This window comes from Lampetra planeri, chromosome 13 (assembly GCF_965212315.1).
Source record: "Lampetra planeri chromosome 13, kcLamPlan1.2.h2, whole genome shotgun sequence".
Classification (NCBI taxonomy): domain Eukaryota; kingdom Metazoa; phylum Chordata; class Hyperoartia; order Petromyzontiformes; family Petromyzontidae; genus Lampetra; species Lampetra planeri.
Genome location: NC_136119.1, coordinates 6387328 through 6459416, shown reverse-complemented (window position 1 = coordinate 6459416; position 72089 = coordinate 6387328). Strand labels below are relative to the sequence as shown.

Sequence of the window (72089 nt, the reverse complement as noted above, 5' to 3'; positions counted from 1 at the left end):
ACTCAATTTTAACCCACTTCCCAATGTGGTATCGACTGCAAACTTGGTATACTTATGTCATACTGATGAAAATACCATATTCTGTCATAAAATATATATATTTTTTTAAACCATCTTTTTTATATGTTATGTTTTGGCTTGGGTCTAATTGACCACAGTCAACTGACGTTGGCTGTAATTGGCCACGGCACCTTACGTTACGGCAAGCTTCGGGGCCACTTCCTGGAGTCCTGCCATTACTATTACATATCATAAAAGCGTGTTTAAAAAACGTTTTTTAAATATTACTTATTATTGCGACAGATGTTGTTTGCTCCATTCGCCTAACTGTAGCAATATCACTCGCGTATAATTCGCAAAAATCGTTAGCACAGAAAGTTCTCGTTCTAACGTGGTAGATGCATTCCTGAAAAGTGCAGCGTTAAGCGAAAAATGCGTTAATCAACGAAACTATTTCCCCATAAAATAATGTGACGATCAAGTTTGGCGAGATACGATGTACGCACACGCGGTGAGATGGTGGGACAAATAGCTGAGGGTACGCAGCCGGGTCTCTGTATCATTCCACGTACTGTATCATACTGCTCGGTGCTTGTTCCGTGATATAATGGGCGTCGTGCCAAAAGTATTCCCTCGTGGAAGAACCGCATTATGGCGAAAAAGCTTTGCGTGAACACGCGTTAAGCGAGGACTTAATTTTTAGTCCGCACAATTTGATCCGTGCATTGTGAGTTTCGTCGTAATGAACATGCATCGCTTAATCGATGCATCGCTACTTAATTTTATACGTCGGCTTTCATCACCAACATTATAATTTAGTTATGTTAACAAATGTATGAAGCACAACAGACCCAATAGATGTTTCAGAGTGCTGTACAGTAGTGTAACACAATCGTTTTCAAGAAGTGACAAAAACACATACGTGAGAAATAACACAAGGTATGTTTACGGTATCTTCTACAAAATGCTCAACACACTCGTGAATGATACCGCCCCGATTAATAATTTATTTTATTTTATACCTACGTGACTTTACCGAAAGAACCAAAGAGTATGGATTCCTGCAGTCACGAAAGCTTCAAATCAAGATTGAAATAACACATCTACCCAATTTCTCCACAACGTAAAATAATATCCTACGAAATAAGAACATTTTAAATGTATTCACATAAGGCAGCATCTCAGAACGTCAGACGGAGCTCTGCGAGCAGAGGAGCCACATCTGAGGAACGTCACGTGACTAGGCGATGTTAACTCCCTCGCCTGGTACGCAGGAGTTCGTGGGTTCGATCCCGGCCCTGATGCCTGCTGTATATTTGGAGTTTGCGTGTCTCTCTCACTCTCATCATCATCACGGTGGCTAGGAGATGTAGACTACCTCGCCTGGTATACAGGAGTTCCTGGGTTCGATCCCGGCCCTAACGCCTGCTGTATATTTGGAGTTTGTGTCTCTCTTTTTCATCATCATCATCACGGTGGCTAGGAGATGTTAACTACCTCGCCTGGTGTGCAAGAGTTCCTGGGTTCGATCCCGGCCCTGACGCCTGCTGTATATTTGGAGTTTGTGTGTCTCTCTCTCTCATCATCATCACGGTGGCTGGGAGATGTTAACTACCTCGCCTGGTGTGCAGGAGGTCGTGGGTTCGATCCCGACCCCCCTGATGCCTGCTGCTGTATATTGAGTTTTCATGTTATCCCGGTGATCGCGTGGATTTATCTCCGGGTCTTCAGGTCTTTCCCTCCACATTTAGAATCAACATGCGTTTACAGTATTTGGCTGATATACATTTCCACGTGATAAGCCACTGCGTTGAGCTATCATTCATAATGGCCAGGTCGCTTCTGACCCAAAAGAGCGATGTAGCTCAGTGGGCCTTACCTGGTTAAATAAAAAACAAAGCGTTTTATTTTTTTTAGTTTTAAATCTGAGGGCCAAGGAGCTCGCAAGCGTTAACTTCATAGCGTGTTTGATGACAGCGTGGCCGACAGGGAGAAACAGTTGTGCGAGGAACTCACACTTCTGACAGGATTGTGAGAACTGCAAATGTCTCAGTCAAAGAGTGAGGAGGCAGTTTGTAGACAGCAGAGCGCTTTGTGAATTAGACACAGCAATTTAAAATTGTGTACGGAGCTCAATAGTAAGCCACTGGAGACCCAGTAAAGTTTGTGAAATTGTGGTCCCGACGCGAGCGGTCTGGTTGAGCCGAGACATTGGGCATGCCCTGGAGCAGTCTGACTCGATATCGCAGGCACTCTGTAGGCATACTGTTAATATTATGCCCTATGTTAATGTTAATATTATTTTTAACCCTCCACCTCCCGACAGAGTGAATGAAATCAAGTTGCCACGTGGGCAAATGTGCTAATTGATTTGGTTTTGTTGAAAATCAAGCATGATTTTAACAATTGTACATGAACTTGCATCAATATTTGCCTGTTGGGTAAAATGTAATGGCATTCACAAGGTAAATTAGGTATTTTTCGATTTAAAGCTTTCGTGACTGCAGGGATTCATCTTCTTGGTTCTTTCGGTAAAGTCATTCAGACGCTGTCTTTCCGACAGACCTGTTCTTCACCTGAGGACGGCTGCTTGCGTCTGGCCGAAACGTCGTGAGAATTGTATTTTATTATGTTTTATTTTTATTATTTCCCTTCTACGTGACTTTACCGAAAGAACCAAGAAGATAAATTAGGTATATTGACCAAAAGTGTGTGCCACTTTTCTGTAGAAACGAAAGTGTGTCATTGATTTGTTTACGAGCATGGTTTTAGAAATAGGTGCATTAAAAATAACACATCTACCCCAATAGGACATCGCGGTGAGCTCACTCTGATCTGATCCCAGCAATCTGGGTTTGATTCCCGATTATGACTCTGGCATCGATGGCGTGTGATATCAGAACCACTCCTAACCCACCCCCCCCCAACTTCCACTGACCAGCAAAGTGAAGTATGGTCAAACGGTCCCCAATGGGATTGACACGGAGTGGGAAGGTTAGTTATTTTCCATTTTGTAATAACACGCAACATCATTGGCATAGTTTCTCAGTGCTTAATAGCACATATTATTAAAACACGAGTAATATATAGCTAACAAAATTATTAACTAGAGCAATAAGCAAAGTTGGCAAATACGTGGCATTTAATGATTTCATGGACAACAAAAAATACAAATTTCTTGGAATTCGTCTGACGCGTTGAGTTACTGTTAGCGAATCCACATTTAAGCACAACAACACCATATTTATTTGATTTGTTTCGTTTACAACCCATCGTGAATGTGAATAACTGGTGGTCTTTAAAACAAACACAAACTCTGCTGAAAAGTTTGCTACTGTATTTCAAAGTGGTTTACTTATATTGAGCACGGGAGATTGCAAAAGGCAATAAGCTGCGCAATAGATATAGCAGTTTTTACACTGCCATCGGCTCACCCACCCTACAAGAAATATTATATTTGGTTGTGGAAGGCAAAGCAAAGCAACACATTTGTTTAACACGACGCATTATTCAAGATGAGAGTTACGACCAACACGCAAGCTCGATAATCGTACTATAACTTTCCTGCAATAGGTGTTTTGAGAAATGATTTCTCCTTTTCGTGCGACCCAATCATCTAGAATGCACGTGATCTCATCAGATCTCGGACGCTTAACAGGATTGAGCCTGGATAGTGCTTTTGATGGGTAACCGTCACTCACAGCAGGCTCTAACAATATATGGTGGGCAGTGCTGCAAAATCTACTGTTGTACTGTACTTCTATGCACCCACATCAATGCTCCCCATCCTACACCAACCCGCACGGTGAAGTATGCTTATAAATACACCAAGAAATGCATGACATGGGGAGGCCGTCATCCAGCAGTGGATAAAGGCCTGTAAAAATACAATTATCATTTATTTCAAACAAGGGTTTTAAAGTCTATTGTACCAAAGAGACCTGTAAGGAATGGAAATAATTTACAGAGTTAAGAGCAATATAGATCAATTAATGATCCTCTTTCTTCGATGTAAGGATTATAAGAGGTTGCGGCATTTATATCTGAGGTTGTTATAACACAGAGGTTCAAGTAGATATTCATCAATCTATCAGTGCAAATCAAGTGTTAGGAGAAATTTTTCTGCTACAACTCATCATCAGGAATGAAGGCGCACTAGTGATATGCTTTAATATCATTTGCCTGTTAATGTTTAGCTACATAGCCAGCTTCAGTTAAAAAGGGTAATGCAGGTAATACATTCATATTATTGTTCCTGTTAGTTTAAATTTCATAATAAATCTGTTACATTTATCCAGGAAAAACAACAACTTTAAGATGGTTCGGCATTGGGGTATTTGTGCAATTCCACTAAGGAGTGTTTGACAAGTGTGAGGTAACTGTAGTATCCAGAGGAAACCCATAAAAATTAAGCGGGGGCTAATGCTCAAAGCTCCACATAGATGGATTCAAGATTTCCTTGCTCTACTGCCATCGTATGGTCACCACGCAGTCCGAGAGCACAAGTCCTGATGTTCTCAGTCAGTCTCTCATCCAAGCATTGAACAAGCTCAACGCTGCTTGCCTTCTGAGATCCGTTGGGAATGAGTACATTCAAATTATAAACAGTATCTTCTTGGTTCTTTCGGTAAAGTCACGTAGAAGGGAAGTAATAAAATAATAAAAATAAAACATAATAAAAAAAATCATTTTTATTATTTTATTACTTCCCTTCTACGTGACTTTACCGAAAGAACCAAGAAGATGAATCCCTGCAGTCACGAAAGCTTTAAATCGAAATATAAACAGTATCTTAAGAATATTTTAACAAAATATAGCATTTTGTTTTGATTGTACCATACTATTTCAGTGTTTAGGTGCATCAATCATCGGCCGGTCAACGGTGGTTTTGGCGAAGGGAGTTGCCCCTGCACAAAAGATCAGCTCAGCGCTTCAAGGCCCTCAAGCCTCTTCACTACGGCTTTTTGAGGCCTTCATTGACCATGACTGATCACGATTATCACGACGTTGAGTTTAGTTTGCGTTTAACCTTCATAGCAAAACAAATCATTTCCTCCAAATTTTTTGGCAACGTCATTCTGAAAGAGTAAACTTAATATGTTCGACACCAAAGAAATGCTCATGCGGTTTCCGCTCATACAACATTAATCCTGCGATGTTTTACGTGCTGTAACATTAAATATTAAAGGCAACTTTAATCAATGATTCAGCTTCGATTCGCACAGAGGCAGGGTCACATTCCCGCCTCGTGTTATATAACAACATTCACCTGGAGGCAGAGACGCGCCACACAAAAACCAATAGGTTTATAATATCGCATGAAATAACGTTCAGCTTCATAATATTTATTTGGCGAGCTGTAACAGGAGTGCGGTGCCTCATGGCCGCAGGTGTTGGCTTTCAAGCCGTTTTGCCGCTGCCACACAACCGAGGGCATTCATAAAAGAATAAAATAAACGAGTCAATAATGAAAATTCTCATTTCGGTACGCAAAGACAGCGGGTCCCAGTGACACAATAACCGTGCCGAAAATGCAGTGCCACTGCAGATTAAAGCAGAGGGCCTCGTATCAGGTTTGTTTGATGAAACGGACACTCATCCGTTGTGGACACGATGCGAAATCAAGCTTGGTTGTTATTTTTTTACCTCACTTGGCCTGGAAATTGAGCGTTTGCCTTCAACGCAAGCATGGCGGCGTGCACTGAGATCACCTCACTGCATACAGCGGTGGTTTAGCCATAGGGAAAAGGAGGGCGAAGGGCACTGTACCTTGACAGGCCTCACTAGGAGAAGCCACGGTCATGATCGGAAGCTCTGCATCCCAAACGTCCAGGAGCATAAACCATCACTTCTAGATTTGAAGCTTTCGTGACTGCAAGGATTCATATTCTTAGGGTTTTTCCCCCTCTCACTTGATACAGCTATCGTGCTGTGATGGTTCCACCTGAATACGGAAGCTTGTGTTGCCTCCGAAACGTCGTGATTTTTATAATTATTTTTATTTTTTATTTATTTTACTTTTATTAATTCAAATTTTTTACGTACGTGACTTTACCGAAAAAAAAACCTAAGAATATAAACCATCACACCAACTCCCGGTCATCCCTGCAGCGGTTTTTGGCTGGCCATCAAACAAAGACAGTCACTGCATCGCTCGCTTTCAGATGTGCTTCTGTGGCCACCTGGAACGCTCTTCCTTTCAGTATTAGGAAGCCACTGGAGCTGTGAATATTTAAATCTCGATTGAAAACTCATTTCTTTCGATCTGCGTTGTGTGTTTGGTTTGTTGTCCTTCCCCAGCACCTCCGATTAGCACGGTCGGCTATGTACAGTGCGAAAGAAGCGATTGCACCTGCCAATAGCGAGAAATCCGTAAAATTTGTTCTCACTTTATTTGATTTTCCACAGCGTTGAACTTAAACCAGAAGGAATTATTGGCAGCGGTCGAGACTGACGACGGAGTGGCAGCCAACGAAGAAAACACGCTCAAGAAGACATCCACATTTGTATTCTGGTTGCGATTGTGGTAAAATTGCAAGAAACACAAATTTGTAATTGCCATTTGGAGCTCTGCAATTGGCAGAGGATGCCACCCTGTGTCAGAGAATGGCTCAAGAAATGTATGTCACAGAACTACTTCTGAAGCAACGTCAATTAACCTCTTTAACCACACCAAAGGCACAGCTTTTAAAGCTGTGGACAAATTGTTCCTTGCACGCCAATTAAATATCCAAGGCAAGATAAGCCGAAGTAAACAACTGAAATCTACTTTGTTATTGGTTTGTGCAGTCACACTGTGACCACACTGTGACCACCAAATCATCACACTTGAGAAGCCCAGTTGGCTCTGAACCAGACTTGAACACGGCCTCTCAGGCATGCCGACTCAGTGCTCTCATCTCTCTCAAGTGTCTGGCCAACTCATCAATGTATAGTTTCAGAGCTTAACTTCTGACATACTCTTGACTTAAAGCTTTCGTGACTGCAGGAATTCATATTATCTTGGTCTTTCGGTAAAGTCACGGAGATAGGTTCAAAGAAGATAACAAAAAACAAAAACTACGACGTTTCGATCGCAACACAAGCGGTCGTCTTCAGGAAAAGGGGGGTTAGCTTCCAAAGGCAAACTGTTTATAAGGGTTTTAAATAGACGTAGCCCAAATGTCAGCAGCCAATGTTAGTGCAAGTGGTGGGCAGCCAACCCGACGATGGTTGGTTTTCCACCAATCAAAGGGCTGCCAGGTGAAAATTATCATGTTTATGAGAGATTAGCATGGTAATGGAAAATCGCAGAGCCGCAACCGAGGGGTAGTTGGCGTGCGAAGTGACTGTGTTGGTGTGAATCCTGTGAAATGGGCGTAAAGCACATGAAGGTGGTAGGATGGGAACATCATAGCTAGTTATGACTTAAACTGGTTGATAACGTCCTTCCAATGATTGCTCAGTTTGTACCCAGATGCTGATAGACTATTTCCTAGGGGCTGCAAACATCCTGGACTCGGTTGCCCCCTGACAAGCGGGGGAAATATTATACGTAGATCATCCCCGGACAGCTACGTCTAAAATGAAGCCCTCTGTAGTTTTCAATTCTGAGAGTGCGTTGTTTTTTCCTTGCAGGGCGCCGTTGACAGGATGGCTCCGTTCCAGAAGGGGAACGTACCCAGCATGGGCAGCACGATCGTCCGGCCATCTCGCAAGAGGACGGCCAAGTATCAGACCATGGAACCCTCTGAAATGATGTCAGTGAGGCAGAGCATCCGCAGCTTCAACATCACCACGCGGATGCCCTCGTTGCCGGCCGAGCGGCTGCTGGAGCTGCCACTGCGCCTGTCCCTGGAGAAGCCACTGGCCACATCTCAGAATGGACACAAGAGTGACCTCTTGACCTGGCTCCAGGAAAAGCATCTCATCACTCAGAATGACACGTTTCTCACCGATGGCAAGGCCGAGATTGTGCACAGCGACCAGCAGGCAGACGGAAAGGTATGGGAATGGAGCTCAAGAAAATAATGACAGCAGGAAGAGGTCGTTTGGTGGTCGGTGGGGTAGACTCCTGCGTGGATTTTCACGGTTGTGCCATACGGCTCTCCGATGTGTTTTCGGGTTGTACTGGGTGTTGTTTAGTGCGATGTCCGACGTTTTGCCCCACGTGCAGGGCGATTCTTCATCGTCATCGTGATCAGCACATGCTGAGAACTTCCCAGCACGAGGAGAACATCTCAGCATCGTGCAGTAAAATGTCGAACATCATATCGGATAATACGTGGTAAAATCCGAAAACGCATCGGAGAGTTGAGGTGCAGTACACTGCATTGCTGGTGAGCTGGGATTAGCACCTGACCAGTGGCAATTGTAATCTGGGTTCTCTACTATCATGATGATAATGATCATCGCCATCATCACAATCATCACCATCATCCTCGTCGTTCATATGTACCGCACTTCACAAGTGACAGGATATCCCAAAGCGTAAGGCAACTGATGCAGATCAACTCAAGCTTAATACGAGAATCAGGTGCTGTAATGTGAACATTGGCATAGGAGAGACAAAAGCGGTCAGGCATGTTGCTGGCACTACGACTTACTCATTCGCACTGTCAGTATATGCATATATGCTCACAAACAGCAGTTACCCCTCCATCCAGCCTAAACCTCTAAAAGTGGGAATGTTGTGTTCGTGTGCATGTGCAGTACGTACTCCCGCAGGCTCGTACCACCCCGGGCTCAGCCTTGGATACAAGTTGGGTGGCCACATCGTGGCGTAAACCAATTGGCAATCACATGGTGTTCATCGTAATACTTGCTGGCGTAGTTTGCGAATACCTCTGTTCTTTGGGGGGCCGAGGGATAGATTGCTGCATATGTTAGGAAAATGTTCCAAATGTGAGGTTTGGGGATTGCTACCAGCCCAGCTGAGATCATGCCTGTTCAACTCTGGCATCGACAAAAAGTGTTGGCTTCTTTTGCTTTATTCTTGGTTTTTTTGTGCAAGGATTTCATGGCACATGTTAATACTACAGATCAAAGGCTCTTCTTAACATGATGGAGATTGCACGTTACTATAAAAACAAATTTTTTTTACCAGTTTAGGTCCACTGAGCTATATAGCTCTGTTTGTTTAGAAGTGACCTGGCCACAAATGATAAATCAACGAAGTGGCTTATCACGTGGAAATTTATAGCAGCCAAATACTAAATGTGGAGTGAACCGGAAAAAAATCCACACGACCACGGGGAGACCATGCAAACTCAAAATATTCAGGTGTCAGGTTTGGGATCGAACCCACGACCTCCTGTATATCAGGCGAGCTAGTTAACATCTCACCACCACGGCACCCATTACAAATGACTATCTCTCTCACTTTGCAGACTTTTGACGCTATCACGCGACTGTTGATTTATCGAAACATTAGTAATTTGGTTTTTAAAACCAGAGCTAATTTTTTTTTTATAAATACATAACAAAAAAAACTAATTGTTTGATTTTTATGGTCTGTGATCCGACATGGAGAGCAGGGTAAACTCTTCATGGCGTCATTGGGTGGTTGTCATTGCTCCCTAGGAGCACGTATTGACGACGGACGGTTGAATGATAATATTTCTCAAATCATTAGGCGACTATTGATTTTCTGAAAGATGTTTGTTGTCATCATCGTCATTGTACTGTTTACGTATTGAAAAATGTTCTACATTTACCCCTGTGTACTCGGTAGCATTTTCTGAACAAGGGGTCATGGGTGGTCAGGACAGCACAAAACGCACTTGCCGAGATAGTTACTCATCAATAATGGTTACATCATACCAATCTGTCATGTGCATATGATTTGAGTGGTATAATGGTGAGCATTATACAATAATTAACACATGTTATACATAGGCTTTCACGGCCAATATTGTGGCTCATAATTGGTTTATATCGGGTGAGGTTGTGTAAACATTTGTGTCTTAAATGTTGTGAGATTACTCTCCAACAACACCGGTTGTGCGTGCTGCTGAAGCAGCGATAAAGTTCGCTTCACGTGACAGTTTTATTAATTGGCTGTGTCGGGTGGAGGAGGCTTTACGACACATTTTTACACCATTGAAACCTAAAATAAACCAAGTATGAATCAATTATGAACACAATGAAAACGACTGAACATGTAAATGATAAACCTAAGTAATTGCAGCTCAGGAAGCTACATGATGTGTGATAACTGAAGTAAAATTATACCAAATTGCTGTCACTCGCACCTGCTTTCCGGCAGCTATTTTACATTCCAGGTTAAAACTGATTTTATTTTTTTAGTCGGAGGCCAGCAGACCACGACTGAATGTTTTCTTTCAGACTTTTAATCACAAAGATAGAGAATGTGTTTCGCTGTCTTCTGTGACGTCTTGATGATGTAACGAAGTCAATATGTGAAAGTGATTTCTCACTCAAATGAGCATTTGACAGTTCTCATCTTTTTGCTCGCAGTCCCGAGTCAGTCACGTACATTCCACATTCCTTTGGCGAGGGCAAGTCACACGAACTCATGACTGTATATCCAACCCCAGAGCATTTTAAACCCGAACCAACCCCACACCGAGATTCGAATTCACAATCCTTACTATTGCAGGCCGCGTGCTTTAACCACTGCACAGTCTGGATGCGTGGAGATGACACACAGGCAGGAGAGAATTGAGGAGCGTTCTGAAGAAAAGACAACTTGTAACCCACAAAATCTCATCGCCCTCATTAGAATCAGAATATTATTTTTCACTGGAGGAATCCGATGAGCTAGAAAGCTCTTCGTCACAGATGCTCCAATAGGGGGCACGAGATCAGAACGACGCAACAACAACAATATAAACACACGGCAGGAACGCAACGTTTTTGCAAAGTAAACAAATCGTTGTCCGTGCACTATTCACTAACCCCCTCCACCCCCCCCTCTCCTCCACCCCCACATCTATGGGTCTGCAGCAGCAATCGTACTGCGTGATCACGACGCGCTTCAACAAGCCCTTCATGTACCGCATGAGCTGCTGCCGCGCCCTGCTCGTGCTCGCTCCGCAGAACCCCGTGCGCTGGCTCGCAGTGCGGCTCATGACCAACCAATATCCTCCTCATCCTCCTTCATCTCCACGCAGTGGCGATGTCGCCAAGGGCGGCGGTGGCTGCTGTCCACGGGCAGAGTTGTGGAGTGCCCACCACCACCACAACAACAACGACGACGAGAAAGCGACGCGTGGATCTGGGTGGTCGGTAGCGTAATTCGGGCCACGGTCGGTACTCGTGGTTTAGGGTTAGGGCTTGGTTTAGGGTTTGGGTTAGGGGTTGGGTTAGGGTTTGGGTTAGGGCTTGGTTTAGGGGTTGGGTTAGGGGTTGGGTTAGGGCTTGGTTTAGGGGTTGGGTTAGGGGTTGGGTTAGGGCTTGGGTTAGGGCTTGGTTTAGGGTTTGGGTTAGGGCTTGGTTTAGGGGTTGGGTGAGGGGTTGGGTTAGGGGTTGGGTTAGGGCTTGGGTTAGGGGTTGGGTTAGGGGTTGGGTTAGGGCTTGGGTTAGGGGTTGGGTGAGGGGTTGGGTTAGGGCTTGGGTTAGGGGTTGGGTTAGGGGTTGGGTTAGGGCTTGGGTTAGGGGTTGGGTTAGGGGTTGGGTTAGGGCTTGGGTTAGGGGTTGGGTGAGGGGTTGGGTTAGGGGTTGGGTTAGGGCTTGGGTTAGGGCTTGGGTTAGGGCTTGGGTTAGGGCTTGGTTTAGGGGTTGGGTGAGGGGTTGGGTTAGGGGTTGGGTTAGGGCTTGGTTTAGGGTTTGGGTGAGGGGTTGGGTGAGGGGTTGGGTTAGGGTTAGGGGTTGGGTTAGGGTTAAGGGTTGGGTTAGGGGTTGGTATATGGTTAGAGGTTGGGTTAGGGTTAGGGGTTGGTTTAGGAGTAGGGTTTGGTTTAGGGTTAGGGGTTGGTATATGGTTAGGGGTTGGGTTAGGGTTAGGGGTTGCTCGAGGGTTTGGGGTCGGGCTAGTACGAGCAGCTGGTTGGATATTTTGCTACGGGCATTGAGAAGGGTGAGCTCCTGGTGACTGCCTGCATGGCTGGGTTGATTGCGGCTGGCTTCAGTGACGGGGGGGGCACGTGCCGAGTGACCTGCTTGGCCATCGGAGGCTTCGAGTTCGGGAGAGACTCGTGCCGGGCAATTGCTTGGCTATTTGTTAACGCGAATGGGAGGGCTATTGCGAGTGGCCTGTTAGCTGGTAGTTTGGGGGGTATTTGGATGGCCATTTCTTATTTTTAAATCCTTTATATTAAGTTCGCTTGCTTGCTTGCTTGCGTGCTTGCGTGCTTGCTTGCTCGCTTACGACCGTGCAAATCTTTCGGTCGTTTTTTAACCCACTTCCCGTGATCCAATCGAGCTGACATTTTCCACACAGACTCGTTGTGCGTGATAATTAATTTTCGTGAAAACATTTTTCTAAAATTTTACACTGTTTAGGGGAAAATAAATAAATATTTAATTACCAATTGCTTAATGCTGGCAGACAATCATCTGACCCATAGGTGGCAGCCATCTCAAGCTAGATGACGAGAGGACTCTAGCCGCCACGCATATAAAGGATTTATAGTGAAAAACTTTGTTTTTACGGGTTAATTTTTTACTCTTCCCTGCAAGGATGGTCAGGTTCGGCGAAACCCCAACCGGGGATCTTGACCTAAAGCTTTCGTGACTGCAGGAATTCATATTCTTTGGGTCTTTCGGTAAAGTCACGTAGTTTTTTGGGTTATTTTCTTTGAACTTATCTACGTGACTTTGAAGCTGCGAGGCTATCTCTGTCTCTCTGTCTCTGTGTCTGTCTCTCTGTCTGTCTCTGTCTGTCTCTCTGTCTCTTTCTCTCTGTCTCTCTCTGTCACTGTCTGTCTCTCTGTCTCTGTGTCTCTGTCTGTCTCTGTGTGTCTCTGTCTGTCTCTGTTTCTTGTCTGTCTCCCGCCACCGGGCTGGGTGCAGAGACACACGCAACACAACTCAACACTCGTGTGCTAGGGGCCATCCACTTAGTACGTACGCATGGAGGGGGGAGGGGGGGTTAACCCAAACGCGTACGCTTGCGAATGGGGGGGGGGGGTCTACTGGCAATGTGCGTACACATAGGAAACGGGGGGGAGGTGAAGCCTCGATAATAATTTGTCTACATTGGCCTTCAAATGAGTTAGATAGTCCGGCGGTGGACTATCTGTTTGCCTAAACACGTTAATATTATTAATCCTTGATCGTTTCTGCGTGGATTAAATATGGGCCGTTCTATAGGATTCGGAGGGGGGGGGGGGTTGCGTCAGGCGTACGTAAGCAGGTGGGGTGGGGGGCGGTGTAAAAAGTCCGCGTGTGTACAGGGAGGGGGAGGAGGAGGGGTCAAGTTTTGACAGAGTTGTGTGGACCTACTCAATGGGTGTCCCCCTGTGCGCACTCCGTTATGACCCCCTCCCCCCCCCCCCCGAAAGTTAAATGCGTGCACGCGCAACCCATTGGCCAATCCGCTGCTGGATGACAACCTCCACCCCCCTCCCCCCATGAAAAGCCCCGCCGTGCCCTGACAGGTTGATTTGACGGCATTTCACCACTCTGGTCGATGCGAGTTGGCGAGGGCGGGCAGCTGAGAAGTCAAGAGCATAGCAGTGCTGTACAACGGTGGATTCCGCTGCGCTGCGATTAGGGCTGAACGATTTGGGCAAAATATCTCATTGCGATTAAATTGTTTTAAGTCAAGCTTCAGTTCAATATTCACGGTGTAACAGATTTAAAACACGTGATGGAGCATCACCACATGATACCATCAAAATATGAACTGCTCTATATATTCTAATGCAAGGATGACAACTTAAAAGATATGAATCGCTTCCAACATGTCTTAAAATGTTTTAATTGAAATAGAACAAACATAGAACAATTAGGTTAAATAAATAAAGTGAAAATAATAACAAATTTAACAATTCCAACAAGAAAGTCACAGAACTTTTCAAATCGCAGCCTTTGCGATTTGCTCATCGCATTATTTCAAATTGCGATTTTTATTTTAAATCGATTAATCGTTCAGCCCTAGCTTGCGATCTGCTGATCACAACCCCGCGGCCTCTAACGGCTGTCGTGCATGGAGATTGCCCATTGAAGAAGCCCTTTCGAGGCAGGCTCAGACCCCCCTCTCTCTCTCTCTGCCACTTCACTAAGATCTGATTTGGTGGCGCGACAACATTCGGATGGTTTTGGTTTCGAATTGCCTCGTTACGCAACACGACACCGCTTGGGTTCAGCTTGAGCTGCCCTGCAGGGGAGCTGGGGAACGCGCGAGGCAGGCAAGTGCTGTGGGTTTTGTCCTTGACGGCGCAAACGATGTTCGACTCATTCATCATCCTGACGATCTTCGTCAACATGATCATCCTGGCGACGAACAAATCCTATCCACTGGCCGAGTAAGTAAAGCATCCGCGATCACACGATTGAACGACCCATTGCTTCAATACACAGCCCAGTGCAAGGGCTGCGGACAGGGCCATGATCACGTGTCCCCCGATTCCAGAATAACATTTAACTGTGGTGGCAGGAGACGACGAGGAGATTGTTATTGTTGTCTTGTTTACCCAGGCAAGTCTTACCGTCTTCAAGGTGCTTTGTTCAGGAGGGTCATGCCAACAGCTGCGATGCTGCTGCTGCTTTGTGTAATATCCCAATTGAGCGTTTTGCAGGTAATTTTATTCAGCATTGGGATGTTTGGCCAAGACCGGTTACATTATATGTGCTCTTCATAGCTATGGGCGGAAACCGGGAGAACCCGGAGGAAACGCTTTCAGAACAGGGAGGAGAGCACACAGACTCCACATAGAAAGAGGCCTGGGTAAGAGACTCAATGCCAAGGCCTTCTGGTGTGAGGCACACAGTGTTACCACTGAAACTACCCTGCTGCCCTGTCATTGTTGTCATCGCTATTGACCTGATCACTGTTCATGCTGAAGTATAACGTTAAACGTAATGCACTGTAAATGTATAAGAGTATTGTGCAACATTGCCACAGTGTCGTAGCCCATATTGCAAATCATATAAATAAATAACAACTGTCTCTTTTTGTCTAAATATATTCTTCGCGTCTATGTTGTAAAGGGGGAAATACTGTGAATCTAAGTAGATTCTCGCTCGCTTAAGCGAAAGACAAATCAATCAATTCGTCAATGTTGATGTCAAGATAAAGATGTATTAAAGTATTCCTTGCACACCTTGAAATATAATACGGTGGTTATGCAACTCTATTACCAGGTGGTGTCATTATTTATATTTCCATCCTTTGATGTTTCATTGTTATAATAGGCATTATCACATCTCAAGAATTACTTATTGTCACATAATGCACTGCATAAAATAACAATATGTAATTTTGCCAATCCGTTACTGAACCTCTCCCCAAGCCTTCCCGTCAAGTAGGTTGTTCCAAAGTCAAAGTGAATTCTTGCTCAAATGAGCTTAGAGGCGGTGCTCATATTCTATTTACAGCCTTGATCCAGTGGTGTAAATACCACAATCCTATGACACGGGCAAGTCTTTCCATGGGAAACCACTGTTTACTTCCGCACAAAGTGGTACTCAATTTAATCGTCCCCGGTGGGATGATGGGCTGGAGTCACTCCCAAAAAAATAATTTGGACTCTGCAACCTTCCCTTTGAGAGCCGCTTGCTTTGCTGCTGAAGCCACCCAGTTATGCAGGATGTTGACAGATCACGATGGGTTTGTATATCACTGACCACAGATGTCAGCCGTGGCCCAGAATCACACGCAGGTTACACGTGTTCATAACCACTCCCCCGCCGCCACCCCTCCCCAGGGGCTGTATATTATTTAATGTTTTTTTTTATTTCACAGTTACATTTTCACGGCAATCTACACGGGCGAGTTTCTCATCAAGACGCTGGCTCGGGGCTTTGTCTTCCACCCGTACTCTTACCTGCGCAACGCGTGGAACTGGCTCGACTTCATCGTCATCATCCTCGCGTCAGTTGCGACAATTTTCTCACGAAGCAAGATGGTCATCATTGCCAACGTCATGGTCACAATTAGAAAAAAATGACTCACAATTTACCTAATTGGAAAACCCCTAAAACTACATCGTCCCCTACAAGCAGACTGGTGCCCCATTTTCAGGGCGGTGTTGCATACACCTTGTGCCACGTAGGTACAGCTGCCACAGGGGGTCTCCCTGGCTAGCATGTGCTCATCTCGTCACCCAATCTCTCGGGGGGTCATACTCTCAGGCACGTTCTCTCATTTGGCTGACACTCCATCAGCAGTCTGATCATCATCCCTTTTAACAATCTGGCATTACCAAGCACACTTACTTTTCGGTAAAGTCACATAGAAGGGAAACAATAAAATAATAAAAAACGCCACTTTTTTCAAAATGTATTGCTGTGTTTTTCACGCCTGATGATGATTGCTTGTGTTGCAGTCGAAATATTATTGTTTTATATTGTTTCCCTTCTACGTGACTTTACCGAAAGAACCAAGAATATGAATCCCTGCAGTCACGAAAGCTTTAAATCAAAATTTACACTTACTTTTGTTCACAGTCAATGGTACATCTCAACTTTTTTGTTTGTACCCTGATTCATGCATTCCTTAACAACAAGAACATTAACATCAATCCCCATGATTTTCCATACTTGTTGTGCATTGTATAGTTAAATGTGCTCGCGAATTATTCAGCATGCTGACATTATTTCATAATTTTGTTTCATATAAACGCGTGTTATTCACACATGTTATGGAAATGTTGTAAGGATGAGCTACTAAAAACATTATACACTGACCTAATGTTAGTTTATCGACATTATAAGGACATTTTCTTCCCGTCCGTGAGTCAGCCTGCTTCAGCAAATTACTTGCTTAAGTAATCTTGTTGTCGAGTTACAGGCTCATCCGGACGGAAAGGAACCTGGACCCGTATGGTAATGATGTTGATGAGCGATGTATGTTATGTTAAACTTCTTTCGCACCGCACGTAGCCAACCTAGGTGGAAAAAAACCCGACTGAAAAATGTAACCACACTTATCTCATGGGGTTTTATGCAATTCTAAACACTGTTAACATTCCTCTGAATTTATTAGTCGGCAGCTGGAAATAGTTTTGTAAAATGAACGAGAGTCTGGGAAACATGTGTAAGACACAATTTGAGTCTTTGGAGAGGGTAAACCGTGACATTTCACAGGGATTTTCTAGTTTATAAATGTCGTGCAAAGCGTGAGTGTGTGCAATGCACTGCTTCAATGCCCACTGTCAAGTTGTTTAACGTTGTCGCTGTCGTTGCTCAATCCTCACCTTCTCTTATAGGTACATGACGATAGCCTTCCCTTTCCTTCCGGGCCTCTCAGCTCTGCGAGCCTTCAGAGCTCTCAAGATGATCGCCATCCTCCCTGGTAACGTGCAACAGCTGCCAGCTTCTGCATTAAGAGTTGGCCACAAATGTGTTTTCTGGTTGTTACCGAGTGGCTGTTCGGCACGATGTGAACGAGACTGGCTCTGGCTCACCTGGTCGAGCTTACGAAGACAAGCAGCGACCACAAAAAAAAGCTTATTATGACATTGTGGTCGCTGTTTGACTCTTAACAATATTTAATTCACAGCTGCTCGTTCTTTGCTTTCGTTTGAGTGGTGCGGGTGCGATTAGCACGATTGGCTGAGTACAGCGTGAAAGATGTTTAACATACATACTTGACTGTGATAATTGTTTTTTACCCTTCTATCTGGCAACAAAACTGACACCTTTTTACAAGGAGTCATGTTTGCATAGACCACAATACCTGCAGTCATAATGCAAACAAAAACATTACTCTGATAATGTGCACTGTCCTTGAAGTTGATTGCATTATGACTGCAGGTATTGTGGTCTTATGCAAACATGACTCCTTATAAAAAGGTTGTCAGTTTTGTTGCCAGATAGAAGGGTAAAAAAACAATTATCATATTTTTTACTGGCAAATGAGGTTCCAATGGTGCAAATACTTGAGTGTGTTTTTGTTGCTTTTTTCCTTCTGGTGAATGCATGTGTGCATGTTGAACTTCTTTCGCACCTTACGTAGCACTGAAGACGATCGTGGGGGCCATCTTCAAGTCGGCGGGGCTGCTCCTCAACGTGATGCTGCTCATGATCTTCGCGCTCATCATCATCTCGCTCTTCGGCCTGCAGATCTTCCGCGGTGTGCTGCGTCAGAAGTGCGTAATCCTGCCCGACCCGGCCACGAGCTCCCTCTCCGCTGCTGAGTGGAGCAACTACGTGCAAAACAAGTGTAAGCGGGCACTTGACTTTACGTGATTTCGTCGCCGCCATCATCCTCAGCCACGGTCAATCCAATACTGGATGTAGGCCTCCCCAAGCCAACCACAGACCTCTCATGATCCGCAGATGTAATAACAACAAAACAACTTAAACAATTTTTTACTTTACCAGGTAAGGCCCACTGAGCTTTATAGCTCTTCTTTAGAAGCGACGTGGCCACAAATGACATCTCAGAGAAGGGGGTTATCATGTGGAAATTTATAGCAGCCAAATACTCTAAGCGGATGTGTTCAAATGTGGAGGGAGAAAGCGGAGGACCTGGAAAATAATCCACGTGACCACGGGGAGAGAGACACACAAACTCCAAATATACAGGTATCAGGGATCAGGATCGAACCCACGACCTCCTGTATACCAGGTGAGGTAGTTAACATGCTGTCTCCTTGGTGGATGTTCCATTCCTGGACTGCCACACTTTGTTATTCTTGACCACTGCCTGTCATCCCTTGTGATGCGCCCTGCCCGAGCACACTGACTGGTTTTTTTTATTTTGGATGACGTCATTGATCTGTGTATGTTCTCTAAACCATGTGCTCCTCTCTCTCTCTCAATATCACTCCAAGCATGCACCTCTCAATTCTTCTTTGCACACTTTTAAAATGTACGTTCGATATTTCTCATTATTGGTCATGCTTCTAAACCATATAAAGTAGTTTATACGTTGTTGGCAGTGGACAGTAAAGCAAACGCCACTGTTGTACTGTATTATGTTACAATATCTATGCTCAATGCCTTCACCAACCCGCACTGACTGGCATGGTGCAGTATGGTAAAATAACCTTCATGACTCGCATGGCATGTGGAAGCCCTCATCCAGCAGTGGATCGAAAAATGAACTGTTCACGTACACGTATTTTATCGTCTTTATATTCCTCATATTATGAAACTCTGATCCACATCGATATGGGTATTGCCGTTGGTGGATCCTGTCATTTGTGGCCAACTAGCCACATAAATAAAATGACTCCACATATGTGTGCTATTGGTGGTCATGATTTCATGACCACCACTAGCAGCAACATCATCATCATCCTCGTCATCATCATCATCATCATCCATAAACGGTGGTTAGTTTTTACTGTAACGACGTGAATTTGCTTCTCCACATCTGCAGCTCTTTCTTCTGTTTACAGCAAACTGGCTGATCACGGACGACATTGAAGTCATGGTTTGTGGAAACGGCACTGGCACCAGGTGACTTGTTCTGAGTTTTATAAATTCACTCGCCATCAAAATTTTGCACACTCTCGTCGGCAACTACTGCCATGTTCTCTGGATTATGAAGTGCTCCAGAAAGTAAGATGCACCCCCAATCTCTACCCGGAGTCAATAAACGTACGTAAATCCGATGACAGACACACACACACCTCTTGGATATTAAGAGGCATCCCCAACTTTTTGCTTTAAAATATCAGGGAAAAGAGTGTCTTATAAGCCGGAGAATATGGTAAATGGTATGATGGAAAACCATTAGTTGTATCGAGCAAACATAAAAATTACTGGGTAGAGACATGGAAATGTGCCTCTCCTTGTGGTTTTGTTTCAGTCACTGCCCCGCAAACTACACGTGTTTGCCAGACATCGGTGAAAACCCAAACTATGGGGCGACCAGCTTCGACAACTTTGGCTGGGCGATGATGACCTCCTTCCAGATCATCACCATCGACTACTGGGAGAACTGCTACAATATGGCAAGTGTCATCTCAACGTCGCTGCAATAATAAACGCTTCGTCTATTTTTGTTGTGCATGTAGCTCGACAACACCGCGTGAGTCAGGTTTCCCGTGCTGCTGAGCAACACGCAAACTTTGACACGAGTCTTGAGATGTGTTTAGTTGCGCATGCAGCAAGCCCTTTCATCAGCGTCATGTGGTTGTCATGGCAACACCCAACATGGATACTTTTGTCTAAGTCATGTGGCGGCGTGGAAATGTTTAACCATAAAACTGGATTCATCTAGCTTTGTCTAGGTAAATAACATTCATATTTTTCTCACATTTTCGTGTTCTATTCAGTTATCGAATATCCCTTAATAATATCATTGTATTCCTAAGCTAAGCAGGTTAAACCAAACACTTTCACAGGTCAACGGCATAAAATGAGTACCCAGTAGGATGTGGTCAACATCAGCAGAGGAATGCGGACACGCACAGTGCTGGTCCCACCCAGCGGCGTGGTGTGATCAGCATGGACCTTTGTGCACAGAATAAAATGGGCACCTCCATGTCCAGTTTCCCTCCTCTTCGTATTCCATCACCCGAGCCTCTCCGACCCATGGACCCTGGTGCAGTTGCACTACCTGCACACTTGCATCCCACTGGGATTTTTGCACACAGCGTTGGTGTACGGTGTTTTTTTCTGCAATATGTTGCTGTCTTTTCTTGCATTTTCTGTTTGCACTCAGTCACATATTCACTTTAAGATGTTTTTTTTGTTCATGTTTTTGTTTTTTGTTTGTTGAGGTTGCACCCGATTCAAGAGCCGAATGGCTCACAGTGCTATACCTAACAGAGGTGGGACAAAGTCATTGTTATGCAAGTCCAAGTCGAGTCGCAAGTCATCAAATTCATGACTCGAGTCTGACTCGAGTCCAAGTCACATGACTCGAGTCCACATCTCATAGGTGGGACAAAGTCATTGTTATGCAAGTCCAAGTCGAGTCGCAAGTCATCAAATTCATGACTCGAGTCTGACTCGAGTCCAAGTCACATGACTCGAGTCCACACCTCTGATACCTAATAAATGAACTTGAACTTAACAGCTACACCACAGATCCCACCACTGCCATGTGGACCTTACCAACGTTAGCAGCTGCTCACCAGTTATTGGTGAGCAGGGGTGCCATGGTGGCAAGATGTTAACTATCTCGCCTGGTATGCTGTAGGTCGTGGGTTTGGTTGATCCCGACCCTGACGCCTGCTGTATGTTTGAAGTTTGCATGTTCTCCTTCGTGTCGCATGGATTTTTCCCCGGGACCTCAGGTTTTTCCCTCCACAATTATAAACATGCATTTAGAGTATTTGGCTGCTTTACATTTGCACGTGATAAGCCACTTCGTTGAGCTATCATTTGTGGCCAGATCGCTTCTGACAAAGAGCTACATAGCTCAGTGGGCCTTTCCCGGTCAAATAAAAAACAGTTCATAGTTCTAAAAACAAATAATAGTTTATGAAACAGCACTTCCCACGAATGTCCGTACGAACGAGCTTGCGACCTCCGCCCACTCTCCGCGTGGCTTCCACGGTCGCAGGTGCTGCGAGCCTCTGGGCAGTACTTTATCGGCTTCTTCATGGTGGTGATCATGCTGGGCGGCTACTACGTCGTCAACCTCGTGCTGGCCGTGGTGGCCTCCTCGTATGAGCGCGAGCTGCGGCACCACCAGCAGCTGCTGGACGAGGAGAGGAAGGAGCGGGCCGAGGCGGAGCGCAAGCAGAGACAGGTGCTGCCGCACCCGTCGCATCGCCGCGACTCTGCGTTTGCGCTCGTCAACGCGGCTAATGTGATGGTAGTTCTAAGGGTAAACTAGAGGGTTAGCGTGTGCAGCCATGCAATTGCTTGCTTGCTCAGGGTTTCATTGCCTGAGGTCAAAGGTTATGCGTAGCTCAACATCTATACCATTGGTCCCTGGTTTCTTCTGCGGTCAGAAGAAAGCTGAACTCAACGCTCTATGACGAAACTCAACAAGTGCCATGACAGACAAATTGACTGACACACCGATAGGCGAATGAAACATCTTGTGATACAGATCGATAAGGGCATTGATTAATCCAGAATAGTCTCACTGAGTCCCGAGAGACGGTGTGTCAGGAGAGTCCTGCATCGGCCTGTTTGGCCAGTCGGTCAACTGCCACGGACGGGTTCACGAAGCTCTTTGCTACAACTCCCACCTCCTGTGGCCACCTTGCGGCTCAGTGGGGTTGTGAGTTTGATACGCTCACACAATACACCGACAGGTATGTACCACTGCACCCAGAGGTTGATGGCACTATGCCGTTTTTTTCCTGGATTTTTCTGTTTGCACGTAGTCACCTTAAGATGTTTTCTTGTTCATGTTTTTGTTTGTTGCGGTTGCACCAATTCAAGAGCCGAATGGTTGACAGGGCTATACCAAATAAATGAAACTGAAACTGAAATCATAGTCTTACTGCAGTAGAACCCGTCTTAACGACGGCTCCTGTGAACAACGAATCACTTAACGATGGGCCTCCGTAGAGCCCAATGTGTTCGCTTACCGGTCATCCCCTTGTTAACGACGGGCTGTTGTAGGAAAAGTAAATTTAAATTAATGCATTGATTAACCATGTTTCTTTTAATATTATGTGCGTATTTATAATGTTGTTAGTATCTTTACGTGTTAATATCCGTTGTTTAAATATGATCAAGTATGTTTCTTGAGTGAAAAGGGTAACTCGATGCTATCGGAACAAATCAAGCTTCTAACATGTATTTTCTATCCTCCCTTAATGACTAAATGACTCGACGACCGGTTTCGTGGAACCAATTACCGTCGTTTATAGGGGTTCTACCGTACTTTCAGCTGTTTTACGATGAATCCTCAGGCTAAGCTGTTTATATTCGGGTTAGGTTTTTTGGAGGCTTGCTTGTAAGTTAGTGGTAATTATATTCTGTGTCCACTTTTATAGAAGGCAAGTAATGATTTCCTCTCTTCGCAAGTTGATTAATTGGTACAATGATTAAATTGATAACGTTAATAACAAATCACCTGGTCCCACTGCCATGTCCACAGATCATTACATAAACCTCGTTTTTAATCAGCCAGTTTGCTGCAAGTAAAATAAAGAGTTTGGAACACGGAGATCCTGTTCATTTTGTTCCTGTCAACTCAACGAGTCTAAACTATTGTGGTGAGTGCAGAATCTCCAAATCATTGAACTATAGGTGTGTGCCACCACATGAGAACTTGTCGTGAACGGGTCACACACCCTCTCCGTCACATTTGCTGAGAGCAACATTTATGCGGCTCTCTTCCACTGAACAACCGAGCCATGCCAGGGCTACGCCAAGCCAGCATGCCGGGTACAGCACACAACGTGCCAGGATGTGTTGTCTCCGCAGACCCTGAGCCGTGCTGCCAACGTCACATGCATGTTATGGACTGAGGCAACATAAATATGAACCCTGCCCCTGGTCCTGCTTGGCCCTGAACAACATTTAGACGTACGGTGAGGCTACGGTTTTTTAGTTTAGTTCTGGCTCAGCTCAGAAAATATTCAGTGGAAAACTGCCCATAGCGTGAGGGCCCCTCGCTGGATTGGCTCGGATGTGCCGGTGGAAAAGAAAGAGTAACGGTGATCGAATTCGCTTCTTTTCCAGGTGGTGGAGGCCATCATGAGCGTGAATAAGGAGGCGCACATGCACATGTCCACCCGGCAGCCAGGGGACCTCTCCGTGGACTCCAGCATCTCCCAGGGCCTCGACCACTTGGGCGCAGGCTCCACCTTACAGCTCAGTGGGTGCTGACTTGGCAGTGGAACACCATGACCAGAGCACGGAGTTCTAGATTGGAAGCTTTCGTGACTGCAAGGATTCATATTCTTAGGTTTTTTCGGTAAAGTCACGTAGGTAAAAAATTTAAATTAATAAAAGTAAAATAAAAATAAAATAAAAATGACGACGTTTCGGAAGCAACACAAGCTTCCGTCTTCAGGTGGAACCGTCACAGCACGCTTGCTGTCCTAGCCCATCCCCCCCCTCAACCAGTATATATACGGGGTAGTATCTCTTGGAATCTCTCATTTACTTGATACAGCAATCGTGCTGTGACGGTTCCACCTGAAGACGGGAGCTTGTGTTGCCTCCGAAATGGAACCGTTCCACCTGAAGATGGAAGCTTGTGTTGCCTCTGAAACGTCGTGATTTAAATTTTATTTGTATTTTACTTTTATTAATTTTAATTTTTTACCTACGTGACTTTACCGAAAAAACCTAAGAATACAGAGCACGGAGCTCCGCGCTTCGTACTTTCACTGTGGTTCAACTTATTCCAATTGTCCTGTTGGTGTCATGTTATGAGATGAAGTATCCATTTAGAATTATCCCGGAGCATTGCATCACCCTATAGAATGGCATGTGGAAGGCGATTTCACGAAACTAATTCTGAGATTTAAAAAAACACTTTAATTATATCCACACACGAGGGGGACACACCTGGTCACACTCACAGCTACAGAGAAATGTTCATCGCATGGCAGTTAATATGATCACTTTAAATATCTGAGCTGGAATTTATCCAAATTAAGTGAAAAATATCATTTTAAAAATGCGTTTTCCTTTTGTGTGCAGTCATTAATGACCAGGCTGAGACCATCAACTCACTACGCTTGAGAACCCGCTTAACTCCCAGTGGCTGAAATCTGGTTTCAATACCAGGGTCTCAGCAGTGCAAGCACAGTGAGGCTCTGTCCACTGAGCCACCCGGACATCTCCTTGGCCTTACTACGCCCACCGATCGCCAGCCATGTTCCTCCCTGCTCCCTCCTGTCGGTGTGCGCAGCCAGGCGCCCTCGGGAGAGACTCGTCGCCTGCCTGAACTCGCTATGCTGCTGCTCAGCATTCGTGGCCTTCCGGCAACGGCTGCGCACCCTGGTCACCTCCAGCTTCTTCGAGACGTTCATCACCATTCTCATCATCACCAACACCATCATGATGGCCATCGACTACCACAATGCCCCCTACAGCAGTGCCCTCGACGTCGGGAATACGGTACCCCGGAATAGGTGGCGCCAGGGGGGTTGGGGGGCCATGAAGCCCATCACCCCCCCCCCCCCCACGCCGGAGACTCGGGAGATGAATGATATGCTTCAGCCCCTGGCCGCTAAGAAAACGTCTTGGTTAGGGAGGCAGAGGGAGTTTGAATGAATTTTAAATGTGTAGTCAAGGGGATGGGTTCAAAAATACCCTTATGTATACTTATTGTATTTTGTTGATTGTCCTCACAAGCAACAGTTTTCATGGTTGTTCGGATTTATCTCAAGCATTGTGATCATTCCAAGTGAAAGCCTTGAGGCCATGATAAAACGGGGCAATGTTCGAACATTGGCCCCCATTTACTGCTCATAGGTCCCTGCCCACCCCTGTGCTACCTGTGCCTGTATGATGAGTCGAACACGAGGCCAGAACATTTTAAATTCCATGACAAATCCCAATTTTCACTCAGGCTTTGGAACATCGGAATGTCTTTCCTTAAAACATGTAATAGCTTTATCCATAATGTACGATTCCTGACAATTCAGTCCATTGTGATTTTTTTCTGCAGGTGCTGACGACCATATTCATAGCGGAGGCAGTGCTCAAGTTGACGGCTCTCTTTCCCGTCGTCTACTTCCACTTGGGCTGGAACATCTTTGACTTCTGCGTGGTGATTACGAGCGTGGTGGAGTGGATTCTCGACTCCATGAGCAACACCAACATCAACATCTCCATCATCCGTACATTCCGCATTGTACGTATGGGCTATGTACCGCCACCTTCGCAATGAGTCCACCACCTCTGGGTTAGGGTTGCCACCTGTGAGATCACAGTAGAAGCGAGACGTTATCACAGGAGGAAGAATATCCCACAAGACCGGAAGAAGGGAGACCTATACATATATGCCCTCTCTTAAGTGGTGTATCATTATTATAATTATTACTACGACGCAGCTGAGAAAAACTGGCACTTTTAACGTCCTGGGAAAACATTACAGCTTTCCCAGGACAGCTCCCTTACAAGGAAGATAATTCCAGGAAAACTAGGACATATGGCAACCCTATACTTTGTACTGCATAGGGTGCTGCAATACTCCCCTTATATGCTTTTACTGGGGGGGGTGGGGTACAATTTGAAGATCCTAATTTTCAGCATTCCACAAACATTAATACAGATAGATATCGTGTAGTTACCCGTCCCGATTAATGCTGATAATAGGATGAATTTTGCACCACGTTCCAGTGCCTCCTCTTGTATGTAAAAAATATGCAGTTTAGAGGATGACTATTTTGCTATTTCTGGGCGATCACATTCAGGTGACTCACAGATAAAAGGGTGAATCCTCGTATCTGCGGAATGCGGATACAGTACTAGGAAGAATTCAGTTATGGATGACATCTGTTTATAATATTAAGAGAGAGAGAGAGCTCCCTTTACGTTTGGGCATCTCAGAGTGATTTTCAACAATTAAAATGTCATTAATTGAGAACGTAATTACATACAAAAATTTAAATAGCTGTAGTCGTGAATACTCATAATCGTCGGGCATAACTTTGTTTGCACTCTTGTGATCTGCCTTGAAAATGAAGGCAAATGTTTGACGGCATGTATTAAGTAATGCTGATAGGAGCAAGCTGCTTGGGCTTTTTTGCGTTTCCAGGCTTGGTGATTTTTACAGGGATTATCCCTTTGAGTGACAAATTATGAAAAAATTTAAGAATTATTCAGTCTGTGTCCACGATAGGTACTTTGAAGGATAAATGTATAACATTGTTGAAAAAAATGTCCGTGATTAAAATGCTCTTTTAGGTTTCCAATGCTAAAGTATATTTATATGGTTGAATTCATTTGCTCTGAATGGAGGATATTATAGTGGATTTTTTTTTTAAGCAATGGGAACTGTTTTGCCGAGTCTAGATTTACACTCCTCTCTCTCTGCTTCTTTCTTTGCTCTGCTCGACTCAGGAGTTCTCTGCCATCGCCTCTTCTCCAAAGCTCTCATAATCACCCTGCTCAATTTAAGAAGCCTGTTAACCCTGATTTATGACGCGTTCATCAGCGCTGTTTGTTGCTGGCTACTTGTCGTTTTATGGACCTTTGGGGCATGTGCTCAGCGACCGTAATGAAACAAAGTAACCCTAACCATGAACTTAATTTGAAACCCAGCTGAGAGTGTTCAAGCTGGCGAAGAAGTGGAAGACGCTCAACCTCCTCATCCGTGTGATGAAGAGCGCCATCGGCGAGATGCGAAACCTCACCGTCATCTTTTCCCTGGTCATCTACATCTTCGCCGTCATCGGCATGCAGCTTATCGGCCGAGACTACTACACCAACCGGGTGAGGAGGATTGCCGCGAATTCACACTTCGCTGTATGGATAGGACATCGTGTTTCCTATCCGTATGATGATGAATCTCATTCCTGTATATCAGTTTTGCACAACTTTTAAACTGCAATTCGCATTTTTACTGGATTGTTTTTGTGCTTTTGCTGTACTTCCAGTAAGAATAGAAATTACGGAAAAGTTATTTAACCGCAGTTCACTCGACATAAGCCCGCCAAAAATCTCCTAAACATTGCAGCTTAAACAATTATGGCAACTACCAAAATTATAATATAATGTGATTGCCATTCGGTCAATTAATCCAAAACAAATGTCATATATAATAGTTACTTATTTACAAATATAAAAATATGGTTTGTGGCTTCATGTATATTTTGTCAGGAAATACGCTTTTTATTTAAAGAATATTAAAACAAGCAACAATTGGCATAATGTAACGATATTTTCGGAAAACGGGCGATCCAGTTATTGGGGATCTTATCGTAGCGAACACGTCGCAGTATCGTGCTGACGCGGCGACCCTACGGGCGAGGCTCCGCGCTCAGGAGGAGAGCGCTGACCCAGGCCGGTGGCCGTGCATCGATTCCGCTGACGCCGCTGCCCTCTTGTCCCACGCAGAACAAATTCGCCAGCGGGCAGGTCCCCAGATGGAACTTCCTGGATTTCTACTCCTCCTTCCTCATGGTGTTCCGCGTGCTGTGCGGCGAGTGGATCGAGCCGCTCTACGAATGCCTCGTGTGCTCCAACATCTACTACTGCGTCCCTCTCTTCATCCTCACCTACGTCGTCGGCGGCTTCTTGGTGAGTGAAATGGTTGGGGGGTTTCCCCCCCCCCACCCCCCACGGTTCGAGAGGTAGCAATGTACAGCGCTAGGTAGATAATTTGAGTCAATACGTTTTATTGAATTGGCCAACTTTATAAAAGAGGTGATATCCGCAGTGTGGTGGCCGCACAGAGTTCGGACGTGATGAAACAGTCTGACATACCAAGTGCTCAACCGTGATTTTGAAAACAAAAAGTATTTTTATTTGTATTTACAAATGTAAATCTACGCCGATTGTTTTAAAGCTCGAACAAAAATATTGGCCGTAATATTGTCAAGCTGCTGCAGTTTTCAACCCCTTCCCGTTGTGAGACTTCTGCCAGTTACCGGGTGGGTCCCCTTCACCTCTGAATCTCGGAACGTGCAAGCGGCTCACCACGAATTCTATTTCGAGGCATAGCACCGTTGTTTTTAAAGACATTGTACTCACCGCAGTGAGCATTAGCGATGGGACTGCACTCTACGATAGCTGGCACAAACTGTGCCACGCTCCCTGCCGCGTGGCCTTGTGGGAGCCTCGGTACTGATAATGTTCATCTTCTTGGTTCTTTCGGTAAAGTCACGTAGAATTGAAATAATAAAATAATAAAAATAAAACATAATAAAATAATTCTCACGACGTTTCGGCCACAACGCAAGTAGCCGTCCTCAGGTGGAGAACAGGTCTGTCGACAGACCTGTTCTTATTTTATTATTTCAATTCTACGTGACTTTACCGAAATAACCAAGAAGATGAATCCCTGCAGTCACGAAAGCTTTAAATCGAAATTTAACTGATAATGTTATTTTGTTAAAACATTTATTCCAGTTTCATTGTGATGACATATGAATACGTCATTGGAACGGGAAAGGGTTAAAGTCCTCTGTGCGGACTCGCGAGATGTGAAAATGCGCCAACGGGGACGCGTCGGGCTCCGTCTCCCGGCAGGTGCTGAACCTCTTCCTCGCTCTGCTGCTCGCCTCGTTCGGCGGGGACACCCTCAAGGCGAGGTCGAGCGGAGAGCAGACGGCGAAGTCGGCGAGCATGAAGCACTTCCTGACGGGGTTCAAGCCGCGGCGCACGTTCCACATCTCGACGAAGCCCTCGCGCTTCAGGCGCAGGAAGAAGGAGGCCGCCTCGCGTCGTGGCGAGCACGCTCGGCTCGACATGGACGTTGGCACCTACCATAACCTGCATCGCAGCAGCGTGGCCAGCGTGCAGGGTGCGCGGCGCGCTGTACACACTGTGTTTAGTTTGTTGTCTTTCCCCCCGTACCACCAATTAGCACGGTTGGCTACGTACGGTGAAAAAGATGTTCAATATACATACATACATAGACTCGCACAGAGACCCATAGTTTATTGTCTTTCTTCTGCACCTCCGATTAGCACGGTTGGCTACTTTCGGTGGGAATGAAGTTCAACTTACAAACGTACACACACGCACCAGTGTACTTTGAACGGTTTTTAAAGTGTAACTTGTCTGAGCTAACTTTGATTTCGGAGAAAATTATCGTCTCTAATATCGATTTGTGTTCGTGCAGTAGTTTCGATTTCTCCAGGAACGCAGTTCTTCTTGCTCAGATTTATTGTTGCCTTATTGCCGTTCTTTTGCCCCAGGCCACTCTTGAGACTCATCCTGGCCTCGTGAGTTCTCACCACACACTTGACTTGGTGGCTCCAGGTTGAGGAGGCAATGGAGTAACATGGCTGTATTGTAGTATCTAGGACCTCGTCGTTGTTTGTCTTGCCCACATGGAATTGCTGATTCTCCACACCACGGGGCGGCGACAGGGCCGAGTGGGACCACGCTTGCCGCTTGTTGCAAAAGTTTGTGTGTCGAGCTTAGTGACCGCCCTGGTTAATAATGCCGGTGTATTGACCATAAAACTCCTGGTGCAGTGTCTGCTTCAAAGTGGACATTACAGATCCGGTGACTTTTATGCGAACAAAAAAAAGGCTCATGTGTGCCGCTGTCAGGGTCAAAATTCGTAAAATTACTTGCGATTTAATCTGATTGGGTGAAAATCACAGAGCAACATCGCCCATTACCGGCGGACATCCGTGGTAGCTCTTGCACTCTGAGAATAAGGCGATTGACTAAATTATGATGACATGTCCCTCTGCATGACACCAACGTGGCGTGCAGCTACCCAGGATTACATTTACATCGCTCCGGCAAAGCCCTTGGCTCACCTGGCGAGGACGCCCACGTCCGACGATGTGAGCCCCGAAGTGAGGAACTCCTGGCAGCGTCTGAACGACCTCCTGCACAGTTCCACCACGGCAGGGGGAACCGCGAGCCTCAAAGACAACTCTGTCATCCTTGACGTAAGTCGCAAAACTCACCGCACAAGCGAAAGTGATGGGTCTGCTGCCTTGGCTAAATAACCGTCCATTGGAATGCTATAGATTAGGGGTGCAGTTCCTGATTTTTAGGTTAATCTGGATAAAGAAAAATATCCAGAAATGGAGCCGAGGTACAAAAATTAAGGTTATCCAAATTAGTTTTCATCTGATTCATCCGAAAGTATGATGACACAGGAAGTGACGTCACTTGCATACGTGTTACTGTCACCAAAGGTGGTGGCACGTGGCCGTCGTGTGGTTTCACTTGTCACGAAGACACGCTGCATTTTATATTATTGTAAAGAATGCGAAAATCCGAAATTGTCCTTCAAAAACCCACAAATCTAAGATCATAGAATAATTTTGAAATAAGTATTGTTAGAGACGGTTTCCTACTCGAAGTGATTGCAATGCGTCGACCTTTGGTTCCATTGTATGAAGGGACCAGATCAAAATGTCCGTACTTTGCGACACTGATGTTGTGGGTAGAAGTGGCCAAAATACGCTTTTGAAATACAGCCCATCTTTGCCTTTGGAATGTGGCCTATGGAATGTTAACACCCTTGTTTTTAGTGACTATTGAAGGACTAGAGGTACAGTATAGAGATGCATTGATCCATTGATTAACATTGATTCTGAAGCTCACAATATGTGCTTGCAATAGTGTGTGTAAGAATCGATGTTTTAATTAAACAATGTACGTGTTGCATGCAAGGCATTCACATGACCCCGACAAGCACATAGAGGCCGCTACATCATTACACTCCTAGTTTATTATCATACAGTACTATGCAACAGATGTTTGGCCAGCGAAGCAACACTCGGGTTGTGTTTGCTGGTCCAACTCGAGGAGCTTACCAGCAAGGAAATAATCCTGCTTGGCCCATGTGTGACAAAATGAGAAATAAATAATCACAAGTAATACAACCAAGCTGAGCATGTTATTGACTTTCACAAACAGAGACTCATCCAATTTTTGTTACAAATTAAATTAAATATCTCCGTGCGGTCCCACGTTTAATAAATAAAGTTAATTCTGCCATTCTCGACGCTTTGCTTTCGCATTGCCATGACGACCAGCCACCCATGCTCTCGACCTTGCCGTCTCTCTTTACCCAAAGCCGGCCAAGCTGGAGGGAGGCTCGGTCCGCAGCAGTGCCCAAAGCCAAGAGTCCAAGTCGTGGAGCGAGGACGACTCCGAGGACGAGTCCGACGCGGAACACCAGCAGGCCGAGGGCCCGGAGCAGCGCGTCCAGGTGCCGCCCTGTTTCTCCGCCAGCTGCATTTGCTTCTGCCACCGCCAGCGACGTCGCGACTCCGACGTGGAGCGAGCAGTGGGCAGCGGCGATGGAGAAGGACGAGGTTCGCACGGGGAAGAGCCCTCGGGTGGGGAGGCGAGCACGGGGTGGCAGGGCGGCGACGGAGGCCGGGAGGGAAGTGGCCCAGGGTGCTGCGGTGGGTGTGTGGGAGCGTTCAACTCGGTGAGGCGCATGGTGTTTCGCCTCTGCCAAACGACGGGCTTCAATGGGATAGTGCTCTTCATGGTCATCTTGAGCAGCTTCACGTTGGTGAGTAACACTCGCTCCATGACCGTTTTCACGACACCCACTGTGGTCTAAGCTTCCACCCCAGAATAGTTCAAAGTAGTTTTCGTCGGCAGTTACGAACAATTTTAGTGTCAACCACCCCACCCGCATGGTCGTCTTGTGCCGGTGCATTGCGCTGGCGTAGCCCAATCACCTTGTGCGCTCGCCGACCTTGGCTGCACAACCGTGGTTGTCCTCGCAGGATGTTTCACTGGATAGGCTTGACAAGGAGGCTCCCGGTGCCAACCCCAACCACCAAACCTACACATTGAGTGGCCCCACCACCCATCAACCAGGTTTCAAACTGCACCCTCGCCATGCATGGGCTCCTCTGAAACATTTTGGAACTGGACAAGGGCATTGTGTGGCCAACAGGGCCAGACGGGCAATCCGGGGGAAGCCCAAAGCATAAATGTGTCGGACAAGTGCAGACTGTGAGGCATACGGTGGAGCAGGAGGATTTCCCTCTGAGTTGACTGGAGGACTAAGAGCACTTAACACTGCAGACAATGACAATGTAGTCTGGCTTTACCAAACACGCATACGCTAGAATAATACGTATAGGAATGTATTGTATACTTACATACATTACCATCAGTCACGATCTAAGTGCTATTGGATGAAGGCCTCCTGAAGCCTTTCATCACCTCTGATGGTCCTGCGATGTACCAAGTCAGCGCAGCTTCTGCACTCGAGCCGATTCCATTCGAGTGTCGCATCACGGAGGCCGGGAGAGATGGCAACGACTTGGGGGAAGCCTTCGTACATTCAGTGGATAGATCATGGATGTTTGATGATAGTAATGATGTATCTATATTTAACTTCTTTCACATGGTATGTAGTCAACCGTGCTAATGGGAGGTGTGGGGAAGGACACAAAAACAAACACAATAAAGAAGTTCGAAAGAAATTAGTTATAAATTTAAATTTAAGAGTGCATAGCTCTGGCAGCTTCCTCATATCGAAAGGAAGAGCGTTCCCGATGGCCGCAGAAGCGCATCTGAACACACATGATGCGGTGACCGTCTTTCTTTGATGGGTGGCCAAAAGCCGTTGCGAGGATGGCCGGAGTTCACGTGATAGTTTATGCTTCCTGATAAGATCAGGAAGGTTTTGTGGTTGACTTGTGGCAAGCATTGTGTGTGTAATGAGTGCGACCTTATGTATTCATTCAGCAACTGGAAGCCATTGCAGCTCAGCGAGCACGGGACAATTATTTAATTGCGTAAGGCGCTGGCGTGGTTTGTAATGTCTCGTCCCATCCTTCACCGCGTGCGTTTGCTCTCTCATGCAGACGCTGGACGACAAGTACAACAGCAGCAACGCGCAGCTGATGCAGGTGCTCCGCTACATGGATCTCTTCTACATGGCGTTTTTCTCCATGGAAATGTTCCTCAAGATGATAGGCCTCGGCCTCCACAAGTACTTCACCAGCTTTTGGACTCTACTTGACTGCTTCTTAGTCTTGGCAAGTGTCCCCCCCCCCCCCGCTAGTTCCTCTCAATCGCTTAGAGCCTGACGTAGGGTTTCATAAACTGAAGCGTGGCAATTGCCTTCAACATTTAGGACTCGCTTCTGAAATATATACACGGCCGCCAGTTTTAGCCACCTTGTGATATTGACCATAGGATTATACACTGTCGATGACTCATTTCTTTAGAACTGTTTGTTGTGTCAAGTTTGTTGTCCTTCTTCCTTAACTCTAATTAGCATGGTTGGCTACGTACGGTGTGAAAGAAGTTCAACATACATATGTAGTGACATAGAATTGGTCATGTAGCAGCATAGCGCTGGCTGCTGGCGGGGAAGGGGATCTGTAGCTTACAGCAGCGCTGACTGACAGCAGGCCACGTGATACACCAAAGAGGGATCCAGGGGAAAGGTCACAGAAGGGGCACATGAGGAACCCGCTGGTAGGTTCCAGAAAGGGGGCGTGGCCGGGGGCGGAGCCAGGCCACGCTGAGAGTAAAAGAGGGGCCCCTGAGGGGACCTCGGGGCTGCCGTGTGGAGTGGGATCACCGTCGTGCTGCTGCTGGAGTCTTCGCCGTTCTTCTCTCGCCGTCTCTGTCCTCACCATCTCGGCGTCGCCAGTCAGGCAGTCTACCAGCTGTCCTGACTGGGAACCGTAGTCTGGTATCAACAAAATATTGGAACTATTAACTCGTTAGGCCGTGTTAATAAACAGAGTGCCTCCAACTCGTTAGTGTCTCCGAGTCAGTCACTACACATACATAAACTATAAACCGGCCTAGAAAACTTCGCAGGACAGTCCCTAAACCCTCCAATATGTTATCTCTCCTGCAGGGAAGCCAATGTGAAGGAGTTTAGTTGCAACACCAGTTGACGAGTATCATAATGTGACTGCGAGCTTCAAAGAAAAAATTGTGCTCGCCATTTAAAAATACATGTTACGTGATGCCTGCCTCTGGCTAAAATACCTCACATGCACTTTATTTATTGGACAGATGGATATGTAATACATGTAAGCACATACAATACCTTTGGGTTACGTGATGGACAGGTGCCACAAAATCCATCATTGTATGCTCTTGCGTCTATGCTCCCCGCTTTCAACCCACACTGGCCAGCGTGACGATGTATGATCAAATAACCCACATGACTTGCACGCTGTGCTTCGTAGCTTATCGAATTCCTCCAGTCTAAATAAAGATGATTCTGCTGTGAGGGGGGCCTTCATCCAGCAGTGAATTGACAAAGGGCTCTACACGGACTACACTTCAAGTGTACGAGTGGTGGCTTTCTGAGAGGGATTGTCCAACGTGGCCGTTGAGTTTGAACCATTGGGTGCCTGCTCCCACCAGGTGTCATGGTTGAATCAGCTGGCGAGTGCGGTGCCTGCCCTCAAGTCGCTGAGGTCCCTGCGCACACTCAGGGCCCTGAGGCCCCTTCGAGCCATCTCCCGGTGGAAGGGCATGAGGGTAAGGCCCTCCTCCCCCCCCAGCTGTCCGTGCTGTAGAAATCCAGGTTGATAGCTTGCATTTTTTTCGTTCTCTGCCCATAATGGACAACCTCTTCTCTATATATACTCTTAGTTCTTTCGGGAAAGTCACGTAGGTAAAAAAATAAATTAAAATTAATAAATTAATTTTTATTTAAAATTAATAAATTTATTTTTATTTCATTTTTTACCTACGTGACTTTACCGAAAGAACTAAGAGTATGAATCCTTGCAGTCACGAAAGCTTCAAATCTTAAACCTCTTCTCGCTCTGTAAAATAAATGTTCCCATTGTTTCTGTGCTGCCTTATTGACTTGCGGTCGCGATTGGATGCCTCTTAAATCCTCATTGTTATGTATTGGATTGTGATTGCATGTAGAATTATGGTATTAGTGATATGCGAGACTGTAGAGGACTTTGGAAATTATCTTTTTTATTTCTGACTTCCACATGATGTAATTGGCAAGAGCATTCAATAAATCATGCAGTATTTGTTTGGCAAGCATGACTCTGCTGATGAGACCCATGAAGGTCCACAGTCTACCAGATGAGCGCATTTTTACATGGAGAAATAATGAATCCAGCTTTATTGATGTATTTTGTTACCCATAATGCTCCACATCAGCCTGCAACAAGTATGTTTCTGAGGCTGCCAATATATCTCATGGCTCAGAACTCTGAGCCAGCACTGCTGAGAGCTCTGGGTTAATTTTTGGGTTTCAGCCACTGCTAAGTAAAATCGGATTTGCAAGTGCATTTAATATATTGTTTCCCCGGACAGCACACACAAACAACCGACCACGTTAAATTTGGTGTTTCACTTTTTCACTTGGTTAATTCCAGTTCTGTGAATAATAATAACAAACAAATCGAATTATGTCAACAAAAGTCTGGTAGTTGTAAATATGAACAGGCATGACAATCTTCTTGGTTCTTTCGGTAAAGTCACGTAGAAGGGAAATAATAAAATAATAAAAATAAAACATGATAAAATACAATTGGATTTTATTATGCTTTACTTATTTATTTATTATTTACCTTCTACGTGACTTTACCGAAAGAACCAAGAAGATGAATCCCTGCAGTCACGAAAGCTTTAAATCGAGGCATGACAATGCTGTTGTGCCACACCCTTGTTGTCATGGATGAATATTTCAAATTGGCTGTCATGGGACGGACATCTTGATAGCAGCGTGTAGATCAGAGATCATTTAAATGGATCTCAGAAGCACTGCAGTGATATCTGCTTCGGCAGGCAATTCCCTAACACAGGGTGATGCACTGCTGTACCAGAGTTCTGAATGGACCCTTGGTCTCATTGCAGGACACTGATAGCACATTTCAAAACAATTGGCAATGATCATTTTAACATTCTTGTTTTAACTAACCATTAACTAATTTTATTATAGCAGGTAAGGCCCACTGCGCTAAAGAGTTCTTTTCAGAAGCAAACTGGCCACAAATGATAGCTCAACGAAGTGGCTTATCACGTGGAAATTTAAATCAGCCAAATGTATGGTTGAACTTCTTTCGCACCGTACCTAGCCAACCATGCTAGACGCATGTTTCTAAATGAGAACATGCAAACACCAAATATACAGCAGGCGTCAGGGTTGAACCCATGGTCTCCGGCATTCCAGGCGAGGGAGTTTACAGCTCGCCACGGTGGCGCCACCGCGGCATTTTCGTACTACTTGAGAGAAAGATGGCACATCACTGCAGGAATTTATTTTGACTTGAGGTGGCACTGTAACCGGTAAAAGGAAGCGATAAGCGACTTTCACAAGCCATTGGTCACACTCCCCTTTGCAGTCTTTGGCTATTGATGTAATTTTTGTTTAAATTGCCATTTGCTGATAATTGCCCTTGATATTCAAGAGCCCTCAAAGCAAATATGTACGTACACTCCGGCCTTTTTATCTTTTGTCTCTTTCAAATTTACCCATAAAAGCACTTTAAAGAGATCACACATTGGAATGTTTTTATAACCGGTCAAAAGTACCATTTACCAATCTAGCCTCTTTCTTCCCACACGCATGAAGTATGAAAACAAGACGTAGCTGCAGCAAGCAGCAAGCGGCAGCAGCAGCGCCCGCCGCCATACAATGAGCAGAACTATTATCGCAGACGGCGTCGTTGTTCGCTATCGTCTCCCTTCACGTTTTTTCTTTTCACAAGTCTCGTTCCCCGCGTGCAGTTGGTGGTGAACGCCCTGGTGACCTCCATCCCGTCCATCTCCAACGTCATGCTGATGTGCCTGCTCTTCTGGATGGTGTTCGGCATCGCCGGGGTGCAGCTCTTCGGAGGGAAGTTCTTCCGCTGCATCGACGCCGAGGGCAATCGCCTGCCGGCCACGGAGGTCGCGAACCGCACGGTGTGCGAGAGCCTCGCGAACGAGGGCTACCTTTGGGTCAACACCATCATCAACTACGACAACATCCTCTCCGCATACCTGGCTCTCCTGCAAGTGGTAAAGGTGGCAGCGGCAGCAGGGAGTTGCCCCCCCCCCCGCCCCCGCCAGCGCTGGCTTCGTTGTCGTTTTGACAGCGGAAGAGGGATTCATGTCCAAAGAGTCTGTCCTCGAGCAAAGTTTTTCGCAGTGTGGCTGGACACATTCGGTTTGTTTTGCGGTGTGAAAAAACACTAACTTGATCTGTCCGGCTGGGAGCCGGTAAGTTGGTTGCAGTATTTTCTTGAATAAAATGTTGGTCGCAGAGTCAAGAATTGGTTCACTCTGACCAGGAGGAACCGGGCACCCATAGTGTTGAAGTTGAGTCGTGGTGGCGTTGATGATGAGTTATGAACCAGGAAACTATAGCAGTGATGATGCATTATTCAGTTTAACACGTAGGCTTTCATGACCTATATCATCCATAATATTGTGTTTTTTGGGTTAGATCGCGTAAATATAAATGTGTCATTAAACCCGCCACCACCCGACACAGCCAATTAGTAAGGTTTGTCATGTAAACAGAACATGCTAATTCGTTACTAGTGTTGGAGAGCAAATTGACAACATTTACAATCTAAGTACGACGTTTCGCCGGTAATTATAACTAGCATCTCCAGGCGGATAATATTATGGATGATGAATAATGTGCAACCTGTGACCTTTGACCGAGATTAAAAACAATCACCATTCTTTATTTACTTAAACTCGGAGGTGTTTACGACCAATAGCGTGATTCATGATTGTGTTTTGAGTTAGATTGCATGACAAAATAAAATTGTAAAAAAAATTGTTTAAATACTAGTAAAAAAGTATCACGTTGACAAAAGACAAATAGTTCACTGCTTTAGCCCACCGGTGTGTTGAAGCGTGAAACCACAACATTTACAATTTGAGTACGACGTTTCCCTGGTAATTGCATCCAGCATCATCGGGCAATTCGCCAGAATTCTGGGCTAAAGCAGTGAACTATTTGTTTTTTGTCAACGTGACACTTTTTTACTGAATGGCCGTGTCGGGTGGTGGAGGGTTACGACACATTTATAAATAACGCGATCTAAACCCAAAAACGTTGATTATGAATAATATTGGTCGCGAAAGCCTGCTACGTGTTAAACCAAATACTAGTATTTGGATTGATATTTATGTAATCCAACTAGATAACCAATTCTTTTCATCAACATTTTTATTTTGCTAATGTTCCATCTTTTTAACCTCATCAGGCTTCAGGTCACTCATGTAGTGCAGTTTGATTAATTTTATCATTTATATCAAATAAAATATAAAGGCTGCTACAGGCATTCCTCATTATACAGAACGGATACGTTCCTGAAAAGTTGTCCGTTTAGCGAAATTCCGTAGATCTCACCCTATTTTTCCATTGACGCCCGTTACATAGTTAATCAAAATAAGTCAGGGGAAACCAGTACAGTGTGAAAAACACACAAACCACATAGAGCCGCATCAAGCGCAAATTAATAGTTTAGGGATTCAAAATTTCTGAAATGCAAATGTAATGTACTTTTTAGAGAATTTGTCCCCTTAATGTATAAGTTACGTTGCATTGACATTCCATGAAGTTGCCGTATAAAGAGACATAGATGACTGTACTGCTCCTGACTTATTCTGCCATCGTTCAGTTGCTTCAGGTGAGGAGAGAGGGATGATGGCCATGTACGCAGCAGAACTTTTCTCTGAGTGTCATGTTAATGCTTTGACAGGCCACGCTCGAAGGATGGATTGAACAGATGGCGGACGCCTCGGATTCGACGGGGGTAAGCCCATTGCCAAGCGCATGCCTCATTCTAATTTCGTTTTTAGTGCTGCAATTTGTGCATTCATTTCCAACGGACAAATAAATATACCGGGTAATGAAACACCACATCCTAGTTACACAACACGACCGCGACTTGACCGGAGTTCCATTCCAGTGTCACCGTGCAGTAAGAGGGGGCCACCTTCTAGGTCGACTAGGCCCAAAACTATTGTCCCCGACAAGGAACCTCCTGTCAGGTCGACTCAACCTGCAGTGGGTACTCTCCCTGAGGACTACCCTCGGGTCAACTCAACCCCGAGCCGACGGTGCGGCTGCAAGTGCTCGGGGAAAGATAAAAGCACTCGAGCGCAGGGAACGGTTTCTTTGCCTGAATGTGCTGTGCCAAAGCTCAAGTGCCCCGCACGCGCACTCACTCGCGCACATGTAGACACCACCCGGCCTCCCCACGCTCACGACCGAAGCATCTTCTTCCTTGCCACTGCGCGTGTTTTTTGGTTGTTGTTTGTTCTTGTTTAATATCTGCGAAACTCGCTTGGGTGGGCGAAGGGAGGGTATAGGGGGAAATAGGCGAGGGTGGGCGAGGGGGAGGCACATTATAAAAAAAAATTGTGAAAACATCTTCAATTCGCGCAACAGCGCTGGGGTTATTTGCGCTGCAAATGGCACGTGACACCGACACGAGGCGACGGCGTCTGCACGCGCGCCGCTGATAAGTGACCTCATTCTGACCTGAGCCAAGCGTGCCTGCATGTAATTATCTCGAAAGTTAAACACTGGGGAGAGTAAACTGGAGCGAGTGCTACTGAACAGTGACCTCAGACTCGGTAATCAAGTCTACATCGTTCAATCAAGGCGGTGATGCCAAGAGCAGGTAATGGACTATGAAAGTGAACGAGTCAATGTTTGAATTGCAGGTCGATCAACAACCATCCTACAATGCCAACATCTACTCCCAGATGTTCTTCATCATATTCGTAATCATCGGATCGTTCTTCATCCTCAACCTCTTCATCGGAGTTGTCATCGACAACTTTAGCTCCGTGCACAAGAGGGTAAGCCCTCTGATTGCATTTGCTTCCAGTGAGGCAATCGCCCAAAAATGACCTCTTTGTTCCCTCTGGTGATTAATCCACACGCCAACCCAAAACATTGTTAATGCAGCAAATCGATTCACTTCCATTACATTATACGCTGTCATAGCGGGGGGTGGAGGCGGGGGGGGCGGGCGGGCGGGCTGTTTGTTTCAGACGGCCATAGGAAGAAATTATTTTGTTTTGAGAACCTTATTTCAGAATGTGTTTGCAGCAAGTTATTTTATTAAAGGGTTGCCTGGGGAAGTGGGGCACGGGGGGAAGTGAGGTGAGCAAGAGAGCAAACGCGGTCATTTTCATCGCACTTTCTGTGGCGCGCACACGAAAATATAAAAATAAAAAATCGTTCGTGCTGCTCCGTGTAGCGGTAGCTTTTTGAGGAGCCAGCCTGACCGGCGTGATTTCATTTTAGCCCGCGTGTTTATTGAGGTGTTGAGAATTCACGCCGTCAGCGAATCAGCGGATTCTCCCGATACGGGCCCCGGTGCAAGCAAACTATGGACAAATTTCGATTTAAAGCTTTCGTGACTGCAGGGATTCATCTTCTTGGTTCTTTCGGTAAAGTCACGTAGAAGGGAAATATTAAAATAATAAAACAATAAAACATAATAAAATACAATTCTCACGACGTTTCGGTCACAACGCAAGCAGCCGTCCTCAGGTGAAGAACAGGGCTGTCGGAAAGACACAGACCTGTTCTTCACCTGAGGACGGCTGCTTGCGTTGTGGCCGAAACGTCATGAGAATTTGATTTTGTATTTTATTATGTTTTACTTTAATTATTTTATTATTTCCCTTCTACGTGACTTTACCGAAAGAACCAAGAAGATGAAACAATGGAGACTTGCCTCGCTTTCACCGCCGTGTTGGATTCTCAATTTTTTTTTCGTTTCGCACGATTCCGTTTGCTCCACGAGCCGATGCTCGCGTAAAAAATATCGGAGCTTACACACGCGCAATCCGATGCAATGCACCCTGCGCCTTAAGAATCGACCTTTATCGATGATTTAATCGATGCGTCGTCCCACGCTCGTATATTTGCATACTCAAGCCGTGCCTGGTCACTGTGTCCATCGCGATTGCTTCAGTCTCACAAGGAAGGTGCGCTGATGGCACTCCTGACAGAAGATCAGCAGAAGTTCTACAAAACCATGCGACGGCTGTACAGGAGCAAGCCTTCCAAGAGCATCCCGCAGCCCCAGGTTCTTCACGCTCATGCGGCACGCTAAACCGAGTGCATAACAAAACAGTGGGCTGCAAGGCTTGGCATGGTGGTTTTAGCCTAATGCGATTCGAACTCAGAGACCTAAATGCGATACCCAACCATTGCCCGCATCAGGGGCGAGTGATATCTTAACTGACGCTGTCACCACCCTCACTTCGCCAGCCAACACTGTCCTGTGTGGTGAAGTATGACTAAACAATCTCGTTGACCAAAAAGGCATGTGGAGGCCTTCGCTGGTGGATTGGTATGGAGCTGAAAACTGCTATTATCAGAATCTGTATTTAGAGTGGAAGAATCCGATGAGCTATAAAGCTCACAGATGTCCAGATGTTCACAGATGTCCAGTAGTATAGATACCACTATATCGCAGGGGGTGTGCTCGAGTTCTTAGATTAAAGAGGAAAATTATAAAATGATCCCCTTGATACGAAATTCTGGACGTTCAGAAAATATCCTTTTTTTTTACTTATTTGAAACCAGAGGTGCCATCGTGGATATGACGTCACTTCTGCTTTTTTCCCACCAAAACTAGTGTCGTGTGGCATCATGTGACGTTACTGTTGCTGGCACGAAGACATCTCACACCCCTACCCATTGAAAATGAGCCAAAAATCCCCAAAAGTATCTGAAAATTGGCAATTAAAAAAATCACAAAAATAGGAAGCTACCTTTTTTAAACGCTAAATTCATCCCAATACTGAGGTATCCTTATGGAGGGACAGTTTCGTGATATAGGAATGTTTATTTCTAGTTAATTAAATTGCATCGGCAAAGGGTTACTGGAAGACGCGTGTCTAAGGTGCTAAAGATGTCAACGCGAGTCCCATGGAGCGATGCGAGCTGAGAGATGACGACATGAGGGGTCCTGCCACTGCTCCACAGCGCGCCTGCGACCTCATTCAAGCATCAGAATCAGAATATGTATTTATACTGGAGGAGGAATCCGATGGGCTATAAAGCTCTTTCCCCGCAGATGTCCAGCAGGGGCGGGTCAGCAATACAAAAACACGATAGGAGTGCAAAGTATACGAAAGGTAAACAAAAAATATTTATACAAATAAAACTAAACTATGTTTATGTTACAAGGTAAGGCCCACTGAGCTATGTAGCGCTGTTCCAGAAACGACCTGGCCACAAATGACAGCTCAACGAAGTGGCTCATCGTGTGGAAATTCGTAGCAGCAAAATATAGCGTGCGTCGAGATGAGTGCCTACTGTTACTCTTATTCCTCGAGGTTAGTCGTTGGATTTCAACACAACAGAAGCGTTTGTTCAGTTTTTAATGACTCAGTCTAGGTTACCTCTCTTTGTTACCTGAGAAGTGTAGCTGCTAAGGTATCGGGCGCTCAGGTATAAGTTAAGCGTTACGTGAAGCTCTCCGAGATGCCGATTTCGATGCGAACCGAGCTCCGTAAATATCGGTCGCTCGATCGAGTGGCACGTGAGCAGCAACGTGCCGTTCGTCGCGGGACGACGTGGTGGTGGTGGTGGTGTTCGTGCGCGCGTCGAAATTCGTCGGCGGCGTACGTAGCCGACCGCGCTCATCGGAGAGGGGCTCATCGTGGTTCTGCCGTGACTCCGCTTTCAGAATCGTGTCCTGAGGTTCTTCTACGTGCTGGTGCACCGCCGGCTCTTCGAGTACATCTCCACTGCCGTCATCTCCCTCAACATGGTGCTGCTCGCTTCAGAGCACTACAAGCAAAGTGAAAGCTTCACCAACATTACCAAGATCATCAACCTGGTCTTCACGGTCCTCTTCATGCTGGAGGCTGCGCTGAAGATCCTGGGGAATCGAATCCACTACTTCCGCCAGCCGTGGGACATCTTTGACTTTTTTGTGGTGTGCATCTCCATAACAGGTACGGGCGCTGATCGGTGGGGAGTTCAGCTGTGCGCCGTCTGTTTTGTCTGTCTGTGATGTCTGCGATGTCTGCCTGCGATGTCTGTCCATGATGTGTGTCCATGATGTGTGTCCGTGTTGAGTGTCTGTGATGTCAGTCTGACATGTCTGTGAAGGTTGTCTCTGATGTCCGTGATGATGTTTGCGCATGGTTGTGTGTACTTCATTGTGGAGCCAAGAGTTTGAGCAGTTTTGGAACAATACACGACAACATATTAAACGTGTGTAAGCACGCATTTAGGTTGTAATGTTCCTACTAGTTAAAATGTCTATTTGTGTACATGCATTGCACCCTGTATATTACCAACAGGTGTCGGATATAATTGCTGCTGTGCTATTATTAAATTACTGTCAACAGTAATGTATTTGCGTTGCTGGGGTGGGAAGACGTTTCGTAAAAATAATCATGTTAAACTTGTTAAAATGTTGTTATTTATCCAACAAATCTTACTCGGCCTCCGATTATTTTCACGACCATCCTGCATTGAGTGTTTGGCGAGTAGCAGCTCACCCAGAGAAACGCCGCTCCCATGAGGGGGTAATGCTCAGAGCTTCGCACAGATGAATAAAAAACATCAATGTCTCTACTGCAGTCTCCTGGACAACTCGTAGCCCAAGCACGCAACACTTGGTATTCCCATGCAGTTTCCCATCCATTTACTAACCAGGCTCAACTTTGCTTAGTTTACAAGATCTGGTGAAAATTGGCACGTTCAGGGAGATGTGGTTATGGAGTAGTCAAATAATTATCGCGGCCAAATTTATCGAGTAGTAATGAGGTTTGAGCATACGTGTGTGTGGTGGGGGGGGGCGGTAGTGTAGTGGTTAGCGCACTTGCTATGAACCCGGAGTCCCGAGTTAAATTACTGCTCACGGCCAACACCAGTGACTATTATTTGAATCTGTTCTGGGCCTCCCCTAAGTTGACTCAACCTCAAACGAGTACTTGGTATGGTACATTATCACTGGAGAGACAAAGGTGGACCGGGCATGGTGCTTGCCACCCAAGTGTGTGCAAGTGTGTGCGAGTGTGTGAGCAGGATGGTGAACTGCGCTGCGAAACCGGCGACTTGAGTTCCATCCTCGGCCAGCATCAGTGGCGAATATGTGAACCAGTCCTGGGTGTCTTAAATCAGTGCCTGGCGTGGCGTGTAAACATCGGCACTAACGAGAAAGGCCTCGCTGACACCACTTGCCCCAAGAGCCTGCTGAAGGCCACGCGAGGGGATCTTCGTCTGACGGAGGCTTGTGTTGCTTCCGAAACGTCGTGATTTAATCAAATTTATTTACATTTTTTACCTACGTGACTAGAGTATGAATCCTTGCAGTCATGCAAACTTCAAATCTAGGCTCTTCGTCTTGCTCGTGGCGCACAGCGAACCGCCCTCACCGCGTCTGCGCTCCTGTCCGCAGAGATCGTCCTGGAGACCATGGCGTCACAAGTGAACTTCTCGCCGGCGATCCTGCGCGTGTTCCGCGTGGTGCGGCTCGTGCGCCTGCTGCGCCTCATCCGCTCCGTGGGGGGAATCCGCAAGCTCATCTACACGCTCGTCATCTCGCTGCCAGCCCTCATCAACATCGGCCTCCTCCTCCTGCTCATCATGTTCATGTACGGCATCCTCGGAGTGAGCATCTTCCGCGATCTGCCCTACCGTGGCTCCGTCACCAACATGGTGAACTTCGAGACATTCGCCAACAGCATGACGCTCCTTTTCCGGCTCAACACGGCCGGCGGCTGGAACGACATCATGGGCTCCGTCCTGGGCACCGAGACGCAGAACGCCATCCTCGTCATCGCGTATTTCACCACCTTCGTGATCTTTAGCAACATCATCATCATCAACATGTACGTGGCCATCATCCTGGAGAACTTCAACGAGGCTCAGGAGCAAGAGGAGACGGGCGTGACGGACGACGACATCGACATGTTCTACCGCGTGTGGGGGAAGTTCGACCCGCTGGCCACGCAGTTCCTGGCCTGCGAGCAGCTGCCCAACTTCTTCGACGCGCTCAAGAGGCCCTTCCGCATCCCCAAGCCCAACACGGTGAAGATCGCCGCCCTGCAGCTCGCCATCGTCGAGGGCAACAAGGTGCACTGCCTCGATGTGCTCAGGACGATGACGCGAGTCATCTTCGGGCGCGTGGTCAAGACGGAGCACCTGCGCCAGCTCAGCAGGCAGGCGCAGGAGAAGGTGATGCGGCGCTTCCCGCTGCGCAGGATCATGCACGTGGTGAGCACCACGCTGGCGCTGCGGCGCGAGGAGAAAGCCGCGCACGTCATCCAGCGAGCGTTCCGCCACTGGCGCGGGCACCAGGCGCAGGGCCAGGAACCGAAGGGGTTCCGCGCGTCCCTCCGCTCGCGCCGCGGGGGCGGTTGCCGCGACGGCGCCAAGGGCACCGGCGCCGAACCCACCGAAGGAGGAGGAGGACGAGGAGGGGGAGGAGGGGGGGTTGACTTCTCGGAGGTGGTGAGCTGCTGCAAGGTGATGAACGGCGTGAAGGTGAAGAGCTTCGCGGCGCGCCGATCCACCGTCAGGAATGCGACGTGAGCGGCAAGCCGTGGGGAGTTGGGCACGAGCGCGTTCAACCGCCGAGCGATTAAACGACGCTGTTAATTAGGCGTGCGACAGGGCCGCGCTGTTTTCAAGCCGTATTTACTCTATAATAGAGGTTTTGGGGTTAGATCGCGTAATTATATAAAATGTGTCGTTAAAACCCGCCACCACCCGACACAGCCAACTAGTAAGGGTTGTCACGTAAACAGAACGTGGCAATTCGTCACTAGTACAGCAACACCGCTTGTGTGTTGGAGAGCCGAAGCCACAATATTTACAATCCGAGTACAACGTTTCGCCAGTAATTACAACTAGCTTCATCAGGCGACACATTTGATGGTTTTAATGACACATTTTATATATTTACGCGATGTAACCCAAAAACGTCTATTATGGATGATATTAGTCGCGAAAGCCTACGTGTTTAACATATTTACTCTGTTTTTAAAGTGTGGGATTTATGTGCAATCTGTGTGTGTGCGAGTGTCTATATTTGTATGCTGAACGGACGTAGGCTGAGTAATTAGTTTGTCTACAGAAATGAAATGTACGTATTCTGTTTGATTCAATCCCGTTGTTGATTTGATGAATTGACACATTTCGGGGTCATGGTTTGATTCAACCGTCCCGTTTTTGTGTCTTGTGGATTGTAGCCTCGTGCTGTTCATAGTTTGTTTGTGCATCTCGTCTGTACGATTTTTCTTGCTACATTAGCTTCATTGCAATATTACCGGATCGTTTTCAAACAATACATTGTCTAAGTGATTTCTTGCATCATAAACAGATCTCAGGTGGTGCTCATTTTTTTCTTACAACCCTGAGCCAGTGGTGGAAATTCCACATTTCTATGACAAGAGTGAGTCATTCCATACATAGGACAACCAATGTTGAATTTACACAAAGTGGTCCCTATTGTATCGATTACAGAGGGATGATGGGCTGAGTCAACCTCCAACCAGGATTTCAACTTTGCACGATCTGATTGTGGTCCAATCGCTACCTAGCCAGTTGTGTACAATTTCCTTAAACAATAAATGGTCGATAATTATCACGTGCACAATTCGATTAACGTTACCCAGTGCGTACACACCCGTAGATGCAATCGTGGCCGTGCATTGTATTGCTGAGGACACTACACAGATGGTAGGCTTCTCAGCCTATCCACAGAGTTATCTTCTTTCAGCTTACTGGATATTAGCACAGAGAGGTCCCAGCCTACCAGACCCGAGTAAGGGCCTTTTCACGGTCACTGCATAGGTGACACGGTGAAGCTGACCTTTGTGATGATTATTATAAAGCTTATAGGGAAACAGTGATGTTGTTTCCTCTATTAAAGCACGGCATTGTCCTTTGTTGGTAATCCAAGATGTGCAGACTCTCAGGCAGGCACGGAGTTGGGGGTGGGGATCAAAATAGCTGCCTCGGGCACAAAATCTGCGAGAGGCGCCAACAATTGTACAGAGTACGACCACGTCGTTTTTTTTTCACTTAATTTTACAGATGTGTCACAAAGCGTGCATGTAATGAATATCAAGACAGAGATCCCCCGTGTAGCCTTAACAGACCGTTGGGGCAAGTGCTGTTAGCGAGCACCGATTAAGGCCGGGCATGGCACACGAGGGAGTGGATGGACAGCAACCACGCCCGGCCGCCTTTGTCTCCAACGTGGCGATATTTACACATCACACCAGGAAATCATTTGAGGCTGAGTCGACCTCGGGGAGGCCAGGGACCGGTTCAGAAAATCGTCACTGGTATTGGCCGTGAGCGGGAATCGAACTCAGAGCGTCGGGTTCGTAGCGCAGCGTGCTCACCGCTCCACTGCCGTAATGAATAACACGCACGTGAGTCACGTGATTAAGTACACACGCACGTGAGTCACATGATGAATAACAAATGGCAACAGTTGTTGGGGCTTTTACCAAAAGATGAGTTTCACGGGGCACAACATTCTTCATTCACCCACAGCACCATTCACATTTCAGCATCGGCCTGCTACCAGACACAAACACAGGCCTGAAAATTATATCTCAAAAATATAATCAAGCAAATTGGTTGCTCTGGGTGGAGTGGGTACGCAGTGTTTTCATGCACTGCACGATGATCCTGGCAACCTCAGTTCAATTCCCTGGCCAACTTCGATAGAGAGTCCAATACGCACTCACCCGCACGATGAAGTTATGGTCAAATAACCACCACTTAACCGAACTTGCACACACGGAGAGGCCTCCATCCAGCAGTGGATTAACAAATTGACTCTGGGTAGACCGCCCAGCTGGCATTGATTTTCAACACTTGTCGAGAGCTTTGCGAACTGCCACTTTTGGTGCCAATCCACTGCACGAGAAGCGGACGACGCTGCACCTCGGGGAGGGGAGAGAGGGGAAATCTTCCGTGCGCACAAGCGAAGCGTGCACCGAGTCTCTGTCCGCAGAGAGAGAGAGACGGTATTCTGTGCACACGCCACGGGGCTGTTTGTCACGCAAGCGATGGCCTCGTGACGGCGCGAAAAGATTCCACTGCTAAAATTCTAAGAAGCGTCCTGGAGGCCACGCTGCCGTCTCGGAACCGATGCATTGGTGAGTCGGCGTTCACTCCCCGTGCCAACTGTCCACGTCATGCCTGGAGTCTGCTGGTTATTTCTCTCGCGCTGGTGTTATAATTGGTAATGTATTTATTTAGCAGCAGTCGCGGCCGCCAGAGGTGATGCTCATGGGTTTAGCCCATAACCTTTGTGAAGTCGGGCACATGGTACAAAAACACTTATCTTGATACCTGCGATTCATTGAAATATGAACGTTTGTTTGGCCTTCATTCTGCCTTTAAATCGAGAGTCATACATAACACGGGGATAAGCATTTTTGGAAACATCTCCGCGAAAAAAACACATTTTTCCATGACACGCGTTTGTGTTTTTTTGAGAGGACATGACCTGACCTGGAAAGCGGGCGAGAACCTTCATTGGACAGAACGCCTCATTGGAGAGAACGCCTCGTAACAGCTCGAAATTAAGACGACAAAAACAACAACATTACGTCATGAATGCGACTCATCTGCTGTGTTTTACCAATGCACGTTCATCCGCCAAGAGCCTGCTTTCCTCGTCCACGAGTAGCCTGCCACATGCCCTCCTGACCATCTCTAACTATGGTGAAGCTGATTGCTTTTCTGCCACGTTGCATTTTCTTGTTTGCCTAATTATCGGCCACAACCTCAGCTCTGTGCGGCTGACCGACCGTTCTTGAAGACCGCAGGGGCCGTGCACTCCTGAGTGTGGAAATCACCGAGAGAGTTATGGCTGTTGTGTCTCCTGCGTGTGGCGTTGTGTACGTTTAGTTTAGTCGTTTATCTCTTTAACGGAGTGGGCAGAGGTGGCCAGCAGCGGTTCGCACATTGCTCCACAAACCTGGCCACGTCTCCTGAGTTCAATTCCCCGCTACGCCTAAACATCACGGGCGGGTGACATCTAAACCGGTCCTGGGCCACCCCTTAAGTTGACTCCAACTTACATGAATGAGTACCTGGCGTGGCATGTAAACATTAGCACTGTACACCCTCACGCACTGTGCTGGCCTTAGTAGGTGCGCGCTAACAACATTCACCCCCAGAGTCTACACGACGATGCGAGCTATCTTTGTATTTGTGGTTAAGCTGTGGAGCGCTGCCTATTGTTTTAAATTGGGTGGCAAAAACCCAACAGAAAGCGCAAAAGATTCCCAAGGCTAGCTTCTCACAGCGGCATCCCACGCACACACACACACCCATTGTGCGGAGCAAGGTGACACTGCAGGACCACATGTGGTTGCCACCTGCCCTGATTTTCACAGGAACATCGTCTTTTTGAGGTAGCTGGCCTGGGACGTCTGCAAGTCTCCCCGGGGGACATTATAATAAATAAAAATCCTGTTTTTTTCCCACTTGCATGATGATGATGATAATTATCCACCGCTCATTTACGATTGGTTCCCCCCCTCTGGTATCTTGAAATAGCGTATTTTTCCCCTGATCATTCCCTGTTGCACTTCTGAGATGGCAATCCCCAGGGTCGTATGTCGTGTCCACGTGGCATGAGTTTGGAGTTTTAACGATGACAATAAAGACTCTAAAGTTATGAACAAGTGTGCAGACATGGCATGCATGCTTATGGCTTTTTTTTTCACGTACAAAGATTATAATTCGTGTTGGGCAAACCCAGGGACAACATAGTCTCGAAGTATATACTCAAGATAGGAGGCACGTTTTGGCTGTGTCTGCCTTTACGCAATTAGAAGGTGAAGGCGCGGCCCTGCAATAGCTTGCGCAAGCCACTGCAGGTTTGTCCACTCGAGGGAGCTCCACGTAGCCCCATCGGTGGCTATTTTTTAAATCCTTTATATTAAGTTCGCTTGCTTGCTTGCGTGCTTGCTTGCGTGCTTGCTTGCTTGCTTACGACCGTGCTAATCTTTCGGTCGTTTTTTAACCCACTTCCCGTGATCCAATCGAGCTGACATTTTCCACACAGACTCGTTGTGCGAGACAATTAATGTTCGTGAAAAAAAATTCCAAAAATTTTACACTTCTTAGGCCAAAAAAAAATTATTTTACATATATTCAAATAGAACTCCTTCATGGCTTTGGCTGAACGTCACAGTGTAAGAGCCCAGAGCGTAACCCCTCCACAGGCCGTGGCGGAGTAGCGCAGTTGGTAGCGCCCTTGCTTCCCATGCCAAAGGTCGCGGGATCGATCCCCGCGTCCTCCACAGGCGAATATATTTTTAAATCCGTTATATTAAGTTCGCTTGCTTGCTTGCTTAGGACCGTGCAAATCTTTCGCTCGTTTTTTAACCCACTTCCCGTGATCCAATCGAGCTGACATTTCCCACACAGACTCGTTGTGTGTGACAGTTAATTTTCGTGAAATTTTTTCTCCAAAATTTTACACTGTTTAGGGAAAACAAATTAAATATTTAATTACCAATTGCTTAATGGTGGCAGACAATCATCTGACCCATAGGTGGCAGCCATCTCAAGCCAGAGGACGAGAAGACTCTAGCCGCCACGCATATAAAGGATTTATAGTGAAAAACTTTGTTTTTACGGGTTTACTTGTTAAATCCTTTATATTAAGTTCGCTTGCTTGCTTACGACCGTGCAAATCTTTCGGTCGTTTTTTAACCCACTCCCCGTGATCCAATCGAGCTGACATTTTGCACACAGACTCGTTGTGCGTGACAATTTCTTTTCGTGAAAATTTTTTTCCAAAATTTTACACTTTTTAGGAAAAAAAAATTTCAGACTTAATTTAAAATAGCAATGTGATAAAAATGAAACTCTTACTCAAGAAAAACAGAAATGAATAATAAAATAAAACCGATGCCACGCATATAAAGGATTTATAGTGAAAAACTTTGTTTTTACGGGTTAATTTTTAGTTGTCCTCTTTCATGCTGAGCCAGACGGCTTGGAAAGGATCCTTTAAATAAATGCATGCATCCACCTGGGCTGTAAAACGTGGGAGTGATCGGCAGAGGTGGGGACAGATGAATTTACCACCGTTGGCACAGACACATGACTTGTTCTGTGTTTTAACGGAGGAAATACTGCACGTACATAAGACTTCATTTTCTCGTGAAACGCCAGCGCGTCTAACAAAAAAAACGGCGGCTTATTTTTAGCGCAGATAGTTTGCAGTTCTAATCCAGTGTTAGTGCTTACGGGGGTGAAGTATTTTCTATTTTCGGGGTGATGCAACGTTTCCTGAAGAATGTGTTTTGTGAAGCCGCGCGGTGTGTTGTTGTGGTTTGTCTGGCGCTTGGCGTAACGGGTCGTTTTCGCTGTGGGTGTTTCATCATTGTCGGGGTGCGTTTTTTTTTCTTTTTCTCCACGACATTTAAAATAAAGGCTTCGATTCCTCATTTGGATCACGAGAGTCTGTCGGGTAAAGTAAACCGGTACACGTTTCACCTGAAGATCGGAGAATCTGAAAGATTTGGCGAGCGCCGAATCAATAGCGAGTCAACGATCGTGTCCGCGAATGAAATATCTACGACCCCTCGGCATCAGCCGCGACTGTGTAGTCCATGTTCGACAGGCGCTCCATTTTACACCTGTGGAGCGGCGGATGTCTGCCTCGTTATTTATTGAATGATCTTATCACCCTCATCTAAAGCGACGACAACCAAAACAACAAGAAGAGGCAGTTTTTTTCGAAATCGGTAAAAAAATAACCCCCCCCCCCGCTCAATATTTGAAGAGCCACAATGCACGAGATGGTGGTTCTTCAATTAATGGCGGTCACGAAGCAGTCCTCAATGAGCCGCGTGCGGTTACCGGCATTGTGACGTATTTGTTTTTAATATAAAATAAACAAACAGCTGCCGTTTGTTGATATTTACATTAACACAAAATAATAAGTGGTGGCCTCACATGTTATTTTAGGACCACCGGTGTTGCAGCGCTCTGTTAAACGAGACGAGACAAAGCCAGTAGCATTTGTCCATTGGGCCGCACGCTACTGATTTGATTAATGCAGTCGAAACTGGCGATGCCGTGGAAAACATTGGTCTGGAACGTCGATGGCCTGATGGACCTGATTGTAATATGCATTACTTGTTTATTTTATGTATGTATGCGGTGGAACAGACTCTTTTCTGTGAATGTCTTTATTATTAATAACTTAAAAGAACGCATTTCTCTGTGTGTGTGTGAAAACACACGTGTCAAGAATACAGATGAATGTATCATTGGCATCGGGCGCTGCATTTGCAGTCTTTAGTCATTGGTCAACTCCACATTCCTATGACGGGGATCGGATCTCTGCAAAACGACAACCGTCGTTGCCATCCCTGCGCTTGTTGTATGCATTGCGGTCACCAATCCAAGCCGCTCACTCTCCAGGCTCAACGCTGCTGAGCTACTAAGATCGGGCCGAGTAAACGATGATGATTTGGTCGCAGGGGAAGAAGCCAACGACGGTTGAGGTTTCGGGAGTCGCTAATCGCCGGTGCTTAATCAGTGCTCGTTAACAAAGTGGCTTGCGTGCCCCCCCTTGTGTGTGATCGTGGAGACTCCTGGAGGGAAAGGCCCCTGAAGGAAGTCAGCTGTCATCCCTGCCAGACGAGGCTCGCGTTACACTCCGGCTAAATATGCCGGGCGTTCATTCCAAGTCACTTTGGCCGTGCGTCGTGTTATGGCGGAGGTGGGGCAGGTGACATGAGTGCGCCGATAGGTCGGCTGAGCTAAACGCGACTATTCTCGCATTATTTGTTATTATTTTCTTCTGGTGCCTCAATGGAAATCTCCTTGTAGCTTCCAATGAGGGTGTGTGTATGGTATTGATGAAGGCAGTCCCATATATTATGTTATTGCCAGTTACATCCAGTGGTCGAGCAGGATTTTTTTTAAATATGAGCGTATTGGTGGTAAGCCGTTGCGCAGTATAAAAAAGCACATTTTCCAAAATACATTTTTCGCCCCCACGAATTGCAACCCCGGCCAGAAAAGCTTGTGGAGTTGTGTATCAAAATCAGTTCTCGTGATGTCGAAGCAGTCGGAATGCCAATGTCAGTTCAAATTTAGATTTTAGACTGGTTTATGAGGACCGGTGGATTGTACTGAACTGATGTATTGCCAATACATCCAACACAAGCCTGGCTATGTTGGTGAGGCCCAGCAGGCGGAAAGTAGTCTAGGGTTTGCTGGCTCTAACAAATGCTGCATTGATAGTCTGTAAAGCCAGTATTCTGATGGACGAAGACATTATTTTTATTCACAATGTGAAAACACGGAATAATTGTGTTCATATTATGGGACTTCTAAGGAAGCCCGCTATGTTATCAGAGGGTAGTTGCCCTCGCAATGACTCTACTGGCCGTGTGTGCAGACTTTGTCACATGATGCGACAGCCGCTGAAAGAGGAAATTAATAATGCTATCGTATATACATTTGTTCCTCCACATCACAAATATATAATAGATTTTATTCTCGCATCTACCATCAGCCACGTAAACCTTCTAGGAGTGAATAATATCACCAGCACAAAGAAAACTCTGGACCGGTTTCAACAATCGGTGTCTCATCGGCAAAGCCAGGCTTATTCGAACCAACGTGGGTTGATCTGTCCGATATTTTGGAGGTACGAGGACTTTCTCTGTTTAAAAAAAATATTCGCATACGTGACATGGGTTGTTGTTGTTGTGTTATGTAAACAGGGGGCTCGTCCACTGAGGACCTATCGGCGCTAAACATAGAAACGGACAAACGCCGATGCGTACGCAAACACGCGCGTCGCCGGCTTCGCGTGACAGTTGGCTACAGCAGGGCTTCCCGACCCGCACTCCTCGCGACCCCATCACAGCCCAGCCTTCTCCGTGTTTACCAGTCTTGTCCGTGTTTACCTGTCTTCTCCGTTCAAAAGAACAAACCAAGCTGCAGCGCGCTGCACGCACCGGATGCCCGCTCTCGGTGGCACCGCGCAATTGAACCCAGAATGGCATGGGTTCAATTGCCGACTTGGGTGCCGTTCTGTGTGGGGCTTGTATGTTCTCCGCCTATTCTCTGGGGCCTCTGGTTTTCTCCTATCGCTAAAACACACAGTGTAAACAAACAGTGACCAAACATCCCAATGCTGAAATATAATGTATCACCGTTAAATTACTCAATCTGATTGCACTGCTGTCAGAAGTTGGCAGGATCCTCTTTTTAAAAAAGTCCTGAGACTCAGTAAGGCTTTCTTGGGTTAAAAAACGTAATGATGAATTATCCTCATTATCATCAGCTACGACATATTCACTGTTGCATGAAGGCCTCCCCAAACCATCGCTACTTCTCATGGTCCTGCATTGCAATAATCCACCTCGTACCTGCACACGAGTTGATTTTGATCTCTCAGGTATAGAGAAGACAATGAATCCAATGAAAACCTATTCTTAGGTTTTTTCGGTAAAAGTCACGTAGGTAAAACATCAAAATTAATGAAAATAAAATAAAATAAAACAAAAATCACGACGTTTCGGAGGCAACACAAGTCTCCGTCATCAGGTGGGACCGTCACAGCCAGATTAGCTGCATCAAGTGAGGCAATGATTCAAGATGTAATCCCTTATAAGCAAGTTTGGAGGGGGGAGGAGAGGGGGGGGCTCATCAGAATGTGGTAGCCAATGAATGGAACGTATCGGGAGGGAGGGGGGCGGGAGGGGGAGGGCCAAAAAAATGGGCGACGGCTTGGACGCGGTTGCTGCAGACGCCAACACAATGGACAGAGAGGGGGAGGGGAGGTCTGATACACATGATAGAACAAAGGGACGAAAATGTCCATGTTTATACCAATGCTGGCTGAACAATGAAGAGAGTACTGTTAAAAATAACTGGGGATGTTAACACTCGGTAAAGTAAAGTAAAATAGTGCCTGTCAGATAAGATGGTCCAAAAAAGTGTAATTAAGTCTTTTTTGCGTGGTTGATGACATCTTTCCAATGATTACTCAGTTTGTACCCATCATCACGGTTGAAATTATGTCTGTGTTTGTATATGTGTATGGCTTCGTGTACAAACCTTTGATGGTAGCCGGGAGGTTTGCAGAGAACCTTGGTCTCGGAAAAGACAATTTCATGAGAGCCCACCGAGTTGTAGCAATGATCGGCAACGGCAGAAGAATCAGTTCTGCCGTGTTTCAGATCTGACTTGTGCTCGCGGACACGATCAGAAACATGACGTTTCGTTTCTCCAATGTAGCAATCACCACAAATGCAACTCAATTTGTAGACTCCAGGATACTGTAAGTCAGGAACGACATCCTTCACAGATGGAATCAGATCACGGATTTTATGCACTGTACTGAATCGGACTTGGATCTTATGTTTGTTTAGAATTTTGGAGATCTTTTTGGTCACGCCTGCTATGTATGGTAACGTGATGGTTTTGGTCGGAGTTTCATGTGGCTGTTTCTGTGTGGTGGGAGAGACAGCTTGGCGGATAGTACGGTCAGAGTATCCGTTCATCCTGAGGGCCCGATGTACATGTCTTAATTCACCGGTCAGGTGGTGTTTGTCAGAAATGCCATGGGCTCTGGGGTATAGCGTTTTGATGAGATAATTCTTTTGAAATGGGTGGTGGTGGGAATCCGGTTTCAAGTAGGAATCTGTGTGGGTGGCTTTCCTGTAGACAGAATGTCCCAAGGATCCGTCAGGCCTCCTCTCAAACAGAATATCCAAGAATGGTAGTTTACCGTCTTTCTCCACTTCCATGGTGAATCTGATGGATGGGTGTCTAGAATTGATGGACCACATCAATTCTAGACACCCATCCATCAGATTCACCATGGAAGTGGAGAAAGACGGTAAACTACCATTCTTGGATATTCTGTTTGAGAGGAGGCCTGACGGATCCTTGGGACATTCTGTCTACAGGAAAGCCACCCACACAGATTCCTACTTGAAACCGGATTCCCACCACCACCCATCTCAAAAGAATTCTCTCATCAAAACGCTATACCCCAGAGCCCATGGCATTTCTGACAAACACCACCTGACCGGTGAATTAAGACATGTACATCGGGCCCTCAGGATGAACGGATACTCTGACCGTACTATCCGCCAAGCTGTCTCTCCCACCACACAGAAACAGCCACATGAAACTCCGACCAAAACCATCACGTTACCATACATAGCAGGCGTGACCAAAAAGATCTCCAAAATTCTAAACAAACATAAGATCCAAGTCCGATTCAGTACAGTGCATAAAATCCGTGATCTGATTCCATCTGTGAAGGATGTCGTTCCTGACTTACAGTATCCTGGAGTCTACAAATTGAGTTGCATTTGTGGTGATTGCTACATTGGAGAAACGAAACGTCATGTTTCTGATCGTGTCCGCGAGCACAAGTCAGATCTGAAACACGGCAGAACTGATTCTTCTGCCGTTGCCGATCATTGCTACAACTCGGTGGGCTCTCATGAAATTGTCTTTTCCGAGACCAAGGTTCTCTGCAAACCTCCCGGCTACCATCAAAGGTTTGTACACGAAGCCATACAAATATACAAACACAGACATAATTTCAACCGTGATGATGGGTACAAACTGAGTAATCATTGGAAAGATGTTATCAACCACGCAAAAAAGACTTGATTACACTTTTTTGGACCATCTTATCTGACAGGCACTATTTTACTTTACTTTACCGAGTGTTAACATCCCCAGTTATTTTTAACAGTACTCTCTTCATTGTTCAGCCAGCATTGGTATAAACATGGGCATTTTCGTCCCTTTGTTCTATCATGTGTATCAGACCTCCCCTCCCCTTCTCTGTCCATTGTGTTGGCGTGTGCAGCAACCGCGTCCAAGCCGTCGCCCATTTTTTTGGCCCTCCCCCTCCCGCCCCCCTCCCTCCCGATACGTTCCATTCATTGGCTACCACATTCTGATGAGCCCCCCCCTCTCCTCCCCCCTCCAAACTTGCTTATAAGGGATTACATCTTGAATCATTGCCTCACTTGATGCAGCTAATCTGGCTGTGACGGTCCCACCTGATGACGGAGACTTGTGTTGCCTCCGAAACGTCGTGATTTTTGTTTTATTTTATTTTCATTAATTTTGATGTTTTACCTACGTGACTTTACCGAAAAAACCTAAGAATATGATTCCTTGCAGTCACGAAAGCTTCAAATCTAGAATCAATGAAAACCTATGCCCCGAGCTCTCATACTCTGATGGTGCATTGTCTTTGAGTTGTGCGCCTTTTGGCGTCATCTGGTCCAACCCATATGAGACTAGGCTCTAAGGAAAGCTGTCTCGGGTGTGGATCAATCAACTTTAAGGACAGTGCACATTATCAGAGTTATGTTCTTTTGTTTGTATTATGACTGCAGGTATTGCGGTCTATGCAAACATGACTCCTTGTAAAAAAGGTGTCAGTTTTGTTGCCAGATAGAAGGGTAAAGAACCAATTATCAATGAAAACCTGTGTATTGACGTTATGTTTTCGTACTTTACAATGAGGGAATTCGAAGGGAACAGAATGATGACGTCATTCGACTACTCAAATTATGAAGAAAATTTCAAAATGCTTGGGCATGACACAATCAGGGTTACACGATGGTCCAGAATAAGAACAACGGAGTGGCAGCTGACAGAGTCAACGTCTTCGGATGGACACCTAGAGGAGATGGAGCCATGACATTTGTTTATTTGCGGATTTTTTCATTATTTTATTGCAGGACTAACGAAAGAGGCCTTCGTTCAGCAGTGGATTGAGCATGACCGATGCGGACCATGATGATGAGGATGAACATTGAGAATCCATTGCACGGCTCCCTGCGGCCATCCAAAACAGACCGCACGACATATAACGACGCAATGCCACCGATCCGCAGATACGAGGAAGGAGACATCACGGCGTTACGCAGCTCTGCCACTCCTCGTGACGCGGGTACGTGGCTTGGCCACCTGAAATGTGACAATTCTAGTCTCGTTGCTCTGCATCGACACCGGCAGCAACACTGCAAGAAGAATATGAAGGAGAAGAAGAAGGCTGTCTGCGCGCGGATGTTTTTCCCCGTCGTGTTGCCCGCCGCGATCGGGAGAGACACCATCCATGCGCTGTGCTCTTTGAGCCCCAGTTGCAGCCGTCTGTGTGGCGGTCTCGGCGTGTTTACCTCAAACACGACCCCGACGGTTACAAAACAGTGTGCAGACTTCAATACTCTTATTTGTCTATTCAGTCACTGATTACGCACGTGCGCGCACAAGCGTGCGTGTCAATTTACGAGAACACTCGCTTCGAGTATTTTACACGCAGGGGATGATCAGCGATTGCGATTCGTTCTGAACGAGTTGTAATTGTGTCAACCGTTTAAACTCGCTTTTTGAGCGGCGGGCTTTTTCAATGACACATTCGCCGAAGCGGTGTGATACAAAAGGAACAAACTAAACGGACACGCGTGACCGCTGATACCAAATCGGAAATCAAGCACAGGAAATTTGCATTCTTTAACAATGAGTAGTCACCATGTCGTTGATTGAGTGCGCGAGCAACTGTTGGCAATGCCATTCCAAAGCCTTAATGCCCTGATAAATTATGTACATATAACCAATTATGCGGTCATCGTGGATTGGCAGCGGTGCACAAACATAACAACAATGCACATATTCATCAATAACACTGCCTTGAAAATCAAAAAAAGGATTGGCAACGTTGAGAGCAATTTTGTAAATATCAGAGACCACGTCATATTCACTAAATATCACTGAATGTCATATTCACTAAATATCACTGAATGTCATATTCACTAAATATCAGATGGTATCAGGCTCCCGCTCGAGGGAGCTCAAGAGATTTCCTCCGGAAGGCACTTGGGCCTACTCTTCCAAGCATGCCAGACGTCTTGTAAATGGTGAGATTACCCTCACATGACGTACCGATCGACTAACTGGGGAGCACCCATTCATATCGCTGGGTGGACAAAAGCCGGGGGGAGAGGGGGGGGTGGGGGAAGTCATAAACTTGCGCCAAGATTGCAACTGCCGCGCCGAGAAATTGAATACGAACCAAGTGACCTCTGGCTCGCGAGTGCAGTGTGATGACCATTACCCCACCGTGGCAGCATCATCCCATTAGCCTGTCTGATGTAGCATAGACTTTGTTTAAACAGGCATATATACTCCTGTATTACGACTATAATGAGCCAAGAATGTTCGTGTGTAACGCGCGTGACGTCACTCCACATGCCCCCCCCTCATTAATATTCATGAGCTGGTGGATTTTTTACACTCACTCAGAAGAAGGTCGAGCGGAAATAATTTTTTTCGCAAATTCGCTTTAAGTTTTGACGTTTCTTTATTGAAAGTGAATCTAATAAATAATTATACGCAGCAACAAAGTGGATTCGGTGTCTTCATTTCTTCAGCACTTCAGACAAAAGGTAAGTCGAATTTATGTTTCTACATTAATGGTAAAATATACATTTCTCCGTGATTTGCCAGATATTGTATCGCATTCCAATTTATTTTAACCCCAGCGACCGAAAGCAGAAGAGAATAAAGTATCAGAGCAGTGAATTTGAACAAATTGAAGGTCAGTTATATACAGTGCTACAGTGAAGTGAGGTGTTTGATGCAAGATTCACTGCCTTTAAATTTACACAAGACACAATTATACTTTGCTCACATTTTTCGTAAATATTACAGCTTCCGTCCTAGGACGGGCAAACAAGCTCGTTATATAATAGACGGCGCAGTGGTGCGGTGTTTACGCGACCCGAGTTTGATTCCCAGCCATGGTAAACATCAATAGCGAGTGACGTCTGAACCATCGGTGAGACCCTACCCCACATCCCCTTCACCACTCCGCAGTGACCAGTACGGTGAAGAATGGTCAACCAACCCTCAATGATCCACACGGAGTGGAGGGAGGTCAGCGGTGGATTGGGAAAGGGCTATTCTTTGGGTCTTTCGGTAAAGTCACGTAGATAGGTTCAAAGAAAATAACTAAAAACTACGACGTTTCGATCGCAACACAAGCGGTCGTCATCAGGACCCCCCCCCCCCCCTTTCCTGATGACGACCGTTTGTGTTGCGATCGAAACGTCGTAGTTTTTTGTTATTTTCTTTGAACCTATCTACGTGACTTTACCGAAAGACCCCAAAAATATGAATTCCTGCAGTCACGAAAGTTTTAAGTGGGAAAGGGCTGTCGAAAGCTGTTTAATGATGATCATCAGCTTAAATTAAACGTCGATAACTACGATTCATGAACTGGTTAATGTTGGGCTAGATCGTGTAGGTATGAAGTCAATTAGAGCTGTAATCCTACACCAGCCGACACGGCCAGACAAATCGAGTTGTCACGTTGGCAAATGTGCCGATTGAATTTATTTTTTCAAATAGGCAGTTACGTCGAAAAGCCAGCACATTGACTAAAGAATCCACTTAAGTAGTGGTTTATCAACTATGTCCCCAATACATCAGCTACATGATGTTGGATGAACCCTAAAATTTGTACAGATAAATCAATAGTACCAAACATATACTTCAATAGGCCAGATCTTGAACCATGGATATAACGGATATATGTGTATAAGACGTAGCAATTTAGAGGGGGCATTTGTCCATCTGAAGCCCCTCAACAATGTAAAATGTATCGTCCAAACACGCAAGTGTACAGACAAACTTTCTACAAAACATTTTATTTTCATTTTCACAGAATCCTAAAAGAGAGCATTGTTCAAAATTATTAGTTACAAAATAATGACTCCATGGCTGCGGGAGGCCACACTTGTAGAAAATTAGACGTTAAAATCACGACACTATAATGTGGAATAAGTACCTCCTGTAACATGTACTCTTTTGTTTGGGCAGCTATGTCTGCCAAAACAAAACAAAAGTTAAATTAAGAAAAAGTGGTGAAAACTGGCAGCCAGCGCTTGGAATGAAAATCACACATTTTAATCGCGCAGACCGCGAATGCGGGGGGGGGGGGGTTGAGAGTCTGGAAGTTTTTTCTTTTGTTTACCGCCACCCAAGAGGGGGGGGGGTGTGCGCTGCGCTGCGCTCGTTCTCGGGCAGAGGTCGCAATCGGGTACCCGATACCCGTACCCTACCCGATACCCGGCTACCCGTACCCGTCCGGGTACGGGTAGGCCGTGAGTCACTGGTGAGTAACCATTTGTCACTCATTTCGGGTAGGGTACGGGTAGGGTACGGGTACCCATACCCTACCCGGCCGGGAACGGGTACCCATTTGCGACCCTGGTGCGGCCTGGTATGGGTACGGGTAAGGAATCAAAACCCGTTTGCGACCTCTGTTCTCGGGTTGACTTCATCGGAGCCGTCACTTCTTTTGACACCACCCTCACACGGGGGCCACTCCCTCACCTGCTGGAGAGAGGATCTCGGGCCTACCGGGAGACACGTCGTTTTGGGGGGGGGGGGGGTGCCAAAGTGCACGAGGCAGCGCTGTATTTAATGAGCGCGCGTGACGACGAACAACGTCCCTGCGTTGATTTGCTGCGTGGAGAGAAAAAAAAAATGCCAAAAGGCAAAGGTGCAGCCTTTGCTGGTAGAAGGGGGAGGGAGCTCTAGAGAGGCCCTACTGGAGGGTAGTTTGGTCTACTCTTCCACGCTGGCTAGACGCCTTGGAAGGATGTACCCAAACTTTACCCCACCACACGCCACCTGCCAGTCGACTGTGGTTGTACGCGTGTTTCCTGCTGGGTGCATCGAGGTGGGGGTGGGATGGGCTTTAAGAAAGCAGCCCCATTGATTCAGCTGCCGCATCGGGCGACGTAACTTGACCGACGACCCCTGGGCAGCAGCAAGTCCAGTGCGATAATCGTTGCACAACAGTGGCAGCAGCTTCCTTCGTAACTTGGTCAAATGTCAACATTTAGTTCGCGGTGGACATTGCTGAATGTGCCACAAACTGGTAACAGTTGTTTTTTTTACGGCTTTTTTATTTCGGTTTCCACAGATTTCAAAAGGGAACTATTTTTAAACCTCAAACAAAAAAAAAGTTAATTAGGCCAATTTTGCGTAAACAAAGAATATTATTGTCGTCGGACCAAATATATTGCATGGGTAATGAGAGTTATGTTAATGTCCCTTCTTTATCCAGGAAAGCTTTTTGTGCGGGACAATTCTGTAAACGGATATATGTTTTATTTCTATTCCACGAAGGAGCATTTTGGGATGTGGGGGAAGACTGGAGAAACCACCACGCACATGAGAGATTAACACTCACAGCTTCTTGATCGAGATGGATACATGTAGTGACGATCTCTGTCATTGAAGAACACTCCACACACAGGACCGTCTTATTTGGACAGACAATATTGTATAAAAACTCAAGGTTGAGAAGGGTTAAACTTCTAACGTGACATCGTAAGCTCAAGGGAGATGGTTGCGAATTGGAAAATGCCTTTATTCAAGCAGTGGATTGTCCATGGCTGCGACTGCTGCTGCTACTGATTATGATGATAGAGGATGATGAAACTGTTAATGATTTTGGCGGCAAGAAATAGGGGGCGGGGGCGATAGCTTGCATTGGTCATATAATAAAATATATTAAATATAAAAATGAGAAGTCGAACCCTATCACCTGGCTCCTCTTCTGCGAACGCAGCAGCGGAAAATAAAGTAATACAGAGGGCTCGTCGTTAATGCTGCTAAATGGAGGGAGACACAGTGACGTGATGGGAACCAACTCCACCCCACGAGACGGAACGAATCGCTTGCTCAGCTCCGCTCGGCAAGGATGAAGTGGAGGCGCGCGCGCGCCTGCGTGTGCGCGTGCGTGCGCGCGTGCGTGCCAGTGGTGGGACTGCGTATAACACGCGCATACTGCAATTCACGCTCAACTTAAAAAGAAAAATCTGGCTCCACTCTTACGACCCGGTTCATCCCACCTCTTCCCAGCCCTCCCCACCCGTTCACCCCCTCGCCCACCCACCCACTCCAACCACCATCCTCGAGTAACGAAATGCAGCCAGACACCACCACCACCGCATGAGACCGCCCACCATCTACATCAGTGCTGGGGAGAGGCGAGATGGGTGGGGGGAGGTGGGGGGGTGGTGATGTGGATTTGGGGAGTGTGTGTATGTGTATAGGGGGTGTGGTGTGGGGAGGTGGGGTAGGGAGGCGGGGGGGCGCTGGCTGGGTGGGTGGGTGGATGAGTGGTGGTGCCTGATCAAGTGAAATATTTAAGGTCGGTGAGCGACCAGTCTTAACTCTGAGAGAGACGGACAGACAAGAGTGCTCGGCTCCTCCGCTGTGACACTTTTAAAAAAAAGGGGCATTTTTTTTGTTTCGTCTCCGCTCGGGGCGCATCAACTCGAGATGTCATCGCAGAAGGTGGCGACCGTCAAAGTCTTCCTGGGCGCATTCCTCGTGTTTGCATTCATTGCGAATCACCCATCGCACGGTGAGTCGGAGTCGTCGTCGCAGTAGACAGACACACGCGCGCGAATACGCCGAGGGCATCGTTCGCATTTTTTCACGCGCCTCTCGTGTTTACACAATGTACGCGCACTTTGCCACGGTGTCAATCTGTTTGTCTCTCGCACGCACGCATATAAACAGCTATTGTGCATTGGCAACAACAAAAACATCAGCAGCGTTGCGTCTTCACCTGCCGACACCTAGCGGCTCCTTCTCATAGTGAGCAGCGCGCGACGGCGGGCCGTCGTCTGACGTGATGACGCCGACGGCGGGAGAATGTTCGCGTTTTAAGAAGAAAAACGAAATGACAATCTCACAATTCGGGGGTTGTTGCGCTCGGCGGCTTCAACGGGCGCGGCGGCTTCAACGGGCGCGGTGATGCGAAGGTTGATGTTTTAATCATTTTTGTTCAAACCCGTCGCCCTCTTACGTTGATTGCCCTTCACCGGCGGGGGGGTGGGGGTCCCCGCTGTTGGGGGCCACCGTGTCCATCATCGCTCCGCGTGGCACACCTGGGCGCAAAGGCGACGACGGGCGCGCGTTCTCGCATCGAGCCGCGGAATCCACACATTCGCGGAACCCTGCTCCAGGCGCAAACGCGACTGAAAACTCTGACAATAACCCGGCCACACGCGGCTATAAATACACACCGCTGTGTATATACACGCACGCACGCGCGCGCGCCTACACACACACGAACGCGCGCACAACTACCGCTGCCAAGCAAAAGCTACGTGATTGTCCGACTGACGGAATCGATCGCTTTCGCTTGCGGCGGGAGCGGCGTTCGTTGTTCCGTTGTTTTTTCTTTCTCTCTCTCCTGGTTAAAGGGAAAATAAAACAAACGTAGAGAAACGAGCAGAGAGAGAGAGAGAGGATCTTGAACATGCGCGATTGCAGAGCACGTGTGAGACGCGCCGAGTCGAGGCGCGGGCTGGTGCCGTGTCGGGTGTGGGACGAAGGAATTATCCAGTAATTGTACAACATTTGCCCAATGTTGCCAGTTTGCTTCGGGAACAAACATCGCGCGGACCGCGCCGTGGCGGGCGATATTGTCGCGACGCGCTCTTCTCGAGTTGTTGTTGTTGTTATTGCGCACCGCAGCAACAACAACAACAACAACAACAAAATTGAAAGCGTTGCGGAGAAAAGTGGTGACAAAGTTAGTAGGCTGCTCGCTCGCTCAGGCCGCCGGTGACCGTGGTGGTGGTGGTGGTAGAGGTGGTGGTGGCTTTGGTGGTGGTGGTGGTGGTGGCGCACAAGACGCCGCTGTTGACGTAGTGACTGCGACTCGCGTCAATCTCCCCACCACCGCCACCACTGCCGCCACAACCACCACCACAGCCACCACAGCCACCACCATCATCACCACCGCCACCACCACCACTGCCACCACCGCCACCACCGCGGAGTTGCGCCCGCGCGAGTTGCGCCACAGGCACCGTCGTGTCGAGCGGATTTCTCTTCTCGGCGGCGTCTTTCCAAGAAGCGCCCAGAAAACCCCACGGTGAGCTTCCCATGGGTATTATCTAACAAGCGTGATAAACGATAGCTCGTATATCACGCCGTGCGCAGCCGTACATCATCATCATCATCCCCACTCGGCGAGAAGCGGGGCTGGCAGCTGCCGCCACTGTCGCGTTCTGTGCGAGACCCCCCCCCCCCCAAACTGCCCCCCTCCCCCTGCGTCGCTGCGATCGAGTCTTTATTTGCTTTTTAAGGACGCGGCAGTTTGTGCGGCTTTACAGAACATTCACAAATCGCAGCCCGTATTGAGATACGAACTCGACACGATGCCTTGCTCAGACTCCCCCCGCGCCCCCCCCCCCTTGCTCACTCTCTCTCTCTCTCCTCCATCCTCCTTCTGTCTCGTACGGAGTTCGTGATGTGCGCGGGTGATGCAGCACCGCAGCCTCTCGATCCGTGCCCAACTTGACGCCGCTGCGTCGTGATTTTGTTGCGTTGGTCACTCGCCGAGCACACGACGTGCGCGTGTGGTATGCGGCGTGTGTGGTATGCGGTGTGTGGTATGCGGCGTGTGGTATGCGGTGTGTGTTTGTGGTGAGCGGTTGCGCGCTGCGCTATGAACCCGGTTCACCCGAGTTCGATTCCCGCTCACGGCCAACACCAAGTGACGATTATTTGAACCGGTTCTGGGCCTCCCCTAGGCCGACTCAGCCTCAAATGAGTACCTGGTGCGGTGTGTAAACATCGCCACTCGGGAGACAAAGGCGGTCGGGCGTGGTGCTGGCGACCCACCCCCTCGTGTGCCGTTCTGGCCTTCATTAGGTGCTCGCTAACAGCACTTGCCCCAACAGTCTGATCAGGCTATACGGGGGTTCTTTGTCTTTGTGTGTGTCCCGCTAACAGCACTTGCCTCAAAAGGCTGTTAAAGCTATACGGGGGGGATAGTCGTCTTTATCCCCGCCGCATACATTCGCATTGTACTTACCGTTAATATACATTACAATCATTATAATCAATACCCCGACCTCGTACCCAAACCGCCCACCGACCGACCCCCTTCCACCCCGCAGCCGGCAACTGCTGGCTGCAGCAGAGCAAGAACGGCCGCTGCCGTGAGCTGCTCAAGATGAACGTGAGCCAGCAGGAGTGCTGCCGGAGTGGTCGTCTGGGCTCGGCGTACACGGGCGAGCAAGTCTCCACCGCCACGCTCTTCCGCTGGATGGCCTTCAGCGGCGGGGCGCCCAACTGCAAGCCCTGCAAAGGTGCGACGCACGGCGGATGATCGATTCCTCTGCTCCGCTCCGTGCACCGTTTTCGTTTTTCTCACCTGAATTTTGCTCCGCTGTTCCAAACTCAAGCTAAATTCACCCACCCACCCACGAACGCACCGCCACCACCACCACCACCAAATATAAATCCCACAATCTTTACAAACCTGTTTAAAAAAATAAGCCAACGTGAATGGAGTGCATTGTGCAGATTGTCCTTCCAGACACCTGATTGACATTCTCTTAAACCACGTGCGCGTTTTTCTGAATGGATATCGTGTATTTGGTTGCCAATCAGAGCTTCACCGAGTCACAAGGCTATTATTACTCAAGGTTCCTACATTGGGATGTGTTGACCAATACCATTATTAAGTATTGGCGTCAACGCATAAATTGATGGAATAATTGATTGATTAAAGAACCAGCTAATTATCCGAAGCAATTAACCATCAGCGTCAGGTGCTGGTTTTAATTGAGGTGACGCTGATAGCTTTGGTTAAAGGCAATGTCCTGAGCGTCTGTCTCGAATCAATGTCTAGAAGCGCGCTGCTCTAATTGGCCACTGACTGTGAGGTCGTCGCTGCTCGAGTGGATGCACCGTGTTCACTCCTCTGGGTGCCGAGCCCTGGCCATGCTCGTTTAGTCACCACTCACTCGCCCATTCACTCACTCGCTCACCTCATCACCGACCCACTCATTCACTTTCTCGCCCACCCACCTCACACACACGCACACTCATTCACTTGCCAAATCACTCACCACCACCACCACCCACTGCTTGCTTTTCTCTGCTCGTACAAGAATGAGTATTTCACGCCAGCGCTGCCCAAATGCCAAGCGTCCGTGAGTCACGACCCCAAAATGCGTTTCCAGGTTTATTCATTAAAAAAAAAACTATGCACGTGTAAGCCCGCATGACGCGTGTGATGACTGCTTGACGTGAAAAAAAGATGAACTGCGGGAAGGTGAAAGGTCCACAAAGACCACTATTAATCCGCGTACAGGGTGTGCTGGAATGCGAGGTGACGTCTACCGCACACACAGCAGCAGCAACTCCAACTTGCGGCCAGCAATGGTTCAAATTTGTCAATGCACGGATATATGAGGATGACTGTATGGGACGTATTAATGTCGAAAATACCGTGCCTAAGGAGTGGAGAAATTGGTGATTGATTTCACCCAATTCCTACTTTCTAAAAAAGAATAAAGCTCACCATTAAAGTGTCCAATCCCGTTACAGCTCAGAAGTAAAGCAGGATTTTGCCCTGGTTAGTACTGAAGTGGGTGACCACCAGGGCTTCTCAGGCGTTGTAAGCGCAGAAATTCAAGGTGCCCAGGTGATCAACTGTCATGGAAAGTGTTGATAGCGACCACCTTTAAATGTGACGGTCAACCCCATCGTCGGCATGAGTTGTATCTGGATACTCCGGATGTCTCCCACATGATGCAAAACACTCATGAACGAAATCGTCCAAAAAAATCCCAAACTAAACACTGTATTGGGATTCGGCAAGGATTTCTGGGGTGAATGATTTCTGGGGTGAATAAATATTTCTGGGCATTCTTCGAAAAATTGGGATTATTATAAATTGGCTCTCGTCTGGTGGGTCGAAACGCTGTCGTGGGAACGATGTTGCAACGGATGAAAACAAAAATTACAGAAATGTGATGTGAAATTATCGTGATGGGTATTGGCAACTTCCTGTCAGAGCAGCCAGACTCAATATCATTTGTAGGCGGAATTATTGCACAACCGCTCTGCGCTGAGCATCCACAAGCACTGTTTTCAAAGGCTACCAGATGACACATGCCATTACGATTTTACAAATGTATGATCAGTTATGAGTATTGTGAAGTCCCGTGGGGAAGGGTAGTTGAATGCAGGATTGTCAACATTCCAACGCCTACATACACGTTTTGAGCACACTCAAAGACAAAGATCCCCCTTATAGCCCAAACAGGCTGCAGGGGCAAGTGCTGTTAGTGAGCACCTTTAAAGGCCGGCACAGCACAGGAGGGATTGGGTGGCCAACACCACGCCCGACTGCCTTTGTCTCCCGAGGTGTGATGCGTACACACCGCACCAGGTACTCATTTGAGTCTGAGTCTACCTAGGGGAGGAGCAGGACCGGTTCACCGATGTTGGCCGTGAGCTGGCATCGAACTCGGGTTTCGTAGCGCAGCGCACTAACCGCGACACGACCGCTCCACATAATTGAGCACTCGCACGCTCACACTCACAACACAACGCGATGTCAAAAATGCTGCAATAAAAACGATTATCAAAGCCCCCCCCCCCCCGGTCCCCCTTCAACCTTCAGTCGGTGGGAGGTCGCTCATCCTCATTTGCTACCCCATCCACATTCTGGAACTCCCCTCCCCCAACTCTCCGTGTCGTCGATTCTTTGTTCCCTGCTCAAATCCAGGCTCAAAAGGTCCCTTCCCCCCTCCCCCCTCTGATGACGACTGATTGTCCGTTTCTCTCTACGAAATAAACATGCCCACCCCGTTTCTATACAGCGTCTCGAGATGTGGCTGCAATTCGACGTTTTTTTTTAATATATATATGAACCTTATGGCGGGACCCTGGGGTCCCTGGGGTCCCGCCATAAAGTTCAAATATAAAAAAAAACTAATCTGTCATTGTAATAACATCGTGCGTACATATGTGCAATTGTTTAAACCTTTCCTTTACAAGCAGCTGAGAGACCCAAATTGAAGACGAAAGTCTCTCTCCCATTACACCTGGACAGGAAGGCAGGGCAAGTGATGTTAGTGAGCGCCTATTGTTTGATTAAGACCAACGCGAAGCACAAAGGGGCACTGGTCTTGGACCCGCACCACGCAAGGTCGACCAACTTCATCTTCTCAACATTTCCACTGACCACACGACCACTCTCCCGCTTACAGCACTCAGTTGGGCCAATTCCACATCACTGGAGCCAAGTCACTTTTCAAAACAAACCAATTACTCCCGAAGCTCATGGCCAGAAATCAGACTCCAGTTTATAGCACAGGCGGTTTAAATTGCGCATTGATATACCAGTTCGATGTTATTTCACTCGGCTTACGTTTGCGCGTGTGCCCGAATGTGTGCGTGTGGTGGGGGCCGTTGGGTCGTGGCGATGTAGCAGTCGTTGCTCCGCTTGTGGAGCCCATCAACCTGGGTTCACTTCGCGGCACTGGCTAACATTCGTGGCGCGAGATATCTGAACTCGTATTGGGCAGCCCCAGGTCTACTCAACCTTAAATGAGTACTTCCTGCTGCTGTGTCAAACACCAGCATTGGCGAGGCAATCCTGGTGTGCCCCGGTGAAGAGATGTTAACTGCTTCCTCTGGCATACTGGAGGTCGTGGGTTCGATCCAGACTGTGACGCCTGTATATGTGGAATTTGCATGTTCTCCCTGTGGTCGCGTGGATTTTTCTCCAGGTCCCCCGATTTCCCCCTCCACATGTAGAACGTGCGTTTAGATTATTTGGCTGCGATACATTTCCACATGATGAGGCGCTTCGTTGAGCTATCAGGTCGCTTCTGAAAAAAAGAGCGATATAGCTCAGGTGGCCTTACCTGATAAAATAAATAGTTTAGTTTTAGTGCCCGAGCCTCCACGGTTCACCGTGCGCCGTTCTGGCATCAATAGCTGCTCGCGAACAGCACTTGCCCAAACAGTCTATTAAAAGTATAGTGATATAGGTTTTTACCCTTTCAACTGGTACAAAAAACTGACACCTTTATACAAGGCATCATGTTTGCAATAACCACAACACAAGCAGTCAAAATGCAAACAAAAAGAAACAACTCTGATGATGATAATGATATACATTGTCCTTGAAGTTGATTGGTGCACACCCGAGACAGCTTTTCTTAGAGCCTAGTCTCAAATGGTGTTGGACCAGATGACGCCAAAAGGCGCACAACTCAAAAACAGTCTGTTCAAAGGCTACGGCGGGTGTTCTTTGTGTTTGTGCGCGTGTCTCTGTCTGCGTGCGCGTCGCATCTCCATTGCAGAGACGTGCGATAACGTGGACTGCGGGCCCGGCAAGCAGTGCCGCATGAGCCGCAGGAACAAGCCGCGTTGCGTCTGCGCCCCTGACTGCTCCAACGCGAGCCGGTCGTCCGTGTGCGGCACGGACGGCAAGACGTACCGCGACGGGTGCGCGCTCCTCAAGGCCAGGTGCAAGGGCCAAGCCAACCTGGAGATGCAATACCATGGGCCATGCCAGAGTGAGTGCTGACCACCCACCTCTAGCTCACCTCTCACCTAACCCACACCGCCACCAACCTCTCACCAAACCCACCCAACCCACACAACCACCATCACCCTTCCAGTGGCACAGCTTTTGAGTGTGCAGGCGGTGCCACTGTGCCGGGCCCCGCAGGCCCGAGGACGGGGACATTGGACAGATGGCTCCATGTTATTCCTTGCGCCATGCCACTGGCACTCTTCCCTGCTCTCCTCTCCTCTCCCCTGTGGTTCAATATGAGATTGGGGCATTGGGTGGTGATGCACGCATTCCAGTAATGCAGCGCATTGGAGGCGAGGGTTAGTGGACAGATTTGCAGTTGTACTAAAGTCCCATATCTGCCGAACTACCAGTGGACAGGAGATGGCAGTAGAGCAAACGAGTCCGTGAATCCGTCTGTGCAGAACTATGAGCATTATCCGCTTGTATTCTGAGTCTTGAGGCTTTGTGAGGCTTTGCTTGGTAAGAATAGGGCTCCACTATCATCTTGTTATTCATTATTTTATTTCCTACTATTTTTCTCTCTCTAAACCGATCACGGAGTGTAACTACCCCACGCACTCGATTCAGCTGTGTCTGCCAGCTGACTGAAATTAGCAAATGCCCCACTGCCCAGCGACACAATCCAACCCTGGGCAGTGTGGTCGGGGCAAGGCAGGGCATGGCAGGGCAAGGCACTCCAAACACTGCCCCAATTGCAGGTGACATGTGCGGGTGGTGTAATTGATAACTGGAATGTGCACGAATTGTTTAATGCATTCTTTTATGGGCTGCAGCCAGGTCGGCTCTCATTGCGAGGTGAATTTATTTTATACGCTGGTAAAAAAAAAACCGAGCAAGCACAAATATCCCAGGGAATGTGTCACATGACAACCGACAAAGCTCATGCAAGTCACTTGGTGGATATCGAACACAGCTGCTTTCTAGATTAGCAATCTCTTGCGTTGTTTTGCTTCGCTTGATACAAACAAGCAAAGTGATGCTCTCAAACGAAAGGCCATTTTAAAAGGGAAAGTGGTGGTTGGAGAATGTGAGCGTGCGTGCATTATCTCTGCTGGATCAAAGCCAATGCAAATGTAACACAATATCAAGTACTTAACACGGAACATTCACGATGTCCTTCACTGATGA

General features: G+C 46.9%; 2 protein-coding genes across 3 annotated transcripts in view; both read left to right on the top strand.

Moving 5' to 3' along the window:
* The first annotated feature begins 18120 nt into the window (after positions 1–18120).
* On the top strand, positions 18121–46824 carry LOC144722152 (sodium channel protein 1 brain-like). Its single transcript, XM_078600325.1, has 16 exons — positions 18121–18271; positions 19455–19515; positions 19868–20012; positions 21572–21820; positions 23656–23791; positions 24836–25044; positions 25598–25783; positions 27196–27366; positions 27991–28173; positions 29125–29412; positions 33405–33578; positions 34933–35049; positions 37267–37539; positions 41475–41606; positions 43200–43470; positions 44925–46824. Exons 1-16 carry the CDS (start codon positions 18121–18123, stop codon positions 46058–46060), a joined length of 3882 nt encoding a protein of 1293 aa, XP_078456451.1. The 3' UTR covers positions 46061–46824.
* Positions 46825–63723: 16899 nt separating this feature from the next.
* The window catches only part of LOC144721977 (follistatin-A-like), a 19313-nt gene continuing 10947 nt past the window's right edge, over positions 63724–72089 (top strand). Inside the window, exons 1-3 of one of the 2 annotated variants that reach the window (XM_078599992.1) lie at positions 63724–63959; positions 66514–66705; positions 70723–70938. In XM_078599992.1, the coding sequence (XP_078456118.1) occupies positions 63875–63959; positions 66514–66705; positions 70723–70938 (493 nt within the window). In that variant the 5' untranslated portion in view covers positions 63724–63874. The remainder of the gene's footprint in view (positions 63960–66513; positions 66706–70722; positions 70939–72089) is intronic. The other variant, XM_078599993.1, reaches the window with a different exon arrangement.

Coding starts and splice junctions, on each gene's coding strand:
- LOC144722152 (XM_078600325.1), top strand. CDS start 18,121: ATGCTGCTCATGATCTTCGCGCTCATCATCATCTCGCTCTTCGGCCTG. Junction 18,272..19,454: donor CAACTACGTGCAAAACAAGT/GTAAGCGGGCAC, acceptor TTCTGTTTACAG/CAAACTGGCTGATCACGGAC. Junction 25,045..25,597: donor CCCTCGACGTCGGGAATACG/GTACCCCGGAAT, acceptor TTTTTTCTGCAG/GTGCTGACGACCATATTCAT.